Below are 71,036 nucleotides of genomic sequence, written 5' to 3' on the forward strand. Positions count from 1 at the left end.
ATGTAATGATACATATTATCAATATCAAATATAAAGACAACGCCTTCGGAAGTGGGACAGAGAGAGGCTAGGGGAGCTTGGTCAGCACTTGGAGACCATGAAGAGTCACGAAGTCCCACTCAAACACCAACAGCCGCCCAAGAAGATCTCATTTTCTGGACCACTGATCGATACTGTAACGAGGAATCAATCAGCCTTGGCCCCAGAGGAATCTCACGTTATAATGTATTGTGTTTCTCCCTCTAATCAATCTTTCATGCGTAAATTATTGCGCGCTTTTAAAGTATCAATATTCGATCGTCATATCAAACAACAATGTTGGCTCGATCGTCACATCATGTATGCCGCGTCCAGCTGTGGCGACGAAGTGTTGGCGTCGAGGACTAGAGGTCGACCCTTGGATCCCATAAAGAGATGCTTGTTTCAATCGGGAACCAATATGATAAATAATGAAGAAAAAAATCTTGTGCTCTTTTTGTGGTCCAGCCAAATGCATTTGGACATATGGTAATAATTATGTATAGAATTCCTCGTAGTCTTTCCTGCTTGGGTGATAGAGGTTGCTTTCAACGGAAAAAAGGAAAGTGCATGATGAGAGTAAGATGGTTTCGTGCATTGATACACATGTTCGCTATTCATTAAGAGGTCACAAAGTTCGATTTTCTATATGAAGTTATCTGTACTTCTTTATTAAATTTTCACTTTATTGTATTTCATGGGTCTCCTTGTGATTAGAATGAAGAAAAAGAAAGTGCTCGACGTGGCAACACCAAAAAATTTCATTAGCATGTGTTAGAGATTTCTTCACTAATTTTTTTCCCAAGAAATATGTAGCATCAAATATTTTTCACATATTATATAACAACTAGAGTATTACAGTGCCATGTCGCGGTTAAAATAATTTTTCGAAAATTTTTAATTTGTCATAATAGTTTGTGTAGTAACTAATATATAATAAAACTAAAATTGATGATAAAACTACTTATGAGTAAAATTATGAACATTTGATTGATAGTAAATGATCCAAAATTTTTCAAAGATTATACTAATTAATATTTCATATGATAAAAAAATTAATTTTTTTCTAAAATCTCTTAATTTGAATTTTCAATATTTTTAATTACAGTATCATGATCACAAGCTTTATTTGGTTTTCGAATAAAAAATTTTACTTTACCCAACTAAACTTTATTTTTACCCAAATTCAACACCTCAATCATTATTGTTTTGTCATTTTCTCTATTTAATAACAATTCTTTGCTCATACTTTTTTCTAACCATTTTTATAATCAATTTTTTAATAATAAATTCTCTATATACTTTCACATCTACGTATATAGACATATACATATTGTCATTCATACATTTATTTGTCAACATTTACAATCATATACAAAATCAAGTTGAGTTGGATCGTGATCCAACTCGAAAACAAAACTCAAGCTAATAGACCTTAAGTAGTTTGCTAATTTTTGGTAGACGAACTTTCTTGCAATAGGTTCAATATTTATTAAAAGCATATCATAGCCAATGGCAAGTTAATATCCAAACAAGAATTAAGCTCAGTCAATATGTTATTCTAGCATTGCATTTCATAGTAAAAATAAGGAGATTTTTGTCGTCACAAATTAAAAGAGATAACTTAAATATGAATTTATAACTACACTTTTTTTTATCAACGTGGGTTGATTTTAGGTGAATCAATGCTTGTTATTCACCTCGGGTGTGAGTTATGTAATTGAAGAAAATCACGATTGGGATAAATTTATCTCTTAGTAGGTTGAACTCATTTAAATCTAGATTAACCGGACCTAGATGATTTTTCAAATATCAAGTGATACACGCCGAAAAAATCACAAATATAAAGAGGCTATTTAAATTATAAAAAAATAAAATAGGCTTATATCAATGTTGGTTGATTTAGGTGAGTTGGCAGTTTAGGTAAAATGTCGGGTGAGTCTTGTGATTAGAAAAAATTCACTATTGGGAGAGGTTGATCAGTTAGTGGGTCGAGCTCGCTCGAACCTAGATTAGTCGAATCTAGTAGACTTCCGAATATCAAGTGGTACACACCTAAAAAACTATATTTATATACTTGAATTTAACAAAAAAATTGAAAATGAAAAGATAAAGAAAGTTTTAAAATTTATTTAAAATAAAAAAAGGAAAAAAAATATGAGAGTGACACATGACTTTTCAAAGAAGAGTTTCTGTATATAGAGAAGATTAGGTTCATGGCTTTGGAAGGAGACATAATTAAAGGGCACAAGGAAACCTTAGAATAAGAACCGGATTAAGAAGAAAGATCCCATTATGCAATGATGATATACAAATTAATAGAGTGAATCAGTTTAGAACCACTCCATTTAACCTGTAAATTAAATTTATTGTGTACGTATTATCATATTCTACTAGGTAACATGCCTGCATTTCGTCGCGGGTATAAAAGTTCCCTCAAATAATTTGTTAGATAGATGCAATATTAAGAAATTATTATTTCTTATACCCACTTATTTATATATGATTATAATATCTTAAAATAATGAATTTAGATTATTTATGGATTTTCTTGTATGGATACAGGGAAAAAATATTACTTGTAATTTAAAAAGTAAATGTATAATTAGTATACTTTTTTACAAAAGATACAATATAGAGGAAAAATCATGTATTTGTGAATGGAAATTTGTTAAAAAAAAGTATAAGTATACATATAACTCCTTAGAAAAAGGTAAAATAGATAGAATAAAGTAAAATACATTGTGTCAAATACTATAATGATCAAGAAAAAAAGAAAAACTTGTAACATATGAGCAAAAAATGCGACGTTATATTTACTTGTGAACGCTAGAGGTTCGCTTCCATAGGTAACATTATTTTTATATATAGCACTAATAAAAAAAAGGGTGAAGAACTTGCATGTAATGTGGATAAATCTAAATGAGAAAAGACAAAAAAAAAATAGAAATAACTGGTCCAATCATAATAATCAAATCATTTGACTTTACGGGTTAATCATGTTACATTGCTACCTTGTTAGGCTAAGTTTAAAAACGTCGGATAAAAAAGGAAATTAAAACAAAAGGAAAAGACGTATAAGAGAGGGAAATAGTTCCACACTCGTAACCTAAAATTTGAAAAAATAAAAATATTACATATATCCTAATTTGTATATTTGGTATTTCTAATATGAAATTTCTTTTGAATTTTCTAAATAAAAGTTGGGGAAATTTTTTTTTGGAAATAAGTAGTATGACTATACGATCTGATTATTCGGCATAAAAGGTTGACCGAATTACCTAATATCTTATTTGGATCGCATGATATAAAATCCTATAGTAATCGATAAAAAAATGAGAAAAAGCTTGTACACCATATGGATGAAAAATGTTATGTTATATTTACTTATGAATGCTAGAGGTATGTTTCCATAAGTTTGCTTTTAACTAAAATGATTGGATCATTTGACTTGACTAGTCTATCGGGTTGCACATTTACCTTGATGGCTCGGATTTAAAAATGCTGGATAAAAGAAGAAAATTAAAACAAAAAAAACATATAATACCTTATTCGGGTAGGATTTGAAAATATGAAACAAAAAAAAGAGGATAATTAAAAAAAGTTTGAAAAAAATTAAAAAGTTAAAAAAGAAAAGAAAAGAGGGGAGTGGGAAGAAAATTCTTCATAGGGACCTATAATCAGTATCACTAGGTGAATTCCCGTGGCAACGTCGTGGGCCGAAAATGGCGATGTAATCAACAATAGGAATGACAATTTCAAAATCATGTAACTACATGAATCAAGATTATATGTATTTCATAATTTCACATCTTCATTTATTAAAATAATATTAATTGCTTGAAATGTCTATTGTAAATTTTTTGAAATTACAAAAATTACAAAAAATATCATTATGGATAATTAAATCATGAAATAATAAAAAATCAAAGTTCGAGGGACTGAATAAATTGTTTTCATGCACAATTAGTATAAAAATGTGGTTTAACAAATCATTAGGATTGGCAATTAAGAAAATAGGGAAAAAAAACTTCACTATCATGTTGCCTCTATAATCTCCTCTGACATGGATTGAGAGAGCTCGTATTTGTCTTATACTATTATTTAACGGAATTTTTCATGTTGTAAAATAGACTCATGAATTCTTATACCTAAGCTTATTGTAAACAATAATAGTAATAATGATTTATTTGCACCCAAAAAATGTGGCCAATTTTATTAAAAATTAAAGAATAATCTCCCAAACACCTCACAAATCGTCACCTGAGATCTTGATATAATGGATAATTACTAAAAATAAAATATGAAATTTAACTCCTAAATTTTAGGCAAGACGCTGACGGAATATATATTGATTATGCACAATAACCTGAAAAGCAATTTGCACGTGCGTGAGGCTAGCACTGTATAAAGCTAAAGGGAGGGCTTTTGATCACTTTTTCTTTTCGAATTTATCATTGTAAGATTTATTGTAACCAATAGAAAAAATAATTTTTTCAGTGTGCACCTTGGCACCTGAAAAGCATAATGGGTCGCGATTGATCCAGTTTGAGCCGGGTTGATCCATTAATAGGTAAAACTTTTATAGCGTGGATTTTATCCATTAAAAGGAAAGAAAATAAAATAATAGAAATTTGTCAAAGAAAAAGAAAATACAAATTACCCATACCACTTTTCCCTTTCTATTTGTGGGCTAAATAGTTAAAAAAAACTTCTAAAAAAATTAGGATAAATTACACTGGTAGTCCAAAAAGTTTTAATAATATATCGGGTTGGTCCAAAAAGTTTTTTTTGCTACTTGATGGTACAAAATGTTTTAAAGTTGTAACATGATAGTATAAACCGTCATATTGCCATTGACACCGTTAAGTGACGCTGATGTGGCCGAAACAGTATAAGAAGAATCGAAGGAGAAGAGAAGAAGAATCGAAGAATCGAAGGAGACGAAAAAAGAGGAGTGAGAGAGGAGAGAGATGTTACTATTTCGGCCACGTCAGAAAAAGACCTGACATGTTTCGGCCACGTCAGTGTCGCTTGACGACGTCAATGGCGAGATGACGGTTTGTACTATCATGTTACAACTTTGAAACATTTTGTATCATCAAGTAGCAAAAAAAAAATTGAATCAACCTGATACATTATTAAATTTTTTTGGACCACCAGTGTAATTTACCTAAAAAAATTATGATAATGCCATGTGGCTTCATGAGGGAAGAGATTTGGAAAAGAGTTTTATGCCTTGTTTGGATTCAAAATTGCATTTTAAAATCTTACTTTAACTTAATTCTACCTACAACAAAACAAAATTCTACCCACAACAAAATAAAATAACTCATACAAAGTCAAAAGGCGAGCCTCATACATAACAATTTATATCACTCTTTTTCAAAATCAAAATCTGATTTTAAAATATTTCTTACAAACCAAACGCAGCATTAGAGTCCGTTTGATTTTGGAGTGCAAATACTTTCCATTGCATTACACTATACTCTACTTCACTTCATTTACTTTTTCTTCAATTCAACAATACAATCATTATTTTTTTCCTTTTTTCTTCATTTTTTTTATCTTAGTTACTATTCAATTCAATTTTTAAATACTAAATTATCTAAACTATTCATTACTTTTTTCACAATTCAACAAAACAATTATTATTTTTGTATCTCCTCAAGCCCATTATTACAATATCACTTAAATATAAATATATATATAAATACTTTGTTAACATACTTATTTATCTTTTACATAATTCAATGATAATAGAATTAAATTTCGAAATTTAACTCTATTGTTAAATCGACCTTAGTTTACCGTATGTATTGTATGATTGCATGATGTATGTAAAACTTTTTAGTGCTTAAAATTCATTCCTTCTTGTTGTTCTCTTGAGGTGGGCCAATATCCACTTTATATGTATATATATACATACATACAACATAATTAATTTCGAAGAATTTTCATTTACTAAACTCAAAGACTTCCCTTATGATAAAAATAAAAAAAGAAAGTGCTTGATGTGGCAACACTAAAAAATTTCATTAGCACGTGTTAGAGAATTTCTTCAGTAATTTTTTTTCCCCAAAACGTATGTAGCATCAAATAATTTTCATCGATTATAAAAATTAGGTTCATGGCTTTAGAAGGAGACATAATTAAAGGGGAAAGAGGAAAACGTAGAATAAGAATCAGATAACAAAGATTCCCGTTATGTGATGATATAGGAATTAATAGCGCAGTTTAGAACCACTCCATTGAACCTGTAAATTAAATTTATTGTGTATGAATTATCAAATTCTATGCAAAAATATTTTAGTGCTTAAAATTCATTCTTTCTCGTTGCTCTCCCGACGTTCTATATATAAATAAATAAATAAATAAATAAAATAAGTATATATATATATATACACACACGACATAATATATATGCAATGAGGATCTCGATTGACTGAGAACATCCAATGGACGACCTTGTTATGCCCAATTTGTCGATCCAATGGCTATGATTGCCTTTTCTTGTTTTTTTATTTATTGAAAGGTAACTTTAGTATATAACTTTTTGTGAATTATTATGTCAGATATCTCATAGTATCACCCGTTTCTTAAATTTATTCCGTAATTTAAAAATTACTCAGAAATGACCATGATTTATATCCGATTCTAAATCTATGATGGCATTTATTTCTCCGTCAACATTTAATAGTGTTGCTGACGTAGAACGTCAGTGGGGCCATTTTTGCCGCTCTGACCCTTTGCCCTTGATAAATTTAAAAAAAAATTAAAACTACAAGATAGATTTGAGAAAAAATTAAAAACATATAATAGATTTGGAGCCCACTTATTTTTATTGACGGACAAATTGATAACGTGATAGATTTGAAACAAGATCTAAAATATAGACATTTTTAAATAATTTTTAAAAATGTGATAAATTTGAGAAAATATTAAAATCATGGAATACATAGCGTAAAAACTCTTTTCTTTTCGGCAGTGAAATTTTGAGCTACCTCACCCTATTATCTCATATTTTTTATCCTCGATCGGGCTGCGATTTGTTCTCAATTATAAAGAATTTTTAAGTTATGGATCTTTATATTGCAGGAAAAAATCTGCTTACGCAAGCACAATCCGCAAATTGTACAACATCGCTCAGTAAATGAGAAGTAAATTTTAATATGGACTGTTCTTGCCCATTGCAGAGTTAGGGTGACAATACATGTTATATTGTATTTAAATGGATCGTGTCTAAATGAATTTATATAAAAAAAATTTCAAATCCAAATACGATACGTTTAATAAACGGATCGAGATTTTCAAACACAAATACCACCCGTTTAATTTTGAGTTGATACATACCAGGGAGCGCGCCACAGTTTGTGAAGGGGGGCACATGCCCCCCGTGAATTTAAGCCTCATTTAAGTTTTTCCCCCATAACTGTACTTTTTTATGTTTTGCCCTCATAAATTGTAATATTTGTATGGTTTTGCCCCCGCGGAATGAGTATATATGGGCTATGTATGTATTTTGTCCCCTGCTCAGATAAAATTTTGGCTTCGTTCCTCGCACCAACATTACATGTCTAACCTATTTAATTAAATGTTTGTAACTGTGTACATAATATATGTACACGATATGACACAATTATTTTAAGGTATATATCCGTACACGATTAATACAATAAAAATACCATAAACGCGTTTTCATAAACGAATTTATAAGATTTTAACGTCATCTCTTTACAATACGTGAAACAAGTCCATTAACATGATAAAATATGTACACATAAACGGGATCTATCTATATCGAAACGAGTTAGATAACTTGAACCCATTTAAATAAGATACTTTATAATACCTAACTGAATTTGATCGATTTAAACACGAAATATATTTGGTATCATACCAACTCGTTTAATATCGTATTCATCCCGTCTCAAAAATAATCGCACTCAGGCGGAGGCGGCTGTGATGTATATAAAGCAGTAAAAGCACTACCTCGTAGCGGGTCCCACTGGGGACACCCCGTGACTGAAAGGCGACGACAAGTGGTCGTAGTCAACTTTCATTTCTCGTTAAATAAAAAAGAGAAAACAAATTTTTTATAAAAAAAATGTAAAAAAGGAAACGTTTCGTCGAGCTTTGCCAGCGGTACAAAACTAAAGAAGCCGCTCGAATTCCTTGTGAACTCTCTCTCTCATCAATTCAATCAAACCCTGTCCGTACACCTCCCCCCTCTCTCTCTCTTCCACCCCCCCCCCCCCCCCCCGGGCAACGGCGAGGACATACAGACAAAGCGATCGAAGGCGACAGCTGCGCGCGGACACCGCAGTCCCGCGCCGTCCCTCCGTCTCTCTCGTCACCCTCCCCCGGAAGAGGAGTGAGCTCGGCGAAGATGTTCTCGGGATCAGCAGTCGGCGGCGGAGACGGAGGCTGCTCTTCTCTGAGCGCGCTCGTCCCTATTCTCGCTCTGGCCTGCTTCGACGGCGTTCTTGCTTTCGTCGCTTTCTCTCAGGTATGTCTGATGTCTGCAGCGTGCAACTGTTTCTGCTCGTCGCTTTCCTCTGCTTCTCTCTCTCGAGTCGACTCCTCGTGATTGCTGAAATTCGAGGAGAATTTGTGACTGAACTGTTATCAATGATGAACAAGTTTCTTTTTTTCTTTTTTTTTAATTCTTTGTTTGGAGAGATTCTGTTGGATTGATTAGGAAAAGGATCTTACGATGTATCGACTTTAGTACTTTCTAAGATGCTCTTTTGCTGGAATCTTTGCCATAAACAATACCCATGCTTTAAAGATCCTCCTCTTGCTTGTGTCATCTCCAAAGGGACACCCTGACAAAATTTCGCATCAGCAGTTCTGCATGCATACATGCATATATATTTTGTCCAATTGTCTAATTTCGTGTCTGACAGTTCGGTGTTGATAGGACTAGGTTGTCCCCCCCCCCCCCCCCCCCCCCCCCCCCCCCCCCCCTCTCCCTCCCTTCCTTTGAATTGGGGATTGAAATAGGTTGCTTGAATTGATTATTTCACCAATCAGTTGATGAAAATGTTAGTAGCAGTGTCAGCTAGAATTTTCCATTGAACAAGTGATGGTGTCATTGTCATTATCAGTCTCATTATCTGTTTGAGGCCATTGATGTTAAGCTTATTTTGCTGTTCCAATTGGTTAGGTTATTGCTAAGAAAGAATGGCATAGGTCAGGATAATCAATAAATTTACTAATGATGATGGCCGGTCTGATTGGAATCTCTCTCTTTTTCTATCTCTCACATTGCGTAGATTCTTTATTTTGCAGGTCATTCGAATTCATTTGAGAAATCAGGAAGCTGGATGGACTCGCCAAAAAGTAAGCAGTCATCTCTGACAGTGCGACTTCGTTGCTTGAAATACAAAGTTCTATAGTTGCTTTAATCTACTGTATATATAAATTTATACAAGCAGTAATAAGAGATGAAGAAATACCTGTCCTGGAAAGGTGCTGATCCAAATCTCATGATCTGCCAACCTTGACAAAACTTGTAAACGACTTTATGAGCTTTGCCGTTAGTTTTCCCTTGCCACTGTTGAATGATATATAACTGCTATATCATTCCATACTTATAAATAATGTGTAAAGTTTATGCTTTTTCTATCAGAGGAAAAAGGGCTTGAATTTATGAGTTTTTAGCTGTTGATCTAATGTACGTTTTATTTATCATTGTAGTAGCATTTTTTCGGCTACTACTTTACCGTTCTCCTATTCAGATATATATGTAATATGAAATTGTTTCCTTGCAGGTTCTTCATCTAATGCTTGGCTGCTCCAACTTTGGTAAGGCTTTAAAGTGCATTTTGATATGATGTTCCAAAAGTTCTTCCTTTAAAATTATATTCGGTGTCTGTTTTCCTCTTTTACTGGGTGAAGTTAGAAAGTTGGCTGTGAACTTCTATATCAAATGAGAGTATGACATTGAACTGGGATGAACTGTCAGGGAGCCTGCTGTAAAGAAACTTTCGTTTTAGGGTATTATTAGGTGCAGAACGATGGTGGGGCCGTGAGCCTTCAGCGGCCCATTAACTTTAAGCATTTGCACAATTACTATAAGATAACATCATATGTTATACAAACTGATTCAATTCAGGAAAATGGGTTTATACTATCGTATAGCGGTAACATTATACTGAACTTTCTGCTTCACCTATGCTATAACATTATGACACTTTTCAATTGTTATAATGGACCGTATGTTAAATCATGGACCTACTATACCCATAGACAATTTGAAGTTGCATCAGAAATTCAGGGTAAATTCTACCAACGCCCTCAGGTGGTTTTATTAAAGAACAGTGACACGTCCTGCTTTATAATTAGGACACAGACACATCCTATAAGCTTTCATATGGAGACTGAGTCTCCCTCATCCATGGGGTGTAGTGTCTTCTGAAAACTTATAGTGGTTGTCTCTGTCCATTTGAAAACTTTCAAGGGTGTCATGGTCCTTGAATGGGGGTCGTCATTGTCCTTCTTTTAAGGCAGGGGATGGTGGTGAAATTGTACCAAAAAAATATTAAATAACTAATGTCTAATTTTGAGGGTTTGAGACAAGAGTCTTGAAAAATGTTATAATGCAGGTACAAAATTTGCACGCATAACTGGACATTGCACTGATGTTTTTGCCTTTACTTTGCAACAAAATCAATGAGATGCGTGGTACAGTTAGTAAAATGATTTGATGATGACTGCCAACAGTATAGGTGCATTTCAGATTTATATCATTAAAAGCTTTTCTAGAATGGTGATGACACTTCCCATGGTAGGATTTTTACAAGTTTGCATTTAAGATATTTTGCCATTCTTAATTCTTTCTTAGCTATATGACATGGCTAATCTTTTCAATGCCATCAGTTGTTACTACAAAGTATCCTTTCTTCAATTGGTTGAAATATATAGTTGTTAAATACAAATAACAATCACAAATAGAAGCTGACATGCTGAGCATATCTCCAGTCTCATTGTAGTTGAACCTCTTGATTGGCAGGTTATTTCATATTTTTTGCATCGACATTAGTTGCACAGTGTGAGAGGTGGCTGTGTTGGTCCAAAATGTGTGGATTCATTTTCATGGGTAAGTTCTTGTAGCTATAATGAAACAATGCAAAGAATTGTTACCACTGGCTTCCTCTATGGATTCCTCACATTGTTTAAATGGTGGAAATTGCTGCAGCCTATCCGAAAATTCTGTTCCTTGCTGCATTTCTTTTACTCCTATCCTTCTGGTGAGTACCTCATTATCTCTCACAGTAATCAGTCACATTCTTTGGGTCTTCCCTTTTGTTGTAACGTGGTTAAAAAACTTTCCTATTCATACATGATCCCCTAAACTTAAAACCCATTATATACATAGAGAAAAGTGAGAATCGTCTTATTTCATTTCCATATAACACATCGAACCCCTAAAGTGTTTTTCCTTTCAGCTCAAATGGGTACATATTACCCTCGTGCTGGACTATCTTGACAATGATAAAAGTGAAAAAGTAATGGATGCTTTATCCATGGAGATTATATTCGCGATATTTTCTACCTAGTATAGTGTACGTTGTTTTAAGTGTTATGCATATGCTTCTATGGTCAATGATTTTTTAGGGTCGACCTTTGCCATCAGGCGAATGATGAAGAGGAGGATGGTGGTAATGATAACGAAGAAAACAGTAGCCAGCAGTCTTTGTTGGACTCAAAGGCTAAATATTCACCAATCTCAGAAAGGCGATGTAGATGTTGTTCTTTTCAAAACATCGAAGTTGGCAGCCGACAGAAGTTTGTAATTGCGGTATGGAATAGAGATAATGAGCTCTGTGCATGTGATGTATTTTGTCTTTGCACATGTACCTTACTTTCTGATTACTTTTTTAGGTTGTTGCAGTTGTCTTTGTCCTAATGCTATGCTTCGCTGTGCTAATCTGGATAGGCACAGGGAAGAATCCTATTGATTCTTTGTCAGTTGCTCAGGTGCAAATACCATTCTTTGGCTCCATTATTATTTCCTAGGAGTATGATTGTGAATGTATTAGATAAACAAATAATTATTATACTCATGATATTCAGTTGCACCTTATTATCCGAAAATGAAATAATAGTAACTAGCATATTAAACTCACCAGCCCGCTGAATTAATTACATAGGTTCATTTTGTTATTATAAAAGCCAGCAAAAAGAAGGATTGCTTGGAAATTGTGCACAAGCAAATGTAGGGACTTTTAATTCCACATTTTGTTGGAATATTGCCCATCCAATATAATTTTCAAAGAACTACTGATATTACTAGTTCTTCATTTAGAGAGTAATCTACTCTTTGTTGCTTGAATACGTATATTATGCAGGTCTACGTGCATTTTTGCGCTGTAACAAGTTTATTACTGGGTGGAGCTTTGGGTTACTATGGTCAGTACGTTATAGCTGATATTTTTATTCTCTTCCTTGCATGCTCACATCAAGCAGTAGAGGTCTTTGGTCTAATCCATTATCTAGACATTTCCCTTATCATGTCCTCTTTCTTTCCTTCCCTCCACCTTTCAGGTATCCTCCTATTTTTAGAACTGAGGAAATTACGGTCCGAGAGGTCTTCAGCTGATATGTGGAAGGTCAGTGACTTCTGTGTGACACATCACTGCCTGCTAAAAACATCTTTTGGTTTGAATGAGAAGATGAGAACTTAAAGTTACCGTTGGCCCTTTCTCATGTTCCTCATATTGTTACCTGTGCATTGTTATTTCTTGACTTTCTTCATATCTTAGCAGAATTTTAACCTCATCATTAAGTCTAATACCCAAGAAGCTTGAAAACGGATGCAGGTCGGTGGCTTAGCGGTCGTCTCTGTTCTCTGCTTCACATCAAGTGCTTTGATAGCTCTTTTAACTGATTCTCCTGTAAGTAATTGATGGCTTAAACCCTCACATTTCACTCCTTTTCATCCACTTTTTGTCATTACATATTGACTTCGCTTACAATTCCATGTGCAGCTATTCTATAGCATGCATTTATCGGAAATAAAAGGAATAAAGCTACCAGTTCTTCTGATTTTCTACCATTTTATAGGTACAATCATTCAATCGCCGTGTCTTACTTGGATTTTATATGACTACATCAAAAAAGATGCAGGTGTAAAGGCAACTCGCCGACTTGTCTGCAATAATAAACTTGACCTAGGGAGAAATTCATACTTTTCATTCGCTACAGATCGTGAACTGTTGAGGCTCCTCCATCATGGAAGCTTGGGGTTTTCTTAAAATGCATAGAGTTTTCTAGCATTTTCTACAAAATAGGATAGAAAAATAAGAATGTCTTGGAAAACCATCTTTTGAGCAGCAACTTGATGTCTCGGTGGTTTCAATGTTCATTGCATGTTTCGGGATTTTTGGCAGGTGTAACGGTGCCATCATCCTTTCTGTTATGGGTAATGAGAGAACTTCCGCGTCCAATCACATCCCCTTCTCAGGCTGAACAAACGGTGATAACTTTCATCAGTTATGACCCTTCTATCACGCATAGTCCGAGACAGCAGGCTGCGGCAACTAGCTCAACAAACCAGGTGCAGTCATCCTTTCTGTTCATCTCATATCTTTTAAACCATGTATACTGCTCAACCCTCCCAAATTACTAACAGATCGTGTAAATTTTGCAAATTGCTGTAAGATCCCAATTTCTTCCGTAGAAACACCACATTAAATTTTGGGCACCACTAATGTATTGCAGGTGCTGAGATAAACTCCTATATAGGCATGCGTACTATGGGTGTTTCAAATAACATGATTTGAGCAGAAGCAAGGGCTAAATGGCATGCAAGACGATATCATATCAAGCTTCTGAGAGCAGTCCAGCAGCTCCAGCTCCGACTTTGTATTTAAACATGCAAAAGCAAGAGTGATAGATGGGCAGGCCTGCAGCTCGAATGATCAAGTTCCTACCAGTAGGTTTGGGATAGCATTTATTTTTCTTCGTTTGTGCGGTACATCTGCTATGAGATCTTAGATGTATGCGTATGTTTAGGGAGAGAGCGAAGATGTTTATTTGATTTGGATTGCCTATTGTTTTCAGTTGTAGGAGATTTTACTTTTGTGCAGATCAAACAGACCTTCGCTTATCTTTCCTCATGTTTATTGGCAATTGAAGTAGCGATTAATTTACGAGGATGAAAGAGTTTGAAATTATACAGATTGGAATGATCTCGTCTCCTCATGATCTGCTGTCATTCGAGTTATCTGTTTCTTTAGGTATAGCAGTCAACAATACCAGCAACTTCACCGTTTTGACAATAATCAGGAAGCTGGTTTATCACTGCCGTCCCAGTTACCACTTACCTCTTTGCATTTGTGGTTTTTTGTGATGTGCAGCAGTCATCTGTGTGTTTGCGAAAGCAATTCATTGGTCCGATTTGCTAGAAGAACATGCTCTGTATCGTGAGCCAGCGGTGAGGCACGGGCTCGACTATGAGCATATTCAGCATCGTGCTAGATCGGATTCTTGCACAGTTGCCTCAAGGTTTCGGCTTTAGTTTGCGCTATAATGTGGATTCGGGTTGTGGATTATGTTGAGACATCACAAAGATGAAGTGGAGCCCAATAGATTGGCCGCTGCCAGACTCGGTTTGAAATGAGGCTGGGACTGAACTGGGTTGACATGGGTCAATGCAGGACCAATGCGTCATATAGTCGGGGCACTCGATATGAATCACTGGTCAAGCAGTGGCAGAGTTATATTAAAAGAATCGAATGACGAACCAATGTCGAGTACTTTTGAAATACGTTGAGAGTCAAATGTGTCCAAGATTTCATTGCCAACATCTTTGGAAGAAGTATGGCAAGCTAAAAATATTTGACGATAAGTCTGCTGAGATATGTAAGATTTTGTTTCCTTCGGTTTCCTCCGTATCCAGGCAAAGGTGAGAGGAATTGGTATCTTATTCAGTTCCTTGGTTGTGCCTATGAGCTAAAATGTTGATCCGTCGGACCTTTCCATAAAGGGGCTGGATAATTTTCGTAAGAGATAAATTTATGTTCGGTGTCTTCTTAAAAGGAGGATCTTGTAGAGGCCAATTAGAGACTCTCACGTTGCGAATTATCGGCGTTAACGAAATAATAATGAACTTATTAAATAGTAAGACACTTATTATTTAATAATAATTTATTATTTTTAATATTAATAAGATATTTGTTAAATAATAATAAACTTATTATTTTACAAGAAATTTATTATTTTGTATACACTAAGACTCTTATTAAATAACAAATTATTTTATCAAATAACAAAAAACTCATATTTCCTGAAGCCTCCGTAAAATTGCACTTTTATGGAGGCTTCATATCGTAGACACTACCTTTTCGTAATTTTATCAAGTGTTCGGGTTGCTAGTATAAAGAAATTTAATAAGATAAGTTTATTGCCATTTAGCAAGAAAACTTTTTATTTAATACGAGTTCTATTGTAATAATAATGTTGTGTTTGGTTTCAAAGTAGAATTTTAAAATCAGATTTTGATTTTAAAATAGAGTGGTATAAATGGGGTCCACCATTTGATTTTGTATAAGTTATTTTGTTTTGTTATGGAAAAAAAATGGTATAAATGGGGCCCACTCTTTGACTTTGTATGAATTATTTTGTTTTGTCGTGAATAGAATTATGTTAAAGTTGTGATTTTAAAATCACATTTGCAAATCAAATAAGCCAATAAATTTCTTACAAAATAATGAACTTCTTACCATTTGGCATGTATCTTGTTTATCTAAAACAATAAGTTTTTTATTATTTTGTTAACGATAATTATTCAACAAATTGGAACTTAGCGCACTGTGATTGAGCTCTGTAAACGCCCCTTTTAAGGGGGCTTCGTGGGAAAGTTTATCCTTTTTTTTTAATCCAGCAAAAAAAAAAACGGTTGGCTGTCTTTGGCGGGAAGAGCTGGCCGTTGCAAGACACAATCAACGGTCGATCCGCAGTCAGGTGATTCGACTATATACGTTTCGTTCATCTAACGCAGGACGCACGAAACTACCCTGCTCCCGCCTCCTCCCCATCCTGTCCTCTTCATCTTCTTCTTCCTCTTCCCCAAGAAACATTTTTATTTGCCGGAAATGACCAAAAAAGCGGCAAAAAGAGTAAAAACAGAGCAGAGAGGAAAAAGCTCCCTTGTCTCTGTCTCGGGTCGTCTTCTCCTCCAAAAAGCAGAGCTCCTCGTCCTCGTCCTCATCCCCTCCCCATCGCTGTTCCTTAATGCAGTTATCTAATGAATCTTTTTTATCTAATCATAGGACATCAAAAGCAAAAGCACCCACAAGCAACAGTACGCTGAGTTCCCATGAGTTCCATCCCCTCAATTCTTTTCTTCCCACCGGGGCAAACCCTTTTGCCCTTTTGCCCAACCCCCACACAAAGCATCCCCCTTTGTCTCTCTCTCTCTCAGTATAAAGACTCCAAAAGATGGCTGCCATTATCGTTTTCATGACTCTTCGAGACCCAACCCGGTCAGTAAACCACTGCCCAGGAAGACGGGTTGCCATTTGAGATGGCGAGCTCGAGCGGCAGCAAGATGGATTCGGGCCCTGCCCGCTCCCTCTCGAGGAGGATGACCAGGGCCCAGAGCGTGATGGTCGACTTGCCCAATGAGGACAGCTCTACCGTCGACAGTGAGCTCGTCCCCTCCTCTCTGGCAGCCATCGCCCCGATCCTTCGTGTCGCCAATGAGGTCGAGAAGGAGAATCCTAGAGTCGCCTACCTCTGTAAGCAATCTCAATCTTTTGTAGCTCTATATCTTTTGTAATCGCACAATACCGAATCGGCAATTATCTTTCAGCAGTTTCGACGTGTAATATATATAGAGATGTGTATGTATATATATATATATATATATATATACAGACACACACACAGACGCTTGTATGTATAGTAGTTGTTGCAGTTGCTCTTGAAACGATTGGATGCTCTATGTTAGTAGATTTTTAGTAGGATCCTCACTTTTTAATATAAGTACCTCGTAATTGAAAGTGTTTCCTATGGACATAGCTTGGGATGGATTGAGTAATTTTGTGGAGTTGTGAGATTTCTTCGAACTAGTAATTTTTTGGAACAGTTTCTCGAGTGGGGGGGAAAGGCCGGACTTTTATTTCGGTTGGTCCATCATTATGAAGGCACTGCAGAGAATTATGATCCTATGGCTAGTCTTGAATGGCTCAAATTAGACTCTAGTCTTATAGCTAGTTTTGAACGTCTCAAATTCGATTGAAATATCTGCGTTGCTCCTTTGCCTCAAAATTGCTATGAGGTGGGTCAGGAATATCCTTAAGTTATGTATATTTAATATTAATCCGGCCTTGTTTACGTGTTTAGGCCGCTTCCATGCTTTTGAGAAGACGCATAAGATGGACCCCCACTCAAGTGGACGTGGTGTTCGCCAGTTTAAGACTTATCTATTGCACAGGCTGGAGAAGGTAAAAGCTGAATCATTTACCATTTCAAAGGCTTCTCATAGTTGCCTTTGTCATGCAACTTATGTCATCTTTGCCCAGTTTTATTCTTTTTACTGCAGCAAACATTCCGGTTTTCATCTTTAATTTGGAAATTATAGTGTACTCCATCAGCAAGTCTATGTGAAACCGAAACGCAGTTCTTTTTTATTCCATGACCTCGAGGAGTCACTGATTGCGTCATTTAAATTCTGGCATCAGCTTAATAGCCTCCCCAAGAATCATCAGAATTTGCTATCTTCATGAAACTGATGTTGGAGCTGTCTATTGAACTTAAACTGTTTCATCAGTATAATGGAAGTCTTCTTTCTTTGTAGGAAGAAGAAGAAACCAGACCACAACTGGCCAGGAATGATCCAAAAGAAATCCAGTTGTATTATCAGCAGTTCTACGAAAAGCACATCCAGGAAGCTGAATATACAAAAAGACCGTGAGGCTCTATCCTATGCTTGAATCATTATAGCATCCTAAAGAGAGCCTTCTTTGCGTTGTTTGAGTTTTTTTTTCGTCTTCAAGGGAGGAAATGGCGAAGATCTATCAGATGGCCTCAGTACTGTACGATGTGGTGACAACAGTAGTGCCTTCTGAAAATATCGATAAACAGGTCTAAAGAAATTAATTACAGTTTCTGCTTCTCTTTAATCTCAGGCAACATTCTTGATTAACATGCTAAGGTAACGCGCTTTTGCTGTTGCAGACAAAAACGTATGCCAAGGAAGTCGAGAGGAGACAGGCTCAGTCTCAACACTACAACATTCTTCCATTGTTTGCCACTGGAGTTAAACCAGCTATCATGGAACTTCCTGAGGTTTGTTATGAACATGGGAAATTCCGGTATAGATCTGATTTAGTCTCAGAATAGGATCAATATATATATATATATATATATATATATATTTTAAGATTGAATCAATTACAACATTTTATTGCTGCACTTTCCCTATTTAGTATCATAATCATCGAGCCCATGGTAATCGTCATTTGTGATTAAAGTCTAAAAGAATCCAACGATACCTGGTCTACGTCAGTATTCTCCATAAGCAACACATGGCATCTTTTTTTTGCTCGGAGTTAATGAATCAGAAATTTGACCGTGTTTCTTGAATAACACAGATCAAAGCAGCGCTTCAGGCTATACGAAGTGTTGAAAATCTCCCAATGCCCCGAATTCACCCGGAAACCCATGTGCAAGATGAAACTTCCGAAAGGCCTGTGGAGAGGGTTAGATCTGTCACAGATATACTAGAGTGGCTCTCCTCTGTTTTTGGGTTCCAGGTAAAATTAGACTTGAATGTGTTCTGGTACCATTGATGTCTGCAGCTGCATCTCCTATGGCTTGTACCTTTATGATTATGGAGAATAATTCTATCTCATAAGAGTACTTTAACTTCTGGAACATAAAGTGAGAAACCTTAGGTTTGGTCATGGATAAGAGTTTCAATCTCCAATTTTTATGCGTTGATAACTCTTTTCGTTCTTTTTTGTTTGTAAATTTTCCGAAAGAAAAAGAAGTTTTTATATACCTCAAACAAAATGTTTTCCCCTTAGCTTTTGAAAAGATCCAAACGCTTAGAAAGAGAAGTACATTTTTCTGCGATCAAGTAGACCCCGCAGGCACTTTTCGTTAAAAGTCGGGGAACAAATATATGACTAGTCGGTTGACACTAACTGCTCTTTTCCGTTAAGCAGAAGATGAGTTTCTCTGTGGACAGGAAAATGGTTTCATTACTCTCTCTGAATCCGTACAAACGCTGTTGCCTTTCATTTGTGCTTCATATGTTTTTAATATAGGGCATTAAATGAAGTAAAGTACCATAGTTCTAACTGGATATGTTTTCCTGTCTCGTTGGTTGAAGAAAGGAAATGTGGCAAACCAGAGAGAGCACCTAATTTTATTGCTGGCAAACATCGACATAAGGCATAGGCATCTTGAAGATTATACGGAGGTAAATGGATATTACGTCCGCTCGGTTTATCTATCTTCCAATCAGCTAACTACCAATACAATGTTGATTTCTTTATGAGATCGAAATTGATCCTGACCAGAAAATTCCTTGCAGTTGGACATGGCCACTGTTGTTGAGCTGTCGGATAAAATCTTCAAGAACTATCGCTCATGGTGTCATTATCTGCGATGCAAACAAAATATCAAGTATGCTTAATCGGTGCATTTCAGATCAGAAGTAAAAACCTGTTCAATACAATCTTTCGTATCATTTATGTGATATTTATAATGTTTCCCTTTTTCCTTTTAAGGGTGCCCCAAGGTGCGGATAAACAGCAGTTACTGCTCATCTACATTGCTCTTTACCTTCTTATCTGGGGCGAAGCCTCAAACATCCGTTTCATGCCCGAATGTCTTTGCTACATCTTCCATCAGGTATGCTACTAAAGCAGCCAGTTACAACTTTTAGTTTTTCCTGCTCTCTCTCTTCCACCCCCCCCCCCCCCCCCTTTTCTCTTGACATGATGTTAGAGGGAGAATATCTATTTACTATATTGTTCAGCTAAATAGTGCATGAGCACCTTTAAAGGTTCCTTTTCTCTCACGGGATTGATAAAAACACATAAAAAATGTATAATCTTACAATATTTGTTGTTTGTGGTGAACTTTTCACGGTTCCTAAGAGATAAATCAACCTCAAATTAGAGCACCAATTTACCTTCCAAAATTTGGACTTTTCATTGGTTATGAAAGATAAAATGATTATGAAATCATGAAGCACTTGCTGTGTTGTTAATAAACATTGTTTGAATTATGAAATGACAGCATTTTAACATATCGGAATTATATTATAGCTTGTTTTCACTTCTCCCAACTCATTCCTACTCTAAAAAAATGTGTTGCTGTTTGATGTTTCAAGATGGCAAATGAAGTTTATGGAATCCTGTTTAGCAATGTCCATCCAGTTAGTGGAGACCCATATCAAACAGCAGTGAGAGATGATGAAGCGTTCTTGAGGGGCGTTATTACCCCTATCTATCAGGTTCTCCGGAAGGTATTATTGTTTTTCTACTCTGGAGGCTCTTTCCGGTTCATATTTTTGTTTTCTGTTGCCTAATATTTTAATTGAATGGTTAAAAGGAAGTTAGGAGAAACAAAGGAGGGAAGGCGAGCCATGCAAGATGGAGAAACTACGATGATCTGAATGAGTACTTCTGGTAAGATAAGATCCCACTGATTGAAAGTTAATGTCTCAGACTATGCTAGAGAAATTAGCTTAGTAAAATTTCATCTTTCTGTTCAGGTCAGAGAAATGTTTTAGACTGGCATGGCCACTGGATCAAAAAGCAGATTTTTTTGTACGCTCGGATGACTTTCAGCCGCCAAATGAAGTATATCTCTTTCTTCCCCTCTGTCTATGTTTCTGTGTTTGCGTGTGTAGATGTAATCTGATTTTTGTGCATTCTGTAGAGAGCTAATCATGGCACTACTGGGAAGCAAAAGCCTAAGACTAACTTTGTCGAAGTTCGCACGTTTTGGCATCTGTATAGAAGTTTTGATCGGATGTGGATATTCTTCATATTGGCGTTGCAGGTAGGTCATCCCATATTTAAGCCTGAGTTGTAATCTGAAGATATTTGTAGTGAAATTGCTTAAATTTCTGGTTTCAGGCTATGATTATTATTGCGTGGAGTCCCGATGGTACCATTCTGGCTATTTTTGATGAGGATGTCTTCAGAGATGTTCTGAGCATTTTTATCACTTATGCTTTTCTCAACTTCATAAGAGGTACTCGCCACATTTCCAAACCGATACGAGTATCTTCTCCTTCTCTTTTAATTTTGAGAATTGTGATGCAATTCTGAAACCAAATGCTGACTGTCGCAGCAACTCTTGATATCATCCTCAGTCTGAATGCTTGGAGAAGTATGAGATTCAGTCAGATTCTTCGGTACATTCTGAAGTTTGTAGTGGCAGCTGCTTGGGCCGTGGTTCTTCCAATTGGTTATAGCAGTTTGATTCAAAATCCGACAGGAGTCTTGAGGATTTTCCACTCATGGGGCCAGGACTGGAGGAGCGCATCGTTTTACTATTACGCGGTCGCAATCTTTATGATACCCAATGTTCTTGCAGCTATACTCTTCTGTGTTCCTTATATAAGGAGAACAATGGAGCGTTCGAGCTTGTTGCCTATAACTATTCTCATGTGGTGGGCCCAGGTAAGAAATCCACTGGCCCTGCTTCTGTTTTTTAGGCTCAAATTTTCATAAATCTTCTTTACAGTTTGTATTGGTCTTTAATGTGGTGAACAGCCAAAACTTTACGTGGGACGAGGAATGCACGAGGATATGTTCTCACTCCTGAAGTACGAACTTGATAATTAGATATTTTTCCTTAGTTGTTCTCTCATTCTATGCTGATTGTTAATAGTATCAATGTCACCTTCGTACGGAATATTCATTATGAATTAAAAAAGATGATACATTAATGGCAGGTACACCCAATTCTGGATCATGCTACTCATCAGCAAACTTGCATTTAGCTACTATGTTGAGGTGATACTTGTCTCAAATTATATTCGTGATTTTGGGTTTCTCAAATCTCAACAAAATTTATCTGTTTGATTATTGGAGAAGGGATCAATTTGCATCAGCTCAGTGGATCTTGTTTTGTTAGCGTATGCAAAATTCCTGATTTGTGTGTGTTCATTTGTTCATCATTCTTTCTGCTGCTACTCTTCCAGAAAAACTTTATGAATACATGAAATATTCAACATGCACTGAAATCGCTGGGTTAAGAAAACTTCCAATCTCTATGTCCTCCTCATGGTACAGGTTGTGGAAATTATATAGTTCATTTGAAAATGATATTGCCTGGGACAGTGCTGTCCACTTAAAGAATAGAAAACTTCCTGCTTGATATTTTATCTCGTGAAGGAGTACTTTTGGCTATATATCCAGTAAGTAAACGAGAGCTTGAGCTTTTCACTATTTGGTTTATGCATTGGACAGATTATGCCACTAGTTGGACCGACGAAGGCAATTATGCAGATGCGTGTCTATAACTATGAATGGCATGAATTTTTCCCAAGATGTAAGTATTTGCCTGTCTTTTTTATTTCCAATGTCGTCACTACCCTTTTAGTTGCAGCCACAGGATTGTAATTATTTCTTGCTTTATGTTGTAGTAAAGGATAACCTGGGGGTTATTGTTGCGATATGGGCTCCAATTGTTCTGGTAAGTGCTTCCTAGACAAACTGTTCCTGCGAACAATATCAAAGCATTTGATTTTTGCACGAATCTGATGGAGTTCATGTGTACATTTGATATTTAATTGGTCAAAAGGTTTACTTCATGGATGCACAAATATGGTATGCCATATTTTCCACTCTCTTTGGTGGCATATATGGAGCCTTCAGCCATTTGGGTGAGGTTAGTTGCTATTCTTTCCTTTTTTCTTCATATAGATTTTGTTAAGTACTTAGCTGGCTTGGGAGTTATGATCTGTATGCTAAATCTTAAGATTGTTGCTGCATTATGATATTTTGGTTTCTTCTTTATGGTGCTTTATTGTTCTTTTGGGGTCTCTCAGATAAGAACACTTGGGATGCTGCGATCCCGATTTGATGCTGTGCCTTCAGCATTCAGTCAGTACCTTTTGCCTTCATCAAAGAGCGAGGGATCGAAGAGGAGAGATCAGGTAGTTCCTGCAGTCAGTTCAAGCATCTCTTTTCATTCTTTGAACATGTTATATTTATCCGTCTTGCCACAAAAGCAGCTGTCATAAACTGAGTCTTTTGGCAATTTCTATTAAGTATTTTGCCATGTCAAAGCTCTTTTTCATCTTCCTCCTCTTCTTTCCCTTTTAAGTGGAGACTTTTCCAATGTCAGGATGAGTCGATGGAAAGGAGGAACATTGCATATTTTTCGCAAGTGTGGAATGAATTCATTCGTACTATGAGAATGGAGGACCTGATCAGCAACAGGTTAGAACCATTCCTCATTCCTCAACTGCATCTTGTTATTATGCTTCAGATATAATATTATCAGCTTTCCATTTCACTCCAAATTTCAGAGACAGAGACTTGCTCCTTGTTCCTTATAGTTCAAGCGACGTCACTGTTATTCAGTGGCCACCATTTTTGCTCGCTAGTAAGGTATAAATGTTGAGAGGCATCTTCTTACTTTGATTTGTTATCAATGTCTATGTGGAGCTTACACGTATTCCATGCATTAGATTCCCATAGCACTTGACATGGCAAAAGACTTCAAGGGAAAGGATGATGATGAGTTGTTTAGGAAGATAAGGAGTGACCCTTATATGCACTCTGCAGTTATTGAATGCTACGAGACTCTCAGGGACATCATCTATGGGCTTCTCGAAGATGAAATTGACAGAATGTAAGTCCAAAGCATTCACATGCCTAGATTTGATCGAGAAATTGTCTCAGTTGCCTTTGATTCTTCGATTACAAACACACAAAACCAACCCCCCCACCAACCCCAACCCTCCAACAGGTGATGAGTGATGCCTTATTAATTTGTCTATACTTTTATGAACTTCTGGCAGGGTTGTCCGGGAAATTTATTATGAAGTAGATATTTGCTTGCAACAGCGCAGATTTTTGACTGAATTTCGAATGAGTGGGTTGCCTATTCTTAGCCAAAGGTTGGAAAGGTTTCTGTCTCTCTTGGTAAAGTTCTCCCTTCAGTTCATATACAAGGTTTAGTTTCCTCCTTCTCGCTTACTTCTTTTTGATGCGGATACTGACGTGGTCATTTTGTGTTTGAGTTGTTGCATCAGCAGCAGACAGATTATGATGATGAGGAGATATACAAGTCCCTGATAATTAATGTGCTTCAGGATATTATGGAGATCATAATAGAAGATGTCATGATGAATGGCCACGAGTAAGTCTCGGGGATTGCTTATTATAAGTTTTTGCTTTATAAATCAGTCTCAAGTAGCCATCAGAAAAACTTGTCTGTCATCAGCCTAAGATGATGGATGATTTTCTAATGTATGACTGTTTCCGTGTTGGTAGAATCTATGAGAGAACAAATATACACTTAAGAGACAGCCAAAGCAATAAAAGGGAGCAGAGGTTTGAAAAAATAAATATCCGCCTCATGCTGAACAAGTCTTGGATCGAGAAGGTGATCTATCCTCTTTTTTAATTTTTAACTAATTTGCAGATATGTGAAATTCCAATTCTTATTCTTTTTCAATGGCTTCGTAGGTTGTTAGGCTTCATCTGCTTCTTACTGTCAAGGAATCTGCAATTAACGTGCCTTCAAATCTGGAAGCTCGCCGAAGAATTACATTCTTTGCTAATTCGCTGTTCATGAACATGCCGAGTGCTCCTAAAGTGAGGAAAATGCTTTCTTTCAGGTAATAAATAATGGTAGAAACATCGTTTAACAATTGGAATGGCGTTTTCTAAGTATCATTGAATCCTTGTGCTCTTCTTCTGGTACAGTGTGTTGACCCCATATTACAAAGAAGATGTTATGTATTCGACGGAAGAGCTTAATAGGGAAAATGAGGATGGAATTTCGACTTTGTTCTACCTGCAGAAAATATATCCAGGTTATTTTTCACTTGGTGCACATTTTTCGCCATACCACTTTTTTTCAAATTGACTGATAACAGCTCTGTTGCAATACAGATGAATGGACCAATTTCCTTGATCGTATAAACGATGAGAAAAATGAATATTCCGACAAAGACAAGCTGGAGCAGGAACGCATGTGGGTTTCTTTTAGAGGGCAGACTCTTGCTAGGACAGGTCAGATCATGAGATTTATTCCATAGCTTGTTTGACTTAACGATGTTGGTAGTTCTGAGGATACTGAATGTAACTCTTTTATCTGCTAGTGAGGGGGATGATGTATTACAGGCAAGCTTTAGAGCTCCAATACTTTTTGGAGTTTGCTGGCGATAGCGGTAAGTGACTTATACCCCTAGTTTTGAGATCCGGCTGAACATTGAACCCTTATGGTTCGGTTCTCCCTATAATAGTTATGCGATTGAACCCATTGAACTGCCGGGCTCATCACAGGTTTGTTAAAGAATCAGGTTATCATAAAGCATCCATTTTTCTGGGAACATATTCAACTCATATTCATAAATGATATATGTATTAAAGTAACTATATTGAACTCATAGTTCCACTTGATCTGGTTATTACTTTTAAAACGAATGAATCCAATTGGAAACGCTGATTACATCAAATTGACACCTCACTTGTGATTTGATTTTCTGTCCTGAAGTTGGAACAATCCTATGCTTCCTCTGCTTGCAGTTTTCTACGGTGGCTATAGAACCATGGAGTTACCTGAGGAGGAACAGAGGGCATTCTCTGATAGGGCCCAAGCTCTCGCGGATTTGAAGTTCACTTACGTTGTTTCATGTCAAGTTTACGGGGCTCAGAAAAAATCAACTGACAATCGTGATCGAAGTTGTTACACCAATATATTGAATCTCATGTTAACGTAAGTCAAATCTTGAAACCTGATGAGCATGCACAGGTATGGATGATATTTTGGTTGACAAGGCATACTACAGGTACCCTTCTTTGCGAGTTGCTTACATTGACGAAAGAGAGGAGACAGTTAATGACAAACCTCAGAAGTGTTACTACTCCGTGCTTGTTAAAGGAGGGGATAAGTTAGATGAGGTACGAAGGTTATTTTCGTAGTAAGTAATTGCCCTTGGTTCCAGTTTAACTGTTTGGGAAAGACTGATCTGTTATACTTTCTTCCATTTCATTTTAAAGGAAATATACCGAATCAAGCTTCCCGGTCCTCCTACAGAAATCGGTGAAGGAAAACCTGAAAATCAGAACCATGCTATAATTTTCACCAGGGGAGAGGCACTGCAGACCATAGACATGAATCAGGTACGCATCCATGGTCTTCTCCCATTTAATGTGCGGCAAAGAGTTAGTTAATCAGCTTTCAATATTCTTTCCTCTTTTTTCCCGGGTACTTCCAGGATAATTACTTTGAAGAAGCTTTCAAGATGAGGAACGTGTTGGAAGAATTTCAGAAACGTCGTGGTGGACCAAGAAGACCGACTATTCTGGGCCTGAGGGAGCATATTTTTACAGGAAGGTCGGGGCTCAGATAGAGCCATTCATACATTGTTTTGACCTCACAGAATCATTTCTCTCTTTCAATTAAAACATGTTCAGAAGACACAACTTAGCATAAGTTTCTCAGGAATGATTTGTTCAATCTTTTTTTTCCCCCCTTCACTTGTACAGTGTTTCGTCGCTAGCTTGGTTCATGTCCAATCAGGAGACTAGTTTTGTCACCATTGGCCAACGAGTTTTAGCAAATCCATTAAGGTAATCTAAGAATTCCGGATCTCAACTTAGCAATTTACGAGCTTTCAAATTGAGAGTTTATCATGTTGTGTTTCTCATCTTTATTTCTTTCCAAATTTCCTTAGATTAAAATAACCACATTTTTCTTCTTTCTGTGATTGCAGAGTTCGTTTCCATTATGGCCATCCTGATATATTTGACAGACTCTTCCACATCACTCGAGGGGGCATAAGTAAAGCTTCCAGGGTCATCAACTTGAGCGAGGACGTTTTTGCTGGTAAAGTTTTAGTTGTTTTGGGGATATTTTGTCCCTTTTATTCAACTGCGTAGTCTGCGTAATGCAGGAAGAATATGTGGTTGTCTCACAAGTAAAAGCTGATACTCTGCTCTTAATCTTTCATCAGGGTATAATTCGACTCTCCGTGGGGGATATGTAACGCATCACGAGTACATCCAAGTAGGAAAGGGTCGTGATGTGGGAATGAATCAAATATCGCTTTTCGAGGCCAAGGTTGCTAACGGGAATGGCGAACAAACACTCAGTCGTGATGTTTACAGGCTCGGTCGCCGATTCGACTTCTACAGAATGCTCTCTTTCTATTTCACGACTGTCGGTTTTTACTTCAGTAGCATGGTAATTATTCAATTCATCTCTATCAGCTTGTTGCTCTGCATTCAAGTAGCAGGTTTATCACGCATCATTTGACATGAGTTATGTGCCACACGTTGTATTGTTCAGCTCACAGTGCTCACGGTGTACGTGTTCTTGTATGGACGCTTATACATGGTCATGAGCGGGTTGGAACGTGAGATACTTCAGAGCCCAAGCATACACCAAAGCAAGGCCCTCGAGGAGGCCCTGGCGAGCCAGTCAGTTTTCCAGTTGGGCCTCTTGCTCGTGCTACCTATGGTTATGGAGATTGGTCTTGAGAAAGGTTTCCGCTCTGCCCTGGGTGACTTCATCATCATGCAGCTACAGCTTGCCTCCGTGTTCTTCACATTCCAACTTGGGACAAAGGCCCACTTCTTTGGGAGGACAATCTTACATGGAGGCTCCAAGTACAGAGCCACTGGGCGTGGTTTTGTCGTGTTTCATGCGAAGTTCGGTGATAACTATAGGCTCTATTCTCGAAGCCACTTTGTAAAGGGGCTCGAGCTCCTTATGCTGTTGATCCTCTATGAGGTTTATGGAGAATCATACCGGAGCTCGAAGCTTTACCTGTTCATCACCTTCTCGATGTGGTTCTTGGTTGCTTCGTGGCTTTTTGCGCCATTTATATTCAACCCGTCGGGCTTTGACTGGCAGAAGACAGTGGATGACTGGGCCGACTGGAAGAGGTGGATGGGGAATCGGGGTGGGATCGGGATTCCGCCCGATAAAAGCTGGGAGTCATGGTGGGACGAAGAACACGAGCACCTTAAGCACACAAACATTCGAGGGAGAGTGCTTGAGATATTACTTGCTTGCCGGTTCTTCTTGTACCAGTATGGAATTGTCTACCACCTCGATATATCGCACCACAGCAAGAACTTATTGGTACATTCAAGAATCTTTTCAGTGACACCGTGACCAAATATCAACGCAATCTGCCATTTCAGTTTTGACACAACTTTTTCTCGACTTAAACTAATGCATTCTTCATCTCTTTTTGTAGGTTTATGGACTTTCTTGGGTGGTCATGCTAACCGTTCTCCTCGTCTTGAAGGTACGTGAAACTGAAACTGCTCTGTAGAAGAATGATGTGGGATAGATGAAAGCTTTTCCTCATTTTCGGAATCGTCCGAGGAAAATGCAGAAACCTGAAAGTGCTTCCACGCCTTAACTAGCGAAAGCCGAAACTTTTCTCCATAACTAAGCCGAAGTTGCTTGCTTGTTTTGTTTCCTAATCCTTGCATATTGCATATGGCGGTTTCAGATGGTATCTATGGGAAGAAGAAGATTTGGGACGGACTTCCAGCTCATGTTCAGGATTTTGAAAGCGCTTCTGTTCCTCGGGTTCATGTCAGTCATGACGGTCCTGTTTGTCGTCTGTGGTCTCACTATATCCGATCTATTCGCCGCCACTCTCGCCTTCTTGCCTACCGGGTGGGCCATCCTTCTGGTAAGTCTAAAATACCTTAAGTTACTGGGATAAATCCTGACCATCTAATGGTCGATTAACGAGGCTCGTCCTAACCCTTACATCTCCAGCATTATATCCATGGCATTATAAGCACATTATTGATAACTCGGTCTTAAGACGGCTATTTTCATGACAGATTGCGAGCGGTTTCAATTAATTCATGTTTCTTTTGTGTTTCCTTAGCTCGGGCAAGTGAGTAGGCCATTGCTGAGACGGTTAGGTGTCTGGGAGTCCGTAAAGGAGCTCGGGAGAGCTTACGACTACATAATGGGAGTGTTACTCTTCATGCCAATCGCGATCCTTTCTTGGTTCCCTTTCGTTTTGGAATTCCAGACCCGACTCCTCTTCAACCAGGCATTTAGCAGAGGTCTCCAGATCTCCATGATTCTCGCTGGAAGGAAAGACAAGAACGAGGAAAAAAAGGATCCAACCCGATCGCGCGCCCCATATTAATTTACACTGTATTCTTTAGCAAACTGCAGCATCAGAGCTGGTCATTTTGTAGCAGATATTGCATGTACACTAGTATACTTACTCCGGCGCGTTGCACAGGTTAATTTCATATTATACAGTTCCAAGATATGTGTGCTTATCTATATTGTTGAAATAGAATAGGTCTATGTAGATCGTTAAACACATTAATCATATCGAATTTAGTGAAAATAGTGGCAAATTTAAGTAATAGTTAAGTTTTTTTTTTTTAAATCATTTTGTAACGTTAGGTTGACATGGAATACCAAAAGAATGATCTATTCTTTTTTTCCCTTCAAAATAGGCTGTAGAGAGGCAATAGGCGCTATATCTAGGTAGAAATCACATAAACCTAAATAAATGAATTTACTTATATTACATATCTTATTTGAATTTTTATCTGTGATTTTTTGTATTTTTCCAAGAATGTAAAACTTTTCTTTTATAATAAAATAGTCATCCTTAAGATAGCTGTCGTTCTTATCAACTTCTCTTCGCCAACATCTTCCTTTCCTATACTGTGACGTGCAAATTAAGCTGTACAAATAGAATTTTCCCTCGATTATGCGATATCAAATATGTAGTATAATATGTTGTCTCATAGATACAATTTAAGAACCTTTTATCCGCTAAAGAAATCAACATCATGGAAAAGAAAAAAAAGAATAGAGAAAGATGAAAGATTAGGAACCTTGAGTCGATTTTTGTCATCTTTGTTATTCTTCAACTCATAAATAGAACTGAACTACAAAGAGAAAAAAAAGTAAATCAATAGTAGGACATGTAAATAAAATTCACTGCCTATAGTCCAAAAAAAAAAAAACGAGAACAAAAAGAAGAAGATAACACTGTTAAGGGCAAAAAGATCATAATAAAATTATTACCCCTGACTCGTCTTCATTCGAAGAAGAAAGCGCGACTGTTTTTCCATGTCTTAAAAAGCAATGGGTAGTTTAAATGCCATTTACTAAAACCAGGAGAAGATTCTACATAGTATATAATTAATAATGAAATGCTGACTAATTTCATTTACCATTACCAACATTTAATTTTCCAAGGATTTTTGCTATAAATTGCAAATTTATTGTTATCGTTCAAATTTTGTGGTGATTTTGGTGAAAGCCTTATCAGGTATATAAGTATATATATATATATGTATATATTCGTGAGAGCTGGACTTAATATATATGGGGAGATGTTAATTAATTAAGTAGCTAGAAATAATCTTTCTATGTCATAATTAATTAGCTTTTAGTATTCATTGGTCGATTATCGATCTACTCATTCAAAAGCACAGGCAGTCCTCTTTAATCGAAGTATAATTTCAATTAAAAAAATGCTAAATCAATATATAATATGTAATGCTTAGAACAGTTAATCCTGTTTCACCATGTGTAATCGTTAGTCTGTCCAGTTCTCGCCACCTTTAATCAAATTTAGCATTCAAATTGATAGAATTACAGTGCTATAATTCTAATTATTAAACAAATAGATTGAATTATATAGATTTTCATTATTATTGAACATTGTATTCCCAAGGTCAATTTAATTTTTATATATAACAATTTAATATATATATATATCAAAGTTATTAAGAACGCAATTAAGAATTTCTATATATGTATCGGATGGGGTTATCTATAATAATTATAGATATAATAACTACATTTAATTTTATTTACCGAAATAGATAAATGAAAGAATATTAAAGGGGGCGAATGTCCCTATATATTGGTTTTCAATTACCACAATTTCTCATATGTTCTAAAAAAGTTGGTTTGCAAAGAGCATGTACGTATACCAATTGAAAGCCTCTGTATATATACGATTATATTTCATTCAATTTTATTCGATCAATTTCTAAATTTATATGCGTCAAGTATGAAATGGTGTAATTTTTAAAAATTCTCCAACTTATATTTCCTCCTCTAAGTCTAAGAAATATTATTCTAATTGTTTATCTACTATTTCATGTATTGATCTCAACTATAATAATAGAAAACTAAAATATATTTGTGATAACCTCCTTTACGTTATTTTCTTTTAGGTATTCCAAATCGCTCTTTCTAATATCAGTAGCACGTCATCGACCATGAATACGAGGAGCTCTCCTTCATGCGTCATGTATTGGTCATTCGAATGGACACACATTATATACTCTACATATTATGCTACGCATGAATTTTTACTTTCTTTTAGACCTTTCACATTTAAATTGTTACATTTACTAGAGATTAATGATGAGCATTGGTATCCCTGGAGATGACTTGTATTTGTGACAACCCGCCTTTTCTGCTTTTGAAGTATGGCTTGATTTTTGGTGATTTGGGCAACAAAGAGAGTCGATATAATAGTTGCCCAGTACGAATTGAAGGGCATGCGAAGGGTATTACCTCCCCACATACTGAAAATAGTTGCATACTAAAATGCGAAGTATATAATATTGAAAAGAAACAAATACAGATGCAAAGTGCGTATACCTGAAGAAAATTTTAGGCAGCATCGAAAATGCATACATAACGATTGTACTGAAATATATATTATATTAAGTTTCCAAATATTCCTAACTTCTTTAAATTTCATCTTCTCTATCATTATCCAATGTTGTTACTAATAAAATTTTATAAATCAATTACCAAAATACTAACAAGAATTAAAATTATGAGAAGGCCCGCGCAAAGCGGGGTCTACAAGGCTAGTTCTTCTAATTGGTGCGCCTAACGATTCTCCCAACCTAAAAACTCACTCACATCTATTAATTAGTTATTGGATATTGTATAATTACAAATTATGCTCTTGTGAGTGAGATTTTGAATTAGGATGATTTTTAGGTTCAACACTCATTTCAATTTTAAACCATCGACCCAACGCTAATAATAAGGGCATACATGAATCTTTGCTTCATAATAATCCATATCTAAGTCAATGCATGCACAATTATATGTGCAACAATGCTTTTCTTAGATGATATTATGTATGCATTATGTTGTGTTTGGTTTCATAGTATGATTTTAAAATCAGATTTTGATTTTGAAAAAGAGTGGTATAAATGGAGCCCACCCTTTGACTTTGTATGGATTATGTTGTTTTGTTGTGAAAAAAAGTGGTATAAATAGGATCAACTTTTTGACTTTGTATGATCTATTTTGTTTTGTAGTGGGTAGAGTTAAAGTTAGAATTGTAATTTTAAAATAATACCCACAAACCAAACAATTAGTTTTGGAAGCTACACCACTGAATATATAGACATTAATTGGTTTATTTATTTTCCAAATTATGACTTTTATGTTTTGGGTGAATGAATTATCACTTATTTAGGTCATTCTCAAAATTAAACTTTGGATTTTAATTGACCTATTGAGTAGAGTCATATTACTTAGTCAAAAATTTAGTCAATATGGGTAGTTGTAAGATTCAATTTTAAATTAGATTTTTATTAAGTATTTATATATTACTTAACTTGGCTTAAAGTACAACTTCCATGAGATGGGCTCTAATATCTCTACATACTAAGCTTTGATCTTTCATGTTCTCAAGGATAGTTGGACTCTGGTTAAATTAGATTTTAGGGAATATAATTTTTTCTCCGATTAGTTTCTTGATATTAAGAAAATATATTTTAAATTGCTATTAAGTAATTCACACCATAGTATAGAATTTGCTAATAATGATCAAATATTTGTTGAAGAATTGTTTAAAAATACCAGTACCCAGATGCAGTTAATCGATAGAGTACCCTTACCAAGAATAATCCCAGTATCAAACCCTAGATTAATACTTGCAAGACCTAGCACTAGCCTAACAATACCAATAGAACGAAGGAATTCACCTCCTAAAGAAGAAGCAATTTCGGAAGTAAAAGGAATAAGAGAACAAATTGAGGAATTAGATAAGTAAACTCGAACAATAGTCCAGAAATTATGAATAGCTTTAGAGAAGCCATGAATAGATCTAGCCCAAGATATATAGCAATAGTTAGTAGAATTAGTCAAGAAAGAAGAATGGAACTTCTAGAATTATTACAATTAGAGAATATCAATACTAGTTGCTTAAACGATATAGAAAAAGAATACGTCATGTATGAAATAGCCCGAAGGAAAGAAATAAAGAGGAGATATCCGGATGTTCATGTACCAGAAGTCTATAGTAGAAAGCGAAAGAATGGAGAATAAAAACTAAAATGGATCCAGAAGCAGCTTTAGATTTATTCCTAGAAGCCTTACAAGCATCTACTTTAGAAAGACCAGAGCTAGAAAGAATGAAAAATAAATTGACTAATGATAAGAATGGAATAATTAACACAATAGAAGAATATCATGATGTGACTCCGAACTTTGAATTAGGAGAATTACAAATGAATGATGATTATAAAGCAGAAATAGTTGATATAGAACATGCCAGGAGAATGCGATTTATAGTAAAAGGGGTAAAACAAAACATAGAAAGACTTATAGAAATATTGCGAAGGCATTAGAACTTTTTAAGAAGATCTTTTGACAAGCTTGAGGTAACACTCGAGTTCTGAGAAAAAGTATTTGCTTTTACTAATTGTTACCGAATTAGTAATCCTTGTTATTCTTACCCAAATGGGTAATGAAAGGATTTATAAATATCGGAGTGCGAGATAAAGCAAGTACTATTCCAGGGAAAAGGATCAGCTTAGAAAGGTCTGTCTATGAATCAGCAAGCTATTATCACACTTAGAAGACTCAGTATAATTTCTTTAATAGAATGAAGAAATAGATTAGAAAGAGCAATTGAAAATAGTAATCATTCACAAGTATTACAATTGCAAGAATCTCTAGCTATTATAAATAGAATACTAAATGAAAAATTGGTTGATAGAATAAGAAATTCACGGTATCATAATCCGCATCATCATAGAAGATAATCGACTGAAAGAAATTGGTATCAGAGCCGTACAAGATCAGTATAGGAATCATGTCTAAACTAAAAAAATATATTGAAGAATTAAAATCAGAAATTAGAAATAACTCAGGAAAACAAAAATGTCTTAGCTGTTTAGATAAAATAGAAAACGAAATATTACAAATTCCGCGTTATAGTAAGAAGGATATTAATGAAGAAACTATCGTCATTGGAGAAGGAACATCCGTTCCAGGAATACCAATAGGAAATGAAAAATGTATAATGTTAGAACCCAGACTAGCTCCAAAATACCCAGTACTTATTTGGAATAAATACCCCAGTAACAGGAATAATTGGAGGAATAAACACTATAGCCATGATGCTAAATAATATAATGGAAATAGTTTCATATCTAGCCATGAGTAATAAGCATGTCGAAGGTATTGAAAGAATGAAAGAAAATCTCGAAAAAGAACACAAAGACCTACAAGAAAAATTAAATAAAATTTTAGGAGTATTAGGAGCATGACTAATATAATTGAAGATCTAAACGAAATAAGGAAAGATATGAAGGCTATCAGTAATAACATCAAGAATTTAAACGCTTTATTCTTAGAAAGGTTAGGAGATAATTTTAAAGGAAATAATATTTACGATAAAGAAATAATACAAGGAAAAGCTGAACCAAATATAGAATATAAGCGATGGTTATACCATTAATACCTGTCCTCATGGAAATAATTATCCACATTTATATCACACCATGGATCCCCAGTTAAATAACATAGCTGATTTAGTAGCAGAAATTAGGCACCATTTAGTAAGACCTACTGTAGAACCTATAGTACCAAACTGACTTAAATCAACAGTTGAAAGGAATAATCGATAGATTAAAAGAAATAGGAACAAAAAGCTCGGAAGAAGAGATTTGTATAAAAATTGAAGACTTAGATAAATATATAAGGATTGTTGAGCCAAAAGAAAAGCAAAAAGCCGAACCATCTAGTAGTCTAACAAAGAAAGATATAGAAGAAATAATAAAAAAGCAATTTGAGGAAGCATTTAGCAAAAAAGAAATAGAACCTTTCCGAAAAGAACGAGAATTAACAATTTACTCCACCACCAGGATGGAAACCATATATAGATTCTAATGGATATAAACGATAGCATAGCAGAATTGAAAAGCTTAATAGATATCAGTTAAAGAATACTCGAACAAGAGAGTGGTGGTTCTACAAAAGTTATGGACGAATTAAATGAATATATAAAGAAAAGAAAAGAAAAAGGTGAAGAAAGTCACGTTGCAAAAATTAAAGAAGAACTCCCAAGTAGTTAATGCTTCTGCTTCTGGAAGGATCACGGCTTTGGGTCCGTAATCTCCTCTAAATACCGGGTAGTAATGCTTCAATTTGCTTTCTTCCGTATAATTAATCAGGGAAGCAAAGCAATCCTTAAACTTCTTCTGCTTGGTCACCTTCTTCATCTCTTCTACCTTCTCCCTGGTGGGGATACTTGAAATAGTTGCTATTCTGCCAAGAGTCGTCATCTTTGACTGTGGTGACATTGCTGGAGCTTTAAGGGACCGTTTGGATTCAGAGTTAAAATTACTTTGATTTTGATTACCGTTTGGATTCAGAGTTAAAATTACTTTGATTTTGATTTTGATTTTGATTTCAACAGGACGACATCAGCAAAAGAAGACGTAAGCGCTGACGTTATAGCGCATTGGATCCCGTTGAAAACAGGTGCTGTCCTATTTGACAGCCCACTAGTCTGTATCGGCTTCTTTTACTGATGTCGTCCTGTTGTAATCATTCCATCACTAGTTCGATGGACCCAGAGTCCGATCCTTCTGGGCTTTGTCCATGGGCTTCCTCCTTCTGGGCTTCTAAAGGTGGAGTACAGATGGTACATCTGTGATTTCCCACCCATTCTCCATCCTGTGATCCATTCAGCGCCATACAGAGGGCTTCCTTGAGACGGGGCTTGCAGTGTTCCAAATCCAGGATAGGTCTTTCGAACTCCTGGATAGTTTTCTCCATTTGCGGACTGAGAGTGTGATTTACATAAACGGAGTATAATAAAATGGTCTTCGACTTGTAGTTCACTTTGGTTTCCTCTTTGATTCGCTGTAGTCGTTTGCAGAGTCCAGTGTAGTTGTTGATGTAGAACAAATCTCTGAATTTGTCTTCTTGAGCGTATTCCGGTGCGACTTCTATAGGCTGAAACATCTCGTTGCTCCTGCCGATGCATCCAAGTGCGAAAGAGGGTTTGAGTATCTCTCCCCCCTCCAAAAATGACGGGTATACAGAAAAAGTTTTAAAATACATAGGTTGTCCTTTTAAAACACGGTTATTAAAATGGCGAATTGTTTCTAGAACTCGCTGTGGGAACAGCGAGAATTGCTCCTGGAATGTGGTAGACTGAGCGTAAATGGTGTCGACAAGTCCATTAGCGAAGAATTCCCATACTGTGAGTCCAGATGCTTCTGGCAAGACTACGACTTTAGGGCCATAGTCTCCTCTCCATACGGGATAAAAGTGATGTGCTTTGTATTCCTCCTTGTAGTGGACAAGTGATAAGAATCGCTCTTTAAATTTCTCCATTGTGATTTTTCGTGCGGCGTCCACGGTCGACTTGGTTGGAATAGTTGAGATCGTGGATGGTTCTTCCAATGATGGCTTTGTTGCTGATGGAATTTTTCCAAGGCTTCGTAGTCTATTGATTGAAGCTGCTGGAGCTGGGACCAGCAACTTTTGAGCAAAGGATTTGCTCGACTCCTCCTCGTATTCCTTGATTGCTTTCTTCGCGTCGTCCAGTGAGTTGTAGCTTTTGTGTACAACTCCTTGTTTTCCATTGATGGGAAGTGCAGCTTTACTCCAGTCGTCGAAGATTCCTTCCATAGGTCCATTGAAAATAACGTAATACTTCTTTTCATTGGAGCTCCTGATTGTCATCCTCGAAAGTGTGGAAAGCTGGGATTCCACATTTTGTCGTTCCTTAGTCTTGACTTCTTCTTCTTCCACTTCCTTAGCCCAGTTAGTTTTAGGCCTTGGTAGTGGGGCTTCAATGACGTCATCCTTACAGATGGTTGGTTCTTCTGATGTGATTCCAAAGGTGGCTGCTAGCGTCGTCCTTGCGGTGCGGAGATCCTGAATTTCCTTTGAGAGCTTCTGAATTTCCTTTGACTTGTGTTCTATCTGCTGGTCGATCATATTTATGGCTTCCATTCTCTCGTGAGGGTGTCCGGAAGATGATTCTGTTGTCCTTTGATGTGTACTTCCTTGAAGGTGTATGGCTCGAGTTCCAATTGCCACCGAATGAGTCTTCCTTGGTTGTATCCTGGCTTGTGTCACTTTAAATTCCTGAATTTGGTGACGTACATGGAGTCAGTTCTCAGAATGAATTCCCTAGGCAGTAGATCAACTCTCCATTTCCGGAAAGTCTTAATGACTGCAAGAAGTTCTCTTTCATGCGTGGTATAATTTTGTTCTGTTTTTGTAAATGATCCACATACGTATTTGCACAATTTTTCCTGTAAAACAGAAGCTGTTATAAAAGTTTGAGCGGGGCGCTCTGTATTCCAATGCAATCGTAATGGAATTTCCTTGGACTTTTCATCCAAGTCAAACCCTTCACGTTGTACACGTGGACCTTTCAAAGAAAGGAATTTCTCTCCAATGGAGGCTGGTGAACCCGAAGGTTCGTAATACATATGTTTTCGAACTGGCAAGCCAGTCGCTTCTCCCGAGGGAGGAGGACTTGATCTCATAAGAGACAGGAATCGTTTTACATTTGATGCCTGGTTAGGCACTGCTGTCATCACGGCACTCCAAGTATCGGAACTTGCATCTGTTGAAACGATTATCAAATCATCCATAAATGGGTTATATAAGGTTGGAAGATTTTTGCAGAGATTTTTCAAAACCTGTACTCTTTTTGTATCATCATCCGTCCATCTCCAAACGAACTTTTCTGAAATCTTTTTCTGAAGCTCCTTTCTTTCTTTTGCTAAATCCTTAATCCATCCTTGATCAGAAATATAATTCAAATTTCCGAGAAATAGTTGGAGTTGCTTTCTATCTTCCATAATATCAGGGAATAAATATAGTTTTTCCAAAATATGAGGCTGTAGAGAATATTCTCCTCCTTTTTTAATGTTTAATCCTAGAAAATCGATTTCTTGTTGACAAAGAACTGCCTTTTTCCTTGAAATAATAATTCCCTTTTCATGACATCTCTGTAAAACTGTTTTCAATGCTTTAGGTTGCGTTTAGTTTCATAGTAGGATTTTAAAATCAAATTTTGATTTTGAGTGGTATAAATGGGACCCACCCTTTGACTTTGTATATGTTATGTTGTTTTGTTGTGGAAAAAAATAATATAAATGGGATCCAATCTTTGATTTTGTATGAGTTATTTTGTTTTGTAGTGGGTAGAGTTAAGTTAGAATTGTGATTTTAAAATATCATCTTGAAACCAAACAGGCCCTTAAAATGACTTTCTTTTTCTCCTTTTGTGAAAATAATAATGTTGTCAATATAAGCAAGACAAATATGCTCAAGTCCTAGTAGATTTTCATCCATAAAACGTTGATAAATAGAAGGTGCTTGTTTTAAACCAAAGGGTAGTACATTAAACTCGTACTGCCGCCGAGGTGGACATGTGAAGGCTGTCAATTCCTTTGTCTTTTCTTCTAGTCTAATCTGCCAGTATCCAGACTTAGCAACTAATGTACTAAACCACTCGCAATCCTTAATTTTTGCTAATATGTAATCCTTTCGAGGTAGGTTATAAGCGTCTCCATGAGTAGCTTCGTTCATCCTTTTGTAATTTATTACCATCCTACGTTTTCCTCGTTTTTGCTCATTATGATTATCCACATAAAAGGCTGGTGCTGAGTGTCTAGTCTTGCTTGGCCTGATGATTCCTAATTCCAATAGTTTAGCACATTCTTCTTTGAATTCCTCTACATCTTTAATTGTGTATGGGATATTATTGGGGACTTTTATTTCGGCATTCTCGTCTTTTAGTTTTATTTCTACTATCATTTGGTTTCTATTTTTGGTTTTCATCTAAGGGGTCCTCACTAGTGACTGATTCTAACAACCTTTCTGTTTCCAATTCTGTAGTTCTAATCGATAGACTTCTAAAAACTCCTGTCATAATCCTTATAATTTTTATCTTTCTTACAATACTAGAGTGTTCTATAGGAATTTCTACGACTGTTCTCTTTTGATGTTCTAAAGCGGGACATGTCAATTCTACCGTTTTTATTTTTTGTGTAAAAGGTTGATACAGTCTTAAAAAGTTGTTTCCAATGATTAATTCCATTCCTGCATCCTGTTTGTATTATACTAGGTATTGGGAATCTATAGCCTTGTATTACTAATGTTAGAAACTCTGCTCTTTCCGAGATTCTAATGACTGACTTATCTGCGATTATGATTTCTAGTGGTCTCTCCATCTTTTTCCAAAGGCTTGGGGGTAGTAAACTGGGTTTTCCAAAACAAACACTAGCTCCAGTGTCTATGTAAGCCATGACTTCCTTGTTAAACACCTTTACTCTAATAAAGGTAGCATTAGGGTTTTCCTTAGTCATCTAGTTCGAAATCAAGACTACTGGTATCACTAAAGATTTCGTAAAAAATTTTCACACGCGGATTATACAGATTAAAACACAGATTGAGACTAACGATTCCTACGAATCCTATCCTGTAAAGACTCATGAATAGCCCTAATAACACAGGCTCTACATTCTTCTAGTTTGATTAACAGACTATTGTTATCACAACGACTTATGACAGACTCTAAAACTCTATCGAAATGATTGAGAGTTTCTAAGCCTACAGACTTTAAAGCTTCTACAGCTGAATCCTGTCTATCCAAACGAGTTAAACGAAGAATATGAGACAGAATTCTTACCGTAAGATCTTGATCAGATCGATCCATAATGAATATTCAAGGCAAATCAGAAAGACTTTTTATTATAAAGTACCAAACAAAGATACATAGAATAATAACACGCAGAGTATGCAGAGGTACAAACTCAACAGTTAACAAGAATATTAAGAGCAAGAACATTGCTCGACTGGAATGACTTTCCAGCCTCCATGCTCAACGAAGAATATATAAGGCATACACTCAGAACAGTATTCAGATACTGTGATTCCTAGTTTGACACGACTAGAAGTGGCTTCTAGAAGGTAGAGCTGCTCATTGGGAGGATAATTGTTCAAATGAATTAGTTCTCCTATCCAGATTATTTCAGTAAGACGAATCTTTCGCTCTGAAGGAATGTTGTGGACTAAATCCTGATAGCTTCTGAGTTGGGACGACGTCCTAAACTGCAGCATATTTTCTTCACGAGTTCTCTTCCTAGACATGACGTTCTTTGGACCGAATTTTATTGACTTCTGAATCCTAGGGTGCTTTGAACGACGCATTCTACAAAAGAATCAAAATAAAAGGAATAAGAAGCTTTCCTCGAAGATCGCACCATGACATAGGAGTATGCTTCACAGAATATTTCGTAAGCTATGCTTCAACGAATATGACTGCGTCGAGAGGACTGTATCGATGACAACATGAAAATTCTGTCTGATTGGGTCATGAAGACCAAATTAGAAGTCTCAATAGGCGAGGAATATAGCAAGCTTAGCAATAAGGAGCTTTGGCAACTTTTGCTTCACAAAACTCGTGGACAAGTCCACCAGTATATGTCATTTGAAGAATTATCCTCCCAATGAGCAGCTCTACCTTCTAGAATGGTTGGTATAACCTAAGAAAGTTATTGCCTATGATTAAATCCATTCCTGAATCATGCTTGTATATGCTAGGTGTTGGAAACCTGACTCCTTCTATGACTAAGTTGACAAACTCAGCTCTATGGTGAATCCTAAGAACAGATTTATCAGCGATTGCTATCTCTAAAGGATATTCCATAGGTTTCCAGTACTTACCTGGAAGAAGACTAGGTTTGCCGAAGCAGACGCTTGCACCTGTGTCGATATACGCCATGATTCTTTTGCCAAGAATGTTTACCTCAATGAATGTTGCGTTCGGATTCTCCTTAGGCATCACTGGAGTCACTACTGAAATCTGTACTGTCTTCTACGGGTTGTAGATTTCTATCCATTATTCCAAGAAACATTTTTGCTCGCTGGTTATTTTCGTCCCTAAGCTTAATCTCTACTATCATATTATTCTTGTTTTTTATTTCATCTATTCTAAAGGGTTTTCACTAGATGCTTGTTCTAGCAGACTAACAGCTGTTTTTTCTAATTCAGTTTCAGTTATAATATTTACTATATGTTTAAATATTCTTATTATCTTCCTCTTCAAAATTTTGATTAGTATGATATATTGGTATTGCTACTTTCTGTGACATTTGTCCTCTTAGCCTAGGACATGTTAATTCAATATATTTTAATTCTTGAATGAATGGGTGATATAATCTAAGGAAATTGTTTCCTATTATTAGATCTATTCCGGAATCTTGCTTGTAAATGTTACGTATAGGAAAACGCTTATTTTCTATTAGCAAAGTCATAAAAGTCGCTCTTTCTTCTATTTTTAGTGTAGATTTATCTGCGATAGATACTTCTAAGGGTTTTTCTAACCTTTTCCAATATGATTCTGGCAACAAACTCGGTTTTCCTAAACAAATACTTGCTCCGGAATCTATATAAGCCATTACTTCCTTGTTAAGTATCTTAACCTTAATAAAGGTTGCATTCGGATTCATTGCTACTGCTACTATTATCACTGCTGTAATCAGTTACTAATTAATATATTGATTCATCATATAATTCTTTCTATTGCTACATCCATAACTAACTGCGTAGGTAATGCTAAAGGGATAATCTCCTTGCTGCATTAAATCTTTCCTTTTGAAATCAAAGACTAATCCTATCGAATTATTCAGATTTCTAGTTATTAAAGGGATGCCGTATTGACATGATACATTGAACTTGACTACTGAATATCCCAAATTTCCGTTTATTATTCCTATAACCTTTTCTTTAACATTTTGTATTCTATTATCTAGCACTATCAATGTAATAGGTGAATCTATTCCTTTTAGAAATGTTGATTTTATAATCATCTGAATTGTACTAATATGAATGTAATCTATCTTAGCTCTATCTTCCATAGATCTTTTGTCCATCTTTTAAGGTGATTTTTCCTTCTTTTTCTACTTTAGCGATTTTAGCTCTTTCAATCAATATATCAGAAGTATATCTTCCTCTTAATTCATCATGATTTATCACTGAAAAAGATTTTCTTCTACTGAACTCATAAATGGATAATCAAGAAATCAAGTAGTACCTGGTCTGGTGGTGTTGCTATTGCTTGCTTTCGTCGAATCCTTCTTCTTTTGGAGATATTTTGATGATACTCACAAGACATTGAAACTGAATGCTTTATTATGCTGCTTACGGAGTCACAGATAGATGGTACAGATACAAGGTACCGACCGGCCTCCTGCCTATGCCTGTGTCTACCCTTTGCCCTATTACAGACGCTTCCTTCGGTTTATATAGAACCAAAGGACACACATCAACCGTTGAAAACGAACGGCTGAGATCTAGATCTATTTACAAACAAGTGGCCGACAAACAGGTCAAACCATTATTAAAAAGCAAGGCCTAAACAGTGGCCGACGCCGACACATTCGTAAAGCAAAGTGGTTGCTAGCTAAGTCTTTTTCCTTATCTTCAACTGCGTCTGGGATGACACAGTAATTACATCTGTGTTCTCCGATCCGATCACCGGATTCTCCTGATAGATGCTTGCATAATGCCTCTTTGATCGTAGGTAATACCGTCTCTAGATCAATAATTGGGCGCTCAAACTTGCTCAGCGCGTCTTCTTCTTCCTTGGACATTCTTCTACCCATAAATGAACTGTAAATAAGTATCTGATCGGACTTATGATTAATCTTTAGTTTCTGCTTTAATCCTCTGAGTTCTCACACATAGACCGATGTAGTTGTTGACATAGTACATCTCCCTGATATTTCCAGTATATTCTGCTTGCGGGGGGTAGATCAATTGGCGGGAAATTGCCATTGTTCTTACCTATCATAATCGGCGAAATTACTGGTTCCAATACTTCTTCTTCCTGGAAAGTGGGATACGTGCTGTATGTTCTGAGAAACATATCTCCATTCTTCAACACCCTACTGCAATAATACTTAATAGTTTCTTGAATTTTCAAAGGAAAGAATGAGAATTGATTTCCCACTCTACTTCCATTGGCGTAGATAGTGTCCGTAAGTCCTGTTGAGAAGAACTCCCAAGTAGTTAATGCTTGGAAAATAAAGAAATTAGATTTAAAGGAATATAATTTTCCTCTTTAATTAATTTCTTTGATATTTCATGTGCTTAAGGACAGCTGGGTTCCGATTAAATTAGATTTCAAGGAATATAATTTTTCTCTAATTATTTTCTTCATACTTAAACAAATAGATTTTAATTAACTTATTCATAAATATTAATAATTTTTGTTTAGTCTAAATTATTTGGTGCAATGCATGGAATTAGATTGCAATTATTTAAATTTATTTTATTCTCGTGGATAGACATTAATTCATTTTTTCGTTATTTATTGTCATCATTTATTAGCATTTACTCATTTTAAAAATATTTTATTCTCTTAGACATTAATTCGTGTTTTTCTAATTATTTATTGTGATAATTTATTAGCATTTACTCACTTCAAGCGAGTTTTACTATATAGATATAGATAGATAGGTTCTTTTTTTTTTATTATAAGAATATATTGAATTGATACGATACAAAATCATTTGACATTGAATATATTGAAAGGAGCACTAACTCGCATGCTGACTAATTTTTTGTCGTTTACTATAACATTGGAAAGTAGAAAAGAAAAGAAAAATTTGGGAATATTAACTTTCGCCACCTATTAGTTCATCTTTTGTGTTAGACATACGCTTAATCATTTAGAAAAGCTTACCCATAAAAATAAGCTTCCATTAAGAGCAATTTAAAAGAAGTAAATTGCAAAGGGCAGTCAGAGAATGTCACATTATATGTGTTGCTGTCGGATACTTGTCGATAAATCTTTTTATTAAATAAAATATAATTTTGTTATTTAACAAGAATTTATTATTGTTGAAAATAGTAATCACTTACTAAATAATATGAAACTTAAAATTTAACAAGAACGTCGGTACATTCTTATTGGTACTGAATGTCAGTACATTCTTAAAGGTACACTAGATACACGCATCCGTGCTACGCACGGAAAAGAGAGAGAGAGAGAAATGATTAGGAAAAAAAAGAAAATAAGAAGGAGACCGGTGAAAAAAATGGAGAAAGAGAGCGGGAGATGAAGAGAAAAGTGAGTAAGTGGATGTTGAAGTAATTTGATGAAATTACTAAAACGGAAGGTTTTGGGAAATAAATTGTATTATGGAAGTTAATTGATAAATTGTCCGTAATATAATGGTATTTAATTAAAGAGAATGTATTATGAGTATTTAGAAAAATAAAGAGTGACACAAAAATGAAGGTGTGGCTTTAGATATAAAAAGCAAAGACCGGAACATAAAAAGGAATGTTTTACAATGAAGTCCGGGAAACGGGAAAATTGTTTTCCTCCGAGAAGGGCAACTGCCAAGCCCCTCGACTCTCTCTCTGCAATAACAATTGCCCCTCTATCTCATGAAAACTACAAATGTGCCATTCTATCCCTCCCCGCTATGCTACGCTACTGTTTCTCTCTCCCCCACCCCCACCCTCTACCCTAGCACGGCGTGCCCGACGGTGATGAAGAGGACTTCACCGGGAGAGAGGCTCGATCGGCGGCGCAATCAGATGGCGACGGAGCTCTTTGTACCGTCGAAACCCTAAACCTCCCCTGTTGAATTTCTGCTCCATCCACATTTTGGTGAATTTAAGGTCAGCTTCGATTTGGTATTGCTGCATTCATGAAGCTTTCAATTTGCTACAAAATTAGGTTAATTCTCGCTGATCCGATCTTGTGATTCATCTCATTCCTTGATCCTTTCGTTTTCTCCATTGGAATGAACCTACTCCTCAATCAGACGCAGTAGTAATATAAGCTATCGTGCTTGTTCCCAATGCTGATGCGATGGGATTTCTTACAGATTCTACCCTTGAGATATATTTGCGAAGAGAGAGGGAGACAGGACCGGTTGCCATGCAGACGATCAACAAGCAGAGGTAATGGTTCCATTGCCAATGCCTAACACCGTTCGGTTTTCTCGTTGTTGTTATGTTGTTTACCGACTGTTATGCCGTTTGTTATCGTGACATGGTTTTCGATAAGACTATGGTTGCCTCTGCTTCCCATTAGCATGTTTCCATGATCATTCACGGTCCTCTCGGAGTTAGATTTCCATATAGAATGCCGGCTGGATGCTTGCGACATGTTACTTTTGCCGGACGTTGTACCGAATATGCTCGGAAGAAGCTGGTGCTTTAGTAATTAATCATTCTTAGGAATTCATCTATTGTTATAAATTTTGTATTCGAGTTCGTCTCTTCAGCAAATCATCTTTCTAGGAAAGTTCGTAATTGATGTGCCAATATAAGAATGCTCGGCTTTGCTTTTCTTGTATATGCTGATTCTGTTCAGCTCGGCCTTAATTCAGTTTATCCGTATCAATTTGCGCGAACCCAAGTTTTTGCCTTTCAATGTTCATGCCGGCAAAAAGTTGTTTCGAGTCTTTTGACTAGGCTATCTTCTCATTGTTCTATTTGCATTCTGTGTGTTTGTCGCAGTGGATCTCGGAACCAAGTCACCGGGACGTCGAAGCAAGCTGTGCCTCATAATCTGCAGCAGCAGAGCACACGCCTCCCAACTGCAGTAAGTGGAAGCCTAACAAAAGGTCTAACACTCCTGGACGAGTTCAAGAACGGGTTCCCATCAGAAGGCTTGTCAGTTGCCTCGAACAGGTGGTGGGGAAGCGATTCTGGAGACGAGACCGAAACCAAGGAAGATGGGGAGCAGAAAGCCGACGATGCAGCAGCCGAAATGAAACCCGAGGAAGAGAAAGGGAGCAGCGGTGTCGATTTGACTGGGACAAGTCTACTGACAGCGGTGAGGAAAAGGGCAGCAGAAGAAGGACGAGCAGCTCTCAAGCTGGGCGTCTTCAAGAGCCGCCGTGTTCATGACATCGGGGATCAGGAACGGAATCTGCTGCTCGGGCTTTTCCATTCGTCATTGCCAAAGGAATGGACGGACAATCCAATTTAACCCCAGGTTCCGATGGAAATGATACTGCTTATGTGATCTGTATTCCATTGTGTGAACTCGGAATGCCTGAAGTGAGAAAATTTGCGGCCTACTGATATTTGAATTGAACCATGGACAGATTGAAACCTGGGTGCAGAATTTCTATGAACAATTTGGCAGTACATTCTCGATGTTCGAAAAATTTCGCTCACGGTCCCGGGTCCTTCAGTTTCTAAAAGATTGGCCAGGCCCACGAGCAATCATATGCGACCCGTAACGATTTCTCTTAAGAATCATTCGTCTATCCCAATCACACTATACGATCCATTCATTTGCAGATATATGATCCGTTCCCCGTAAGCCGAACAATCTTTCTACAAATCGTGTTTGGTTGACATGATAGTTACAAAATCTATCTTCCAGTCCAGTCAACCTCCCAATTTTCTCACACATAATCGATTAATATATGGCTTTCATGATTGTATATGTATTACTATTAAATCGAGTTGTTTTTGTTTATTTTTGTATGTGTTGATGATTAGGTTTATTTAATTATGCTTAATGAAGATCCACCAAAAGCAACCAATGGGCTTAATGGATCTAATTCCTGAAAGAGTGTCACAGCCCGAAACCCAATTACAATTCCTAATTATTCTGTACATGTTCTTCCCTGACATTCTTAAACCTTAATAACTAACATTAAAAAATTAGAAATTAGCATCCACGGGTGTTGTACTCTTGGTGAAATAGGTTCCATGCAAGCGGACTTTAACTGTAGTGCAGATGTTCGAAATTCTTCAAAAACATCTCGTGATCAAGATTAAATCAACGTGGAGCATGAATTAGTGGCCGAAGACACCTTGTTATTTGACTGAAAAATTATAAATGAGCATAAAATAATTTGTCCCCATAGACCATAGCATTGGGAGGAAACAATCACTACTGTCTCCTCAAAACAAGGAATCTCCTCTTAGGATAAGGAATTTTCTAACTTTTTTTTTTTGCCCACTTTTAAACAATTTACCCTTCTAAAGGGCATCTTTTACTGCATGAAACAGATGATTATGTTCTTTAATTATAACAATTAACAATTTGAGGGGATCTCTTAGATGATGGAATGGGTGTGGAAGAATGATTTTTTTAATTTATAAAATAAATAAATAATTTTAAAAAATTTATTTAAAGAAAGACTCTCAACTTGAGAGAGGGCATCTCATTGGATAGTCAAGAGGACATAGACAAAACAACAAAATTGGAAATTCTTCAGACAGCACTTTCATGCCCGCAGAGTGTTATCTGTTTCCCCTGTGGATCTATATGCCAAGATGATGGCAACCTTGAGGTAGCAGCTCAAATAAATAAATAAATATTATCACAAATATTGGGAATAAATTATGTCTCTGAAAAAGTAGCATCCTAAATCCCAATTACAAATAAAAAAATCCATAAAAAATGGCACGATTCGAATCGGTTTATCTACTTCCATCCTCCAGTAACATGCGAAGATCTGAGACGTATGCATTCTCAATTCTGTGTCTCATTTCCTTGGAGTACACCGATATTATTTATTTGTTTATAATGAAATTTTTCAAAAAAGGAACAATTTTTTTTTTCATTTGTGTCCAATATATATGTAAAAGGGAATTTGAGGCAACAAATATATAAGTTGGCTCGAGAATAATATATACATATATATTTGTATCTATTGAGAATGATAGAAGATGGATTATTGTGCATATATATGTGTGTGTATATATATATATATTATTGGTCTACTAAATCCTAAATAAAAATTTCTATAGGACAAAAAAGAACCTAAGGGTTAATACAAAGTTCTACAAATATTTACATAATATATATATATAATGGAGGCATTCGGGTAATTATACAATAGAGGCATCGGATTCTATTAAATGCTACCCTATCCATGATCTGTCATGAAAGCTGAGAGAGGGAACGATATCTCACTACAGCTAATGCATCTTTCTCCCCATTACTCTAAATAATTAAAATAAAAAATTTTAAGTCTCTTCTGCCTAAAGAATAATTTGGACCACCACAACTAATTTTACATTGAATTTCCTTTCAATATTTTGGGTGTGCTCTTTCTATTTTGGGCATCGGGAACTATTGGAACTCCCTGGCCTTGTAACCTTCAGTAAGTTGGAAAATTTCGATCATCTCGGCCATCAATTAGTCAAAAAAGTTGAAATCGGGCATCTATGATGTGTTTGTAATTGAGAGTTACCTTAAGAAGGTGAAAGACGAGTCGGGATACTCTTGGATGCTGTAGCAAGATTAACATCAGTCGGTCGATGACTTGTTGAACAACATAAAATCTATGCAGATATTTCAATATAACTGATGACAGTATGAAAATTACCATTTTGTCGGTGCATTTGTAAGTTGATCAGTTGTCTATTGTATGGATTAGGTTCGTGTAAGTTTCAATTAGTCTCATTGACAAAACAATTGTTGTATGCTAGTACAAGGTTGGTTCGGTTACCAATTAACTCTCGATAAAGTTCGACGTGCTTTGATGCTGGCCTAAGGATCTTACCCGAAACCAGCCTCTTAAATAGCCATAAGGGGAAGAGATTTCAATGCCAACAATTACTTACGGGACAGAAAAATGACCATTTTTGTGCTCATTGTTAGGTTGGTCAACTGCCTACCTCATGAACAGGTTCTTGCGAGTTTGGACCAGTCTCGTCGACAACGCGATTGCAATATATGCTAATACGAAATAGGACGATAAACTACTAGTTGATCATAAAGTTGGTAGTGCATTTACTTTATTTGGCGGAATGCCCCTAACGGGTGCATCCCTGATCCATTAAAGGATCGATCTCGACCTTTTTAAAATTTCGCCCGGCCATAGTATGGTGTATATATGTTCTTTTGGTAATACATAGTATGATATATTATTGGGACTTAATTTGGCCCAAAGAATTCCAAAAGGGCGAAAATGAATTTGGAAACGTGAGATGTCACGTGCCGGGTGGGTCCCGCCGGAGGCACGGCAGCTCGGACGCAATACAGTACAACAGCAGCCATTGCCCCTGAAAGGGCCAACAGAAAGCCATGGCCACATGATTCCGACTGATCCTACGGCTAGGGTTAGGCTCGCATGTTAGAAAGAGTTTCCTGCTGTCAACATGACAGCTGCCGGACTTACGAGTTGGATCGAGGAAGGCAAAGCTAGAACAAAAGTGTTCGAGTCGTCACACTGTCCATGGAGATAAGGAATTTCATCGTAATTCGATACAGTAATCGAGACTCTCTCCCGTATTTTGAATGGCAGATCAAATGGTACGCAGTCGATAGCTGCATCAGCAAAACAACTACTACGCGAGCTCTTGTTTTCGCTCCGTTTCTCATCTAACCTGGCAGGCAGTGCACGTTTATAAGAACAAATGGAAAGATGGTGGAATTGAATCACTACTGCTAGAATCTCCATAATAGTAAACGGAGTAAGAGAGTATTATTATAATCTTCCCTATTCTTGCCAAGATATTCGAGTTTCATACTATTTAGTAGAATCCCTTGCACGTAATCAATGAACTTCTGTCACAATCGGAAAAAAAAGAGGAAAATAAAAGGAATAAAAAGGGTGATTTTCTCAGGGGAGGGTCCACTATATGTGAGTTGATTGGCTGCTTTAAAAGGACATAAACATGTCTTGCAGATTCATAAATTTAACTGTGAAAAATCTTAAGAAAGAGGGTTTGAAAAAAGTGGGGTTTGAAGGGACATTATAATAATCAAAAGGTAATGCTTCAAGCGAAAGCTTGAATTTGGGACTCCTTTCCCTTTCTTTCCTCTTTCAAAGCAATAATGATGGTTGAAGAAAGGCACATTTTTCGGATTTTATAATGTGGTCATTAGAAATGGGAAACCCTTTTTAATAAAGCCTACAAGGTTAGGTTTAGTCAAAGAATCCTTTTAAATAAGTTTCGCTTATAACCGTTGAAGAGAATTCTAATAGCTTGTTTAGGCGAGCCGACGGGTTTAGAATAGAATGAAGAAGATGATTCGAAGAGAGCATGCTACTCTTCAAAGCTCTTCATTCAGCTCGTGGACTTTTTTTACCCGATGTAAGACGAATCTTTTCATATTAATTTAGACCGAAAGAGTAAACTCTTCTTTCGAATAAAGGAATATGAAAAAATATCGCTCATTTTGTTTGAATTATCGCCATCATTTTTCTTAAAAAAATTTCTTGCCCAAATAATAAATCATTAGTGCAGTTCGGTTGCATAAAGAATTAATGGTAAAAGAAAAAAATAATTAATTTCCTTAGGGGTTAATGCCAATTTTTTCCCCTTTTACATGTACAAAGAACTACTTTTTTTTTTAATAGCTACAATGAACTCCTAAATACCATAAAATTAAGGAGTGTATGGAACCAAATAAGGAATTAGTGCAATGACGTCAATAAGAGGATATGATCCATGTGACTTTAGAAAAGATTTTATGAAATTGAAATGTCATCCAGCAAAATTGGGAAATGATATATCTTCATGAAGCGATATTGTATAATATCTTACTGCGCAGACTTTGCAATTTTAGGTTTGGATTTCCCTCCCAAGTTCTTCCATCACTTACTTAGGACAAATGGGTGAGGCTTGAGAGAGAAACACATAGCCATAACCTACATTTTTGGTTCCCAATTCATTTATTTCTTATATATATATTTTTCCTTACAATTTCCTTCATTTTTTTTTAAAATTCGGTTTATCATTTGATGGTCTGTAAATGATTCAACCAATGTCTTACCAAATAAAAAAGATTCAACCAGATTTATCTTCAAGCATACATTTACAATAATCCTATAATCATTTATTACAATAATACGGAGAATTAACGACTTCAAATCGTGACGCACGGTGTTAACAAGTTAGCTTATACTACACCTAGCTGTAGCTTTGTGTTTCTTTTCCTAGCCCAGTTTTGAACACCTCGCATTTCACGCATTAGATACTAGAACCCGGAATCTTAACGAACAAAAATCGGATATCTTTCTGGAGATCCTTGACTCCTAAAATACTAAAACACGGAATCTTATCGGACGATATCGCCACCATCTGGCTAACCGTAAATCGGCTTAACTATCTCGAATGGATGGGAATGTAGGGCTGACCCAAGTCTAATTTTTTCTTTTATAATCCATCATCAATCCAAAATTCCAAAACTATAATGAAACCCCCAAATTCCTGTCTTTGCTTTGGTAAGGCAAATCCACAGAATGCTTTTAATTAAAATCCCCAGCTATAAATGCCAACCCTCTTGCTTTCCCCTTATTATTCCTCTCTCTGTCTCTGTCTCTCTCTCTCCCCCGCCATTCCTCTGGTTTTTCCTGTTCTTTCCTTTCTCCATTGCAAACCAAAGCTGTGCTTTCCAGCTTCGTGATAGACTGGGGAGCCCCTCCTCCTCCTCTGTTTCTCTCTCCTACTCTGCCCACCAAACCACTTCACCCACCTCTCTCTCTCTCTCTCTCTCTCTCTCTCTCTCTCTCTCTCTCTCTCTCTCTCTCTTTCATTTTGCCTTGAAAGATTGGATTTTTGTCTTGCGCCCATTGCTATTGTGTCCCCTTTTATCATTCCTCTGAGAATTTCCCATTGCCCTTTTAAGGCCCACCTGTAATAGAGAACCCCCCCAAAGTCGCCTGCTTGTGAGTTACTCCTCCTTCTGGGGTCTGCTCTTCTCGTTCTGTGGCCATTTCAGAGTCTACATTGGCCTATCTATGCCCGTTCTGTCCCACAGAAAGGAAGCCCTCTCTCTGCTCCTCTGGCCTCTCGAGGAAGAAGATCAGGGGGGTTAGCTCAGATCAACTCCAAAGGTAGTCCCTTTCTGCCCATCTTGCTTCTATCATAAGTGATGCTTCATTGTTTCTTGCTTTTTCGTCAGCTAGTCTAAAGACGAGAGGAGTCGGGTAAAGAGATTTTTTTTTTCCGTTTTCTTTTTGGGCAGATGTTGATTGTCTGAATGCCTCTCACTTGTCCTTGTAAATGTTGGGTTTCTGTTAAATGCCTGAAACCGGTTTCTGTTTTGAAGCCATTACTGACCCAAGAAATTTGTTATAATAAATAAGCCTTATGTGCATTGCATCGGGTTCTGTTGTTTTCCGTTTCATTCTATTTACTTGGACAGATTAAGTGTGGATTTGACCTCTTTAATCCCAATTATCTCGGTCTTCCCATTTAATTGGCGCCCCCTGAGATGCAAGAATTTATAAGGTTAACATTGTCCTTTATGAGAGATTCAATGTATAGAACTGTTTGTGGGGTTTTTGCTGCTGTTGCTAAGCAGTGAGTGAGGATAACTCAATGTTTAAAAGATTCATTTGGGTTTGTATATGCTGTCTTTGATACGAGTTTGTTTAATGATTAGTTCTCTTACAGGTGGGAATGCTTTAATTCTGCAGCAGCACAAGAAGGGACCAGACCGAACACTTATTTCCTTCTACTACTGATTTCTAGCATAAGGGATGTCTGGTTCTTTGGACGAGCAGCTGTCGAAGAAGATTTTGGGTCTGAAACTATGGGTCTTGATTGGAATTTGTGTGGGTGCATTCATAGTTGTCATCCTCTTCGTGTTATCTATCTGGATCACTTTCCGGAGGAAATCAAGAAGGAGAGCTGACAAGTTTTCACTTTCCCAAATACCCAACGTATCGAAGGATATAAGGGTTGACAAAGTTGGAGCTCAGAGTTTCCATAATCAACCTGAAACCGCATTCCTCTCTGTTAGTGACAAATCGGCTGAGAAGAACTCGGAGAAGATGCTGGTGCATTTGGCTATGAGCAAATCGAGTGACCCAGATAATTTAAGTCAGTGCAGCTCGGTTTATCACCACGAGAGGGGTTGTAGCTCTGAGGAAGGAGGCTCTGGAACGGTTCATAAGAATTCGGGTTATGGTGGGCTTGTCACAGCCTCTCCTCTGATTGGCTTGCCTGAGATTTCACATCTTGGTTGGGGCCACTGGTTCACTCTTAGAGACCTCGAGCTTGCGACCAATCGGTTCTCTGCAGAGAATGTTCTTGGTGAGGGTGGCTATGGGGTTGTTTATAGGGGCAGGCTGGTCAATGGAACTGAGGTGGCAGTGAAGAAGCTTCTCAATAATCTGTAAGTATCTTTTATTGAGAACATTTATTTTTCTTTGAATTGTTCCAAGTAAATGTCTAATGAAGAGTGTTAGTTTTTTCCATTTTATAGGGGACAGGCTGAGAAAGAATTTAGGGTGGAAGTGGAGGCCATAGGGCATGTTCGGCATAAGAACCTCGTACGGCTTCTGGGTTATTGCATTGAAGGGATTCACAGGCAAGATTCATTTTGATATTAATTTATCTTTCGAGTTTGTTATTGCATTAAAGCCTTGAAAAAAAAATGTTATTGTGCATTAAGTTCTTCATGGGCTAATTCTGTTTAGATGAATTTGATGATTCTGATCATACAGAATGCTTGTATATGAGTATGTGAATAATGGCAACTTAGAAGAGTGGCTACATGGAGCAATGCGCCAACATGGGACCCTGACATGGGAGGCCCGCATGAAGGCCATTCTCGGAACAGCTAAGGCGTAAGTTCATCCTTCAGTTAAATCTCGTTCATCTCCGAGACCTTGACCGATTCTATAATAGAATCCTTCATAACAAGGCAGTCACAAAGATCCATTGTTATTGTCTCAGGCCTAATTAAATCATCATTTCAAATTGGGAACTAATGATTATTGATGGTTCGAGTTGAATAGGCCTAAATGAAGTTTCATTCTTAAATTGAGTCTAGGCAGGAGTCTTATGTAGGTGGCATGATGTATGATGAATTTCAAAGTTTGGGATATTCCTATTGGCTTGTTCTGGATATCAGGGATACTGATCCGTCTCTGTACTTGGAGTTGTTCTGACCTTCTGCTTTTATAGATATTGTGAATAATTGGATTGAAACATGCTCTTGCAGGCTTGCCTACTTACATGAAGCAATTGAACCCAAGGTTGTGCATAGAGACATCAAATCAAGCAACATCTTGATTGATGACGAGTTCAATGCGAAGGTCTCTGATTTCGGCTTGGCAAAGCTGTTAGGTTCAGGAGAGAGCCATATCACAACTCGAGTCATGGGAACATTTGGGTATGTCTTCGATATTTCTAACTGTTCCCCTTCATTAATACATGAAATTCCCCTTGAGAGATTAGTCTCATCAGCTTAATCATCTTGTATGATTTTCAGTTATGTGGCACCAGAGTATGCTAACTCCGGGTTGTTGAATGAGAGGAGCGATATTTACAGTTTTGGTGTTCTCCTGCTTGAGGCAATTACTGGAAGGGACCCAGTTGACTATGGCCGCCCTGCTAATGAGGTACCAAATTGTTTTGATGCAAGAATCTATGATGTTCTCAAAAGGATTAACGCATGCTTAGTCATGAAGATTGGAAGTATGAACATACTCTTCAAATTCTCCTGCCCGTGCCTTATCCTTTTTCGGTTACAAGGAAGGCCCATTGGCATATTACATTGAAAGCCTGTGCCTTATCTTTACCATTGGGTTTGTTGCCCTTTAATATTCTTGAATTTACGTCCATGCCATGTTTGAGTGGCTGCAGAAACTTGTGGAAACAAATAGCAGAAGGGTATATAGTAAATCTGTTGGCTGTAACATTAGAAGACTTTGAGAACTACTCGTAAGATTGCCCTTCATGTGGCAGGTAAATCTTGTGGAATGGCTAAAGATGATGGTAGGCAATAGAAGAGCTGAGGATGTTGTGGACCCGAACCTTGAAGTTAAGCCCTCGACACGGGCTCTGAAACGAGCCCTTTTGGTAGCACTCAGGTGCGTTGATCCTGATGCAGATAAGAGGCCCAAAATGACCCAGGTTGTGCGAATGCTTGAAGCTGACGAATACCCTTATCGCGAGGTCAGAAATTACTACTTGCCAAACACTCAGCTGGTTCGAGCAGATATTCTGTTCTTTCATAACTGAATTCAGTCGATCTCTTTACATCTTCATTGTTATGAATCGGGAGGAAATTATTGTGGGGTCGTGCATGGTTTGTTGAATTGCAACTCACCGGACAAACTATTCTCAGGATCGAAGACAGAGAAAGAGCCGCACAGCAAGTATGGAGATTGAATTGATGAAGGACGGGCTGAGCCCATCTGATGCTGCAGTTGACAAGGTGGATGACCCAGAAAGCCATAAATCCGAGATTGCTCTGGCATAGGAAAAACTGACAGATTCACATCAATAACCTGGGCAATTACTGGAGCCTGCCTAATCATAACCCAGTTTGTCAGTGGTAGTTGCAACATTATGAAGAACACAATACACTCCTCAAGAGTTCGATTTTTTCCCGGAGGCAGCTTTCCATTAGTCAAAGAAGCACAGTGAGCAGATGTATGTGTATTCATGCCGTGTATGGTTTAATGTTTATGCGTGTGCAAGAGAGAGAAAGAGGCAGAGGGGAGGTCCTCGAATTTGTACAGATGAACATGTCCGGCTGTCGTTGATTATTAGTACATGGTTATCTTTTTTGCTCTGTGGTTTTGTTCTTCAGCCTATTATGATTGTTCTTTGGCTCTCCTTAGCTACTGAAATTATTGAAATCAGAAGTCCCATTTCTTCATGAATTCGACATTTTTCCTTCTGCAAGTTCCCTCGAGAAATGACAGTGTAATGACACGCGTTTGTATGGAATGAGAGATTTCATGTTCGATTATGATATTTTTCTACACCCTTTTGTCCCCGTTAACAGACGATTGGTCCCTTCCATTGATTCGTGAAAAAGGATGATGGGATATGGCTGACTAATTTTCTTATGATATAAATAAATAATAATTAGATAAATAAATGAATGATTGAGTGAGTCCTCTGTTGCGTCTGAGAGGATAGAGAAGTTGGAGGATCATGCGGCAGAGGGAAGAACGTGGCCGTTGTGTTTGAACTCAGAGTGGTCCTGTCGTTTGACTTTTGAACAGTGTGTACGCTCTAAGAACATGTAACGGTCACTTTCTCTTCAGTTTGCAGAAAAATTATTGGGATCTCTTTGGATTTGATGGATGGATAGATTGATGCACGGAGACGGACTGCAAATTTTGGGTCATCGATCAGCCTGTGCCCACGTTACGACTGTCCTCACTGTCCAAAGTCTATCCCTAATGGCATTCCTTTAACGCGACACAGAGTGAATTCTGATCATTCGATTAAAAAATGATGACTTCAATCATGGCTTGATTTTGCGTTCTCTATCGGGCATTCACCTATGTCTAATGTTCTTCTCTAAAATCGTTCATCATTGAGCTCATCGTTCAGATGAGGATGTTACGGGTTTAGAACCCACCAACGACCACACATTAGTCGGTGGAGGCTGCCGTTGAGCCACCACTATTGAACACCACCTCCACTTCTGCAGGGATGGATGGAATCGCCCTCCTAAAATTCCAATATTTTAAGAAAATCTACAATTTTTTTCAAATTTTTAGAAATTACTGCTATTCGCTCCCTAAAAGTCGAAAAACTTAATATATTCCTATTGCCCCCTTTAAGATTCTTGCTCCGCCTCAATCTAAATCTTGCGTTCATCCTTACCTCGTCCTTACCTCCTCGTGCCTTGTTTTCTCTTTGACAAGATGTTGCGTTAGCGAGCGCAATGAGATCAATGTCCTCTTTGCAAAATGTCATAATTTTATAAGAGAATTCGACTCGAAAGACTAATTTATTAGGTTTAAATCCATAATCTCCACTATAATTAGCCATATAACTAATGTACAAGCCTCATATCTTAAAACTGGTTTAGTAGATAATATAAATAACCTTATAACCCTCTTGTTGATCACGGCTACGTATCCCACCATTGGCCCTCTTAGGTCACTATGAGTCTGGGGTCACCACTCCAAGATTGTCTCTGAAATCAACCGTTATAACTTTGATTAAAGAAACCAATCCAAAAGATTAATGGCGTGTTTGTTTGAACTTAATTAAATAAGTGCTTAAAAGTTAGTTACAAGTTAATTATAAAGGAAAATTAAATGGAAGAAATAGAGAAAAATGAGAGATGAGAATCTAGACTACTTAAGTACAAAACCACTTAATGAAGTAAGTAAAATTTTTTGACTTATGGTGTGTTTGTTTCAACTTAATCAAACTAAGTGCTTAAAAGTTAATTACAAGTTAGTTATATGGAAAAATGAATGGGAGAAAGAGGAAAAGATGAGAAATGGGGTATTTAATTATTAAGTTAAAAACTACTCAATGAATTAAGTAAAAATATTTAACTTAATATTGCTACTATTTCTCCTTCACAAAATATATCCTCACCCTTATCATTTATCCATTTTTTCTATACATTTCTTTCCTTAATTAGTTAAGTACTTAATTTTAAGCATTTAATTTATCAAACGTTACCTTAATGAAAAAGTTATTTTTCATTTATTAGTGCTCTTTGCTCCTCACAAAACGTTTTTCATCCTTATCCTTCCTCCTCACCTCCTATACATTTCATCTATTAACTAATTAAGTGCTTAATTTATCAGACACACACGAGTTATTAAGTGAGAGGGATCATTTAATCTAAACTTCATACTGCAATCACTGTTTGACAAGTCTCACGCTTTGCAGCTGATTTGGTCCTCAAAATCATAAGAGCAGGTGAATTTCGCCAAATTTCAAATTATTGTAAATCGAGAACGAGCCTTAAATGTGAGCCCGGATGAGATAATGACCAGAAAAGCAAGGATCCAGAATTATGGCCTAGGTTAATATTGTATATATAAATATATATGTATGTATCTATATATACATATAGTCACAGCTGTTCACTGCAGAAATGTCCGGTCAACCTAATTCCTGGGTAATTATGACAACCTTAATTCAATAGACATATAATATTATGACAAGAATCTAATCTCTGTAATTAGCAAAATCCATAATTAATTTAGCATCAGATAAGAAAAAATGACTGAAATATTCAATCCATTATACATTTCCCCCGACAGTCAATATATATAACCCAAAAAATAACATATGTACAATAATAGGTCCCTTTAGTTCTGATATTTAGGGGACCTATCCCCGCTAATTAGCACAATGCTTTGCAATTAATCAGTTTAATTCAGGGAAATTGGGATTTTAATTTCCCCAATTTCCTGTGAAAATAAACTCAAATACCTAACAAGAAGTTGAAATTACAAGCCATCTACAATGACCTCTTGCTCGGCTACTGCTAGTAACAGGCCGTTAATTTGCGCGGTCGTCCTCGTTCTTGTCCTGATGTGGCCCGACCTGGCTGCGGCGGACTTCACGCAACTGGTCGCGGCGCTCTGCTCTCATAGCATGGAGTTCGACGTGCGCTAGAACTGCATCCTCTCGGACAAAAGCATTGGGACCAGCGACACACCCCGGCTTACCTACGCCGTCATCTGCTGTATGTACTCGCAGATGACGTACGCCCGCCAGCATGCTGATGCTCTCCCACGGGTTTGGCCACTGCGGGCCAGAAGCAGGCCCTCTGGGTCTGCTCTGGCGCCTTCCAGAGGGGGCCTCCAACCACCTCCGGGACACCCTCAACATGGTGGAGGCGAAGTGCTACAGCGGCGCGTGCGACAAGCTGAGGCGGTCGCAGTGGGCCCCCACTTCGTGCCAGAATGGCTATAGGAAGTACGTGGACAACATCCCGATCCTGGCTGCGCTCCTGAACGACATGACCCAGGCCAAACGGCCTTTCGACCTGGCGCAATATTTCTTCCATCTCATTTTAAAAAATTAGAATTACTCTGAAAATTAATTTGTAAAAATTCTTGTCCAACAAAATGCTCAGAAATATCCTTTACATAATCCGATATGTACAGGTGGATTCTTTTCTAATCATTCAAGACAGAATTGATAACTTCATTATGCATGATTTGACAATACGATCTCCATTGAGCATTCGTGTCTAAAGGTCTTGTCTAACAACAATCATGATTGAGCTCATCGGTGGTACATGCCCAATGCGAGGATGTCGATTGTCGGGGTCTCAGAATCCACCAGCGACCACGCATTGGGCAGTGGAGGCTGCCAATGAGCTATCACTGCTGAATTTTTACTGTTCCCGGCAGCCCTTCGCTACAAACCCATCCCACACATACCCCCACCTCTCGCTCTCTTCATGGAGAGTGATACCACCACTCAGACATAATTATTAGAATCGGAACGGACGTTGAACCGGTAGAGGCTTGGGTTTATGGTTTTTTGGGTCAAACCTCATGGTTAATTAAATTATAAATAAATGTGCTAAATTAATTTAATAAGTGTTTATGATAGCAAAATAATATGTTAAGTGATAGTAAATGTAAAATAAATTGAGTTTACAAAGAAATGAATAAAAATCAACATTTATGACACAAAGAAAGTGGCCGTGGAGTGGTTAGCAAGTCAAGCATTTCCCTCATTGGGTGTCACTGGTCGGTAGTTAAACTTATTTTATTGCCGATACAACTATGCACATAGGGTCCAATTACAAAATCGGACCGGTCAAAATTCTGGTTTCCAATCAAATCGGTCAAACTGATTGGTTTGGTCCGGTTCTAATAACAGTGCACTTAGGTGTAAATGAGCGAATCGTTTTTTAATTAAAAAACTTGGCATTTTATTTTTTCGCGTGTTTTTTAATTAAAATGCCACTCAAAAATTGTTTTCTAGGTGAAGAAAAGTCAATCGTTAAGGGCGTGTTTGATTTTTTAGTTTGATTTTAGAATCATGATTTTGATTTTAACTTTAACCACTACACAACAAAAACACACGTTTCCCAAGTCAAATTTATAATACTATCTCATTTGTCATTTTCCAGATTCAAAATCAAAATCAAAATCAAAATTACTTTAACTCTGAAACCAAACGCACTCTAAAGATCTTGGTTTTTTCCGGTGGTTTTTTGGAGTTTGTGATGCCAAACTCTCAAATACAAAACATAACAAATAAAAACAATCACAATGGTCGAATACATCAAATGATCCATTCATCAACATAAATTTGTCAAAATTCAAGCCAAAAACATAAAGCTTGCATTTGGTTTTCAAGTTGGATCATAATCCAATTTAACTTGATTTTGTGTAATGATTACAAATATTGATAAATATATAGATATGTGAGAATATATATATATATATATATATATGTTAAAGTAGATGATGAATTCACTTATTCAAAAAAAAAGTATATAATTTATTATTAAAAATTGATTATAAAAATGATTAGGAAAAAGTATGAGAGAAAAATTATTATTAAATAGAGAAAAAGATAAAATAACAATGATTGTAGTATTGAATTTGAGGAAGAATAAAGATGAGTTGGGTAAAACAAAAATTTGTACTTTGAAAAAACCAAACAAAGCCAGTCCCGCAATTAGAATAGAAATTAACGGAACAAATACATAACAGATTGAATATAACAATAATAACAATTCGGTCAGTTTGGGCCCATCGGCTTTTTCGGTTTGGGGACTGAAATCTAGCGGGTGGTTTCTTCGGCCTTGATACCCAAGCTAGATTTCGGTTACAATAGAAGGCTCATCGCCAAATACAAAGAAATAAAAAAAATCTAAATAAAGGGGCACATGTACTCCCATTAATGAGAATCGAAGATTTAAAATGCCAAAAATTCGATTTTTTTTGGATCAAGTAGGATTAGTTTTTCACTTCCACCCCTAACCACCCCTCCCTATGCCTCTTTTCCCTTTTACAAGCCGTTGTTGCATCAGTGATCGCAATGAGGTTAGTGTCCTCTTTGCTAAAATGTCATAGATTAATCGGAGGTTCGACTCAAAGGGCGAGAAAACTTCACAACAATTACCCATATAACTAATCCACGTTCTCCATATCTTAAAACTTGTCCAGTCCATAACATCAACGCCTCGTATAAGAACTGACGCGCCCTCATTGATCGTGGCCACGCAGCGCCCTGCTGGCCCTCTCAGGTCACTAGGTGGGAAATTCCATTTAATCCAAAACTTCGAACTACGATTACTGTGGGACAAGTCTCACAGTTTGCAGCTGATTTGATCCTCAAAATCATAAGAGGCATACGTGATAAGACTAGCCTTAAATGGGAGCCGGATAATGACCGGAAAAGCAAGGGATGCATACATGCATGCTAATGACGCTAACGTGATTGACCAATGCACGGCTGCTCAATAGTAGCCTTAATCCAAGAGGTATATATATATATGAATCGACAAGTACATATTCACAGCGGTTCACTGGGTAATTACATGTTATAACGACCCTCATTCTACGATATGAGTTATGACCCAGGCCAGACGGCTCTTCGACGTGTTGCACTATTTCTTCCATCTCATTTTTTTTTCGGTTAAAAGGGAGGCTCATAAACCTAATAAATTGAAATAGAAATCCTAATATCTAATAAAGAGACACAAGTAGTTCCATTGAATATCGAACCTGAGATCTCTTGGTCACCAGACGAGAGGTTCGCCAGTGCATTATATCATCTCTCTCGATTCTTCCATCTCATTTTAAAGACTAAAATTAATGTGATAAATTAATAATTCGGAATTCTTGTCCGACAAAATGCTCAGAAATATCCTTAGATAAACCGATCACAATATTTGATCGCTGTATGTCCAATCACTGATTGCTATAGAAACATATAAATATCCAGGTTACTCCATGATTCCATAGCAGAATCGTGAAGCTGAATCGACATTGCCCCGACTATAGCAAGGCGCTCACTTCAATCCAATATTCAGATGGCGTTGTCGGGTCACCTTCATAGCTCCGTGAAGGAACCATAGAGTTTCCTATATTGGTGAGGAGAGCTTGTGACCGCGGACAATTTTTGAAACCGTTTCCAAAAACCCGAACCAAAGCACCCCCAGCGCCGCCCCCCCTCCCCCCGGCGGGAGAAACTCGACTAAAATTAAAATTGTCTTGGATGATAGCACGTACATGCACATCATAAGAAGCCTATGGGCTTCTCGTTTTGGTTCATGTGGAACGTCCTTGTTTCCCAATCCCATATTCACTCTTTTTTTTTTTGGTACGCTCATCTATTCACTTAGATGTGTTAAAGATCAATAGAATTATCAAAAAAGAGTATATATCAAAATTACCAATTTAATTTTCCCCAAAAAAAAAGTTTTTCAAACTATAAAAAATATTAGGTTCGAATCTTGCGAATTAATAAAATCTATGTTCAGAGAATTTTATTCATTACCGGGCCAATCCGGCTCGAACTGGATTAGATGTTGGGATCTAGTGAACTTTTGAGTACTAGGATGCACACCGAAGAAAAAAAAAATATTTATATATAATTAATAAAATGCATTAACTTCAGCAAATAGGGAAAAATAAAATGCACTTACTAATTCTTTGGTGACATCTTCTATTGGATCTCAATTAATCTATCATCTTTCACCATCAACATCGGGGATAGTCTCTTCGGATAATGCCGTTGGGGTTTCTATTCCCGGCCTCTATTTTACATATGTTTGATGTTCTTAGGCTCTAGTCTAAATTATTTTCATATTAAAAAGTTCTTTGCGAAGCCGCAAGCGACGTTGCTTGAGGCAGGCTGCTGGGGAGGTATAAACGAGGTGATCGATTCTAATTAAATAACATAACTTATATATATAGAATTTTTCATATATCACTATAGGTGACTTATCATTTTGAAAATAATAATGCTTAAGACAATTATTACCTAAGCTTGTTATTTGTGGTGTTACCATCTTTTTTTTCAACCACATGTATCCTTAGCTTAAGTATATACTTTGAGTCTCAACTTGATTCTGATCACGAAATACTTTTAGTGAGTTTAAAACTCTTGCACTTCCAGTGGTGTTATATACTTATCCTACATAGAATTGTGAAGTTATTCTTTTTTAAAAGAAAATTTTTAACTAAATAAAAAGGCAAATCATCCGTTAGACTTCCTGAAATAGATCCAGGAGATGAAAGAAAAGGTTTTTTCCCCTCTATTTTTTTAATTTTTTTCCTCCATGCATAAATTTTTTTCATTCACAAAATTTAAACAAAAAATCTAGGGAAAAAAATGCCAAATCCCTTAAATCAATCCATGTTGAAAATTTTTTGGATAAAAAATGAAACTGAATTTCTACCAATTCTGCTATTTAGGAAAATAATTGTCACTATACTAACTCAATTAAATTCCTAACAGAGAAAGGAGCTCCAGCATTAATATCCTCACTTTTTCTGCACAAAATTAAAATAAATTACCCCAAAAGAAAAAGAGAAAATCCAAATGGCCTCCTCTTACTCTTCCACATACATGGTGGTCGTCGCCCTTATTCTAGCGGTGGTGTGTACCGACCCAATCGTGGCCAGCGACCCCAAGGAGGTCGCAAGGATTTGCAGCCGCTCGCTCGAGCCCGAAGCGTGCAAGGAATGCGTCTTCTCCGACCCAAGCCGTGGCATCGATGACATCCCCCAACTGATCTACACAGCCGTGTTCTGCATGTACACGCAGATGGTGTACGCCCACGACCACGCCGACGGGCTGGCCCAGAACACCACCTCGGGCCTGCCGGGCCACAGGACAGCACTGCAGGTCTGCTCCAAGGTCCTCTTCGGGGCTTCCAACACCCTAGGGGATGCCCTCACAATGGTCGAGGACGCCAAATACTACGACGCATACTCGAACGTGAAGCGGTCGCGCTGGGCCCTCATCTCATGTGACAATGCTTTTGGGAAGTTCGCCAAGGACGTGGTGGTCCCAAACCCACTCGTCGACGACATGACGCTAACAAAGCGGCTCTTTGACGTTGTGCACTACTTCTTCAGCCTCATTATAAAGATCAACCCGTGAAAACCAAAGATAATGTTCGTGTAGTGTGAATGTCTTCACAATGATCATGAAATTGACGTAAAGTAATTATCTTCTCGTAACCAGCATAATATTTGCAGAGCAAGTTTCGGGGCATCAATCATTTCGATTGCTGAAATACTCTCGTTCGGTCGAAAAATTCATCCTAGGCACCCACCTGATTATTTCTCCCTCGGACGAAAAATTCATCTTAGGCACCCACCTGATTATTTTACGACCGACCGGACCAGGTTGGATTTTCATGGCCAGAGTTTGAAACTACCTGCAGATCATAACCGTATGTTTTAAATGATTAATTAATTTATTCTTATTAGATAACAACATACAATCTATTAACAGTTGCACGTCAAAATTCACCAGAAATTTTAACTGGGTCCAGTATTCTATTTTTGTTTTTGGTGATGCCTAGTTTTTTTTTTCAAGCGAGATCTATGCTAAGTAAAATAAAAGTTTTAATAGCTAATAAAAGGATATGATTAGTTCCACCATTAGAATCAAATCGGGAACTCTTGATTATCATATGAGAATGTGTGTCACTGCGTTATACTGTTTTTACCTATGATGTCTAGTATTCTATTTTATCATATCCACTTGTTTTCAATAGTTTCTGGGATAATCATATCCGGGATCCTCTCATTTGCAAAATATTTTGAAGATTTGAGACTTATTATTTCCGAGTGAATAAACTTTTTCTAAAAAATAATTATATAGTAAACTATGCTCAAGGTGTAGCGTAATTGTTAAATTGCACTATAGCTGGCGTAGTTTGTATAAAATTTTGAGATTATCACAATTATTCGTTCTAAAAAAATTTATTAAATACAATGTATTTTATTTATTTGGTCATTAACAAATGAGGGCAAGCCGATGCTTCGATAAAATTTAAAGAAACTATGCACAAGGTATAGCGTAATAGCTAAATTGCACTATAATTTTTTTTTAAATTTGTGACCATATATATTTAGCTATCATTTATTTCTTATTAATCCTATTTCAATTAAAATTCTTAATTTTGGTCCTCAAATAGGTTGATGATGTGCTACAAAATGGTTAACGGAATATTGCATTTTCAAAAAAACTAGATTTCCGTAGTTCTTATAGTATGAAAGTTTGTGCTCTGTTAATGTGAATATGCTAAGAACGCGCATAAGCAAATAATTATTTTTGTAAACTTTTATTCTTAAGACTATATTAAATGACTTTTCATCTTTCGTAATTGAAGAACTACTAGAATTTCATGATGATAACATGGCTCAATAATAATATGCTATTTTTCATATTGTGATTTGTAAGGGTCACTCAATTATAAACCACCTACGTCCTACGTAGTATTGTCCAGTGTATTATTCTAACTTTTATAATTATATATAGATTTGAGCAAATGCCAAGCTACATCTTCGCATGATTTTTTTATTTTTTTTCGATTACAAAGGAGACCCATAGACCTAGTACATTGAAATATAAATCATAAATATCTAGATTTTTTAAAGGTAATCTTCGCATCATTTAATTCTTCATTTATTACTGGCCAGAAAAAAATCCTCATTTTTTGACCCAAGAAACAAATTTTGTTTTTTTTCCTACTTAATGAACGGACAATAAATATTGTTTTGAACTTTTCCTTCCTTTGTCGTAGTGTGTACTTGGCCAAAAAAAAAAAGTAGCGTGCACAATGTACAACCTTTTATGTTTTCATTTTTAAATCATGATATTCGAAAAGTCTAATGAGTCCCGACTAACTCAGTCGAGTAAAATCGATTCACTAAGAGGTAAAATTTTCCGAACGTGAATTTTTTTTTATTCACAAAACTCGAATCTCAGATCTTATTCTAAAGACAATAAGCGTCGAATTATTTGAGTTAATCAACATTGATTTTTTTAAGCTATTAAGATTTTTATTTTCGTTTTTGACCAATATATGTCTGGCTTCACTATTGATTTCATTTGCAAAATAGGTGTTGGTTTTTTTTGGGGGTGGGGGGAAGGAAACGGATTGAATGTGCATTTCAGCGAACTCTAATCATAGAGACTTCATGTTAGATATGCAAATTCGATTATGTATGAATTCCTCGCTAAATATGTCATGTCCAAGTAACCATTTTGGACATTCGATCATGTAACTATCATACGTGTTTGAGGCTTTGTGCCATAAACGTATATATTGTAGAAAAAGAAAACCCTTGGAAGAGAGATGCTCCACAATAAACTCAAACGTAACTGAGAAAATAACAACTCCAGAATGGATGAAATGATATGGAACATAAGTAAATCTAATTAATAGTTAGTGAACTTTCCAGATCACGAAGTGAGCGGTAAAACTGTATTTTAACTTGCTAACGTTTATATGGACTGCTATTGAATTATACAGAGTATATTTTCTAAGCCAAATAAGATGACTGATTTCGACTTATAATGTATATATATATATTTTTTCTTGTTTGTTTGAAAACGTCCTAAGACAAAATTTGGAAAAAGAATTTCTCAGTCGAAACCAGTTGTTTCTCTCCTAAAGTGGGTCGAATTGTGGAAAAAAAAAATCAATCGAATACTGGCAAGAGACCACGTGGTAATTGACTTTTCCTACAAAGTGGAGTGCACCTAATTTCCTGCCCACCTCTGATGAGAAGGATTCCTACGGCTCAAGGTTCCTTTTTTTTTTTTTTTGTGTTCTAATATCGATGTTTCTTTGAAATGCCCACACCAAATGTCTGATATTTACATGGATTAATGGTTTGAGAATTCTCTCTTCTGGTTTTTATCCGGGACCACGTGGGACGGTAGGTGGTCTTGATCGGGACTTCGTAAGGCTACTGCACTTGTATTTGTGGTTTTTGGCTTGGTGTCTTTGATCTATATTTTCCCTATATAGTTTGCCAAGGGATTCCTTCTATTAATTTTGATCTTGTAATTTTCTATTTTTTTGAGATTTTTGTCTTTTTTTATCATAATGAAATAAATTCTCATTACTTTCGAGGAAGGGAAGAAAAAGATAAAGAAAGTCTAAAAAGGCCCAATATCTTTCAGAAGAAATTATTAACCAGTGTAGAACTGGGGCTCATCTGGACACACCCAGAAACATCAGTAAGAAGTAACCGATGCATGCAAATCGAACCAGCCGGATATGCTCCAAATAACATCAAAACTCCTAGGGTCCTAACGAGTACTTGAGTGTGCAATTAGTAAGTCATTAGTCGCGGCACTTGTTGGCCTCTCAATAAGTATTCATATCCCGATCAGCTACGTCGGTTCTCACAGTTGATTCATCGTGTGCTAATCTAAGAACCATGCTGATGAATTCCGAGTGAATAACAGACATTTTCATTTGACAAGTTCTATGTTTCTATGTCCTCTATTCATAAAAAAAAAAAAAGAAAAAAAAAGTCAGTCAATTAAATATGAAACTTGCGTGCATCACCCGCCTTCCTAGATTATCACGCTATGTTATGTTATTACCAGTGGACCAAGGATAATGACAATGCCAGGTTTAGGCTAAAAGAAGCTAATGTTCTGCGTCAATGTGGCAATTCCATAGATGGTCCCAATATATATACATAAGCAGCCCGAGATGAAGGCCGAACGATATAGCCAGCTCTCATACCTGATCATTTGATCAACCCTCGATCTCTTCTATGTATCGCTTGTCACCAAGCAAACTCCTGAAGAGCCACCTTTTTGCAAAAATCGATCCCTATATATAGTACAAAGGAGCTTTCGTTTTTCTTTCATCTCAATCTCCATGTCATTCCGAATTTGCCTAAAAGCATGCTCGCGACAAAAAAAAAAAAAAGGAAGAAAACCTGTGTGTTTCAAGTCGGAGTTCTCTCTCCCTCTCTCTCTCGACTTAGAACGTATATTGTTCATTCCACCTTAAAACCTAACTTATAGAATGTAATTTTCACTCCGAATTTGTCAGAGATAATTACATTGTTCCCACAAAAGAGGACCAACCTTCTTCCCACACTTTCACAGCCTCTATTTTAATGCAATGGCCAGTTGAATGGATTGGTTGAGACTAATAATTAATCAAAGCACTTGATAGCCAGTACGCCCAGGCTATAGAGTGCTGTGATTAATTTTGCTCCAATTGTCATCGACCCCTTCCTATAAATATATCCTTATCAATCGAATATTGCTGAGCAGCTCATTGCAAGAAACATCACTTCCAATGAAACAGAGACGACAAAGGCTTGAGTTATAGAATTGAAAAAACTAAAAAGTGGGGAGAGAAGGGGACGATGGGAAGAGAAGGAGACATCGCAATATATCGAGTAGAGATACCAACGCCTTAAATGGTTAGAAGTGAATATATGGAAACCAGCCCCCAATAATCAAGTGAATTTTGAGTTTTATTATAGACATATGTATTGTCGAATTTTTATGTATTTCGATTTGATGTAAAATCTGAGCTAATAAAAATTTGCAAAAAAAGATTTGCGGGATTTTCGATGGCCATATCTGTGGCGGAAGCGAAGGGCTTGGGTTGCTAGCCAGTCGACCCGACTTAATGTAATTTGATACCTGTGGCGGAAATCGAGAAGTGTTCAATTGATCATAAGGTAATAATGCGTGGTATCTAATATACCTTTCGGTGAACAACTAGAGCTCTGGATAAGTAATTACGCAGTCACAATTCTCTCGATGAATTCAAACTCGTTATATGATTATTGCCGAAAAATACATATCCCCAGTGTGGTGCAGCGTGACTTCTCTACCAAGCTTGAAAAACAAAGATCACATACAAGGAGAAAAGGGTTTGGTGCACCTTTACTTTATGTACCGCTTTATTTGGGTCTCGTTCCTTTTTATATTAGGTCATAGGCATTTATCATGAGCAAATATTCAGTGAGTATTACTCAGTCATTTTGCTGTGCAATATCCGATCAGAATGCTTGAAAGTGGAAACTTGATCCCACAACGAGCCCACAAATTCTCACTTTGTAGGCATTCTGATTGATTATTAGTTATTTACTTTTGAATGAATAATACTCAATCAATATCTTTCCCTCTCTTGTAACCGAAAACGCCATGCATCGTCTGAAAAATGAATGCGTTGAAAATGTTCGAAACCTGAAGAAAAACGGTCATAGTAGGGACTATTCTTGACCGCCTTTTCGTACGTATTTTCTCCACCCATATCCATCTTCAAGATTCTTTGTTTTGTGAACAAAGCAAATCTCGCGGGTCTTTCGGCTTTTATCTTTGTTATTGTTTGCCTTCTCATCCTTGTCGAACCCAATCACACAAACAGCACAAACATCGTTAATGACACAAATATTCTGTAGTATTGTTCCCGCAATTATATCAATAAGGGTAAAGCTTATTCTCCTTAAATAAAGTATCGAGTTCGAGTTTTGTATATCAAAATATATATTTACGATTGGAAAAACTTAAACCAACTTCAACCTGAATTGATCGGAACCTTGACCTTCCGAGCACTAAAAGTGGGCGCACACCGACAGGGATGAATATTCCCAAAAGCTTAACTGCCCACCGGCTGTCAAGCCAATGACCAGATTAATTATACAAAAATCAACCCCGGCCATAACCAGTACTCGAGTGAGCAATTAGTAAGCCATCATTCACGGCACTTGTTGGTCTCTCAGCAAGCATGCATATCCCAATCACCGCGGTTCTCACAGGGGGTTCATATGCTAATCTTCTTTTTTTTTTAATTTTTTTTATCAACAGTAGATTTTTATTGATATCAAATATATTTACATCAGGTTGCCAAATAGACTATCGACTGGTACAAACAGCAATTCGCTGCCTGAAAAGGCAGCCGTTACAGATTAATAGTTCATATGCTAATCTAAGAACCAGGATGATGACTTCCAAATGAATTAACGGATATTTTTCATTTAGCATGTTCTATGTTTCGATGTCCACATGAGTCTATTAGGTATCAAAACTGCATGTATCACCGCACGTCATTCCTAGAGTATCACGTTATGTATGTTATTATTAGTGTACCGAGGATAACGAGAGAATGCCAAGTCCAGGCCAAAATAAGATAATGTTCGGCGCGGACGTAGCAATTCCATCAATGATCCGCATAGACATATTACAGCCAAAGCACGACGCGGAAACATTATAGCCAGCTCTAATACTTGGTCATTCGACCAACCCTCCATCTCTTAATTTTATGTATCGCTTGTCCCCGAGGAAACTCCTGAAAAGCCAGCTTTTTTTTTTATTAAATTCAACTGGATTCAATAAATATTGCAAGATTTTAAATCTATTATGTTGAATTTTTCATTTTTTTAATGAAATCATCTTATTTCATCATCTTTTTTTTTTCGATTACAAAAGAGGCCCATGGACCTAGTACATTGAAATAGAAATCCTAAATATCTTATAAAGGAGCACGGTAGTCCCACTGGATATCGAGCCCGAGATCTCTTGGTCACCAGGCGAGAGGTGCGCTACTGCGTTATGCCGTGTCTTGATCTTATTTCACCGCTTTTGAATTTATGATTTTACTTGCTTCCTCTTGAATTTCGTCCCCTTCACTTACATATTGCGATGGAAAATAATATTAGAAGTAAAAGAAAACTTTTCTCAAAATCAAAAAATAATGTACGCATTCATCTGATTTTGTATTTTAAAAGAAAAATGGCAATGAGGTGGCTTGAGCCCCTCAAAAAAAATAAAAATAAAAAAAGAGACAGGTTGTTTATTTTTCTTTTTCTTTATAAATTAAATAATTTATCTTTTTTTTTTCA

At 36.8% G+C, this 71,036-nt stretch overlaps 5 protein-coding genes across 14 annotated transcripts; 4 read left to right on the forward strand and 1 right to left on the reverse strand.

Annotated features, from left to right (window-relative positions):
* The first annotated feature begins 8,249 nt into the window (after positions 1–8,249).
* LOC116205084 (tobamovirus multiplication protein 1) lies at positions 8,250–14,975 on the forward strand. Of its 7 annotated transcripts, none has more exons than XM_031537545.1 (14): positions 8,256–8,527; positions 9,313–9,363; positions 9,795–9,828; positions 11,036–11,122; positions 11,222–11,273; positions 11,641–11,824; positions 11,908–12,003; positions 12,375–12,435; positions 12,571–12,635; positions 12,846–12,920; positions 13,014–13,089; positions 13,416–13,582; positions 13,747–13,960; positions 14,385–14,975. In XM_031537545.1, exons 1-13 carry the CDS (start codon positions 8,408–8,410, stop codon positions 13,756–13,758), a joined length of 1,080 nt encoding a protein of 359 aa, XP_031393405.1. In that variant the 5' UTR covers positions 8,256–8,407; the 3' UTR covers positions 13,759–13,960; positions 14,385–14,975. The 7 variants fall into 7 exon arrangements, with proteins under 7 accessions (XP_031393408.1, XP_031393409.1, XP_031393405.1 ...); XM_031537546.1 differs by having other exon boundaries at positions 14,388–14,975; XM_031537543.1 differs by having other exon boundaries at positions 13,747–14,264; positions 14,385–14,951.
* A 1,577-nt stretch (positions 14,976–16,552) lies between these two features.
* Positions 16,553–29,433, forward strand: LOC116204959 (callose synthase 7). 2 transcript variants are annotated; one of them, XM_031537347.1, is made up of 42 exons: positions 16,553–16,766; positions 17,374–17,474; positions 17,828–17,940; positions 18,027–18,114; positions 18,208–18,318; positions 18,624–18,785; positions 19,367–19,456; positions 19,571–19,662; positions 19,767–19,890; positions 20,375–20,509; positions 20,596–20,672; positions 20,759–20,846; positions 20,926–21,048; positions 21,126–21,243; positions 21,343–21,674; positions 21,768–21,820; positions 21,950–22,010; positions 22,467–22,548; positions 22,643–22,692; positions 22,801–22,887; positions 23,048–23,155; positions 23,347–23,441; positions 23,531–23,612; positions 23,693–23,856; positions 24,026–24,149; positions 24,260–24,366; positions 24,501–24,612; positions 24,696–24,847; positions 24,936–25,045; positions 25,125–25,244; positions 25,334–25,402; positions 25,761–25,950; positions 26,024–26,135; positions 26,235–26,357; positions 26,453–26,571; positions 26,724–26,807; positions 26,951–27,063; positions 27,191–27,420; positions 27,526–28,323; positions 28,442–28,492; positions 28,703–28,888; positions 29,093–29,433. In XM_031537347.1, exons 1-42 carry the CDS (start codon positions 16,553–16,555, stop codon positions 29,360–29,362), a joined length of 5,820 nt encoding a protein of 1,939 aa, XP_031393207.1. In that variant the 3' UTR covers positions 29,363–29,433. The 2 variants fall into 2 exon arrangements, with proteins under 2 accessions (XP_031393207.1, XP_031393208.1); XM_031537348.1 differs by having other exon boundaries at positions 24,263–24,366.
* A 5,985-nt stretch (positions 29,434–35,418) lies between these two features.
* Positions 35,419–42,775, reverse strand: LOC116204960. 2 transcript variants are annotated; one of them, XM_031537349.1, is made up of 2 exons: positions 42,581–42,775; positions 35,419–37,614 (listed from the first exon to the last, which is right to left on the reverse strand). In XM_031537349.1, exons 1-2 carry the CDS (start codon positions 42,659–42,661, stop codon positions 36,061–36,063), a joined length of 1,635 nt encoding a protein of 544 aa, XP_031393209.1. In that variant the 5' UTR covers positions 42,662–42,775; the 3' UTR covers positions 35,419–36,060. The 2 variants fall into 2 exon arrangements, with proteins under 2 accessions (XP_031393209.1, XP_031393210.1); XM_031537350.1 differs by having other exon boundaries at positions 35,419–40,696.
* A 2,077-nt stretch (positions 42,776–44,852) lies between these two features.
* LOC116202428 lies at positions 44,853–46,664 on the forward strand. Its single transcript, XM_031533972.1, has 3 exons — positions 44,853–45,180; positions 45,390–45,465; positions 46,027–46,664. The coding sequence occupies exons 2-3, from the start codon at positions 45,443–45,445 to the stop codon at positions 46,499–46,501; spliced, it is 498 nt and encodes a 165-aa protein (XP_031389832.1). The 5' UTR covers positions 44,853–45,180; positions 45,390–45,442; the 3' UTR covers positions 46,502–46,664.
* A 5,339-nt stretch (positions 46,665–52,003) lies between these two features.
* On the forward strand, positions 52,004–56,104 carry LOC116206076 (probable receptor-like protein kinase At2g42960). Of its 2 annotated transcripts, none has more exons than XM_031538824.1 (8): positions 52,004–52,322; positions 52,874–53,608; positions 53,699–53,803; positions 53,940–54,062; positions 54,440–54,610; positions 54,710–54,839; positions 55,186–55,395; positions 55,568–56,104. In XM_031538824.1, the coding sequence occupies exons 2-8, from the start codon at positions 52,971–52,973 to the stop codon at positions 55,700–55,702; spliced, it is 1,512 nt and encodes a 503-aa protein (XP_031394684.1). In that variant the 5' UTR covers positions 52,004–52,322; positions 52,874–52,970; the 3' UTR covers positions 55,703–56,104. The 2 variants fall into 2 exon arrangements, with proteins under 2 accessions (XP_031394684.1, XP_031394683.1); XM_031538823.1 differs by having other exon boundaries at positions 52,885–53,608.
* The last annotated feature ends 14,932 nt before the right edge of the window (positions 56,105–71,036 follow it).

This window comes from Punica granatum, chromosome 4 (genome assembly GCF_007655135.1).
Source record: "Punica granatum isolate Tunisia-2019 chromosome 4, ASM765513v2, whole genome shotgun sequence".
NCBI lineage: Eukaryota > Viridiplantae > Streptophyta > Magnoliopsida > Myrtales > Lythraceae > Punica > Punica granatum.

What these genes read in the sequence shown, in the direction of transcription:
- LOC116204960 (XM_031537349.1), bottom strand. Translation starts at nt 42,661, where the DNA reads ATGTCTTGTGAGTATCATCAAAATATCTCCAAAAGAAGAAGGATTCGA. An exon ending in TAGCAACACCACCAGACCAG is followed by an intron (nt 37,615 to 42,580) that starts GTACTACTTGAT and finishes CACCAAATTCAG; the next exon opens with GAATTTAAAGTGACACAAGC.
- LOC116202428 (XM_031533972.1), top strand. Translation starts at nt 45,443, where the DNA reads ATGCAGACGATCAACAAGCAGAG. An exon ending in CAGACGATCAACAAGCAGAG is followed by an intron (nt 45,466 to 46,026) that starts GTAATGGTTCCA and finishes TGTTTGTCGCAG; the next exon opens with TGGATCTCGGAACCAAGTCA.
- LOC116206076 (XM_031538824.1), top strand. Translation starts at nt 52,971, where the DNA reads ATGTCTGGTTCTTTGGACGAGCAGCTGTCGAAGAAGATTTTGGGTCTG. An exon ending in TGCATTGAAGGGATTCACAG is followed by an intron (nt 53,804 to 53,939) that starts GCAAGATTCATT and finishes CTGATCATACAG; the next exon opens with AATGCTTGTATATGAGTATG. An exon ending in ACGAATACCCTTATCGCGAG is followed by an intron (nt 55,396 to 55,567) that starts GTCAGAAATTAC and finishes AACTATTCTCAG; the next exon opens with GATCGAAGACAGAGAAAGAG.
- LOC116204959 (XM_031537347.1), top strand. Translation starts at nt 16,553, where the DNA reads ATGGCGAGCTCGAGCGGCAGCAAGATGGATTCGGGCCCTGCCCGCTCC. An exon ending in TCTATCAGGTTCTCCGGAAG is followed by an intron (nt 20,510 to 20,595) that starts GTATTATTGTTT and finishes AATGGTTAAAAG; the next exon opens with GAAGTTAGGAGAAACAAAGG. An exon ending in AGGAAAATGCTTTCTTTCAG is followed by an intron (nt 24,848 to 24,935) that starts GTAATAAATAAT and finishes CTTCTGGTACAG; the next exon opens with TGTGTTGACCCCATATTACA.
- LOC116205084 (XM_031537545.1), top strand. Translation starts at nt 8,408, where the DNA reads ATGTTCTCGGGATCAGCAGTCGGCGGCGGAGACGGAGGCTGCTCTTCT. An exon ending in GCTTGGCTGCTCCAACTTTG is followed by an intron (nt 9,829 to 11,035) that starts GTAAGGCTTTAA and finishes CTTGATTGGCAG; the next exon opens with GTTATTTCATATTTTTTGCA. An exon ending in CTCTTTTAACTGATTCTCCT is followed by an intron (nt 12,921 to 13,013) that starts GTAAGTAATTGA and finishes TTCCATGTGCAG; the next exon opens with CTATTCTATAGCATGCATTT.